At 36.6% G+C, this 67,824-nt stretch overlaps 10 protein-coding genes, 1 long non-coding RNA gene, 1 other non-coding gene and 1 pseudogene across 15 annotated transcripts; 5 read left to right on the top strand and 8 right to left on the bottom strand.

Moving 5' to 3' along the window:
• Positions 1-3,745: 3,745 nt before the first annotated feature.
• Positions 3,746-4,528, bottom strand: LOC147532287 (protein NTM1-like 9). Its single transcript, XM_086648376.1, has 2 exons — positions 4,291-4,528; positions 3,746-4,116 (listed from the first exon to the last, which is right to left on the bottom strand). The coding sequence occupies exons 1-2, from the start codon at positions 4,394-4,396 to the stop codon at positions 3,836-3,838; spliced, it is 387 nt and encodes a 128-aa protein (XP_086504502.1). The 5' UTR covers positions 4,397-4,528; the 3' UTR covers positions 3,746-3,835.
• A 4,847-nt stretch (positions 4,529-9,375) lies between these two features.
• Positions 9,376-10,881, bottom strand: LOC147532286 (uncharacterized). Its single transcript, XM_086649931.1, has 2 exons — positions 9,658-10,881; positions 9,376-9,501 (listed from the first exon to the last, which is right to left on the bottom strand). Exons 1-2 carry the CDS (start codon positions 10,879-10,881, stop codon positions 9,376-9,378), a joined length of 1,350 nt encoding a protein of 449 aa, XP_086506057.1.
• Positions 10,882-13,380: 2,499 nt separating this feature from the next.
• LOC147532285 (putative calcium-binding protein At1g02270) lies at positions 13,381-15,296 on the bottom strand. The gene is made up of 8 exons (XM_086649930.1): positions 15,279-15,296; positions 15,109-15,185; positions 14,893-15,007; positions 14,669-14,794; positions 14,455-14,565; positions 14,264-14,371; positions 13,859-13,946; positions 13,381-13,776 (listed from the first exon to the last, which is right to left on the bottom strand). The coding sequence occupies exons 1-8, from the start codon at positions 15,294-15,296 to the stop codon at positions 13,526-13,528; spliced, it is 894 nt and encodes a 297-aa protein (XP_086506056.1). The 3' UTR covers positions 13,381-13,525.
• Positions 15,297-16,299: 1,003 nt separating this feature from the next.
• On the top strand, positions 16,300-16,381 carry TRNAS-GCU (transfer RNA serine (anticodon GCU)). Its single transcript has one exon. It is a non-coding gene; the product is annotated as a tRNA-Ser (tRNA).
• Positions 16,382-16,442: 61 nt separating this feature from the next.
• Positions 16,443-16,786, top strand: LOC147532283 (uncharacterized). Its single transcript, XR_015227352.1, has 2 exons — positions 16,443-16,575; positions 16,679-16,786. It is a non-coding gene; the product is annotated as an uncharacterized LOC147532283 (long non-coding RNA).
• Positions 16,787-16,874: 88 nt separating this feature from the next.
• LOC147532282 (uncharacterized) lies at positions 16,875-21,923 on the top strand (annotated as a pseudogene). Its single transcript, XR_015227351.1, has 8 exons — positions 16,875-17,162; positions 17,697-17,910; positions 18,077-18,147; positions 18,257-18,419; positions 19,451-19,640; positions 20,684-20,842; positions 20,950-21,038; positions 21,593-21,923. The product of XR_015227351.1 is annotated as an uncharacterized LOC147532282 (transcript).
• Positions 21,924-22,529: 606 nt separating this feature from the next.
• LOC147532281 (uncharacterized) lies at positions 22,530-29,329 on the top strand. 2 transcript variants are annotated; one of them, XM_086646395.1, is made up of 10 exons: positions 22,530-22,660; positions 23,546-23,845; positions 25,071-25,283; positions 25,776-26,033; positions 26,615-26,782; positions 27,394-27,486; positions 27,830-27,899; positions 28,180-28,352; positions 28,743-28,809; positions 28,913-29,329. In XM_086646395.1, the coding sequence occupies exons 3-10, from the start codon at positions 25,080-25,082 to the stop codon at positions 29,095-29,097; spliced, it is 1,218 nt and encodes a 405-aa protein (XP_086502521.1). In that variant the 5' UTR covers positions 22,530-22,660; positions 23,546-23,845; positions 25,071-25,079; the 3' UTR covers positions 29,098-29,329. The 2 variants fall into 2 exon arrangements, with proteins under 2 accessions (XP_086502521.1, XP_086502523.1); XM_086646397.1 differs by having other exon boundaries at positions 22,552-22,660; positions 25,776-26,030.
• Positions 29,330-32,478: 3,149 nt separating this feature from the next.
• LOC147532280 (large ribosomal subunit protein eL38z/eL38y-like) lies at positions 32,479-34,276 on the bottom strand. Its single transcript, XM_086646394.1, has 3 exons — positions 34,161-34,276; positions 33,485-33,668; positions 32,479-32,707 (listed from the first exon to the last, which is right to left on the bottom strand). Exons 1-3 carry the CDS (start codon positions 34,161-34,163, stop codon positions 32,685-32,687), a joined length of 210 nt encoding a protein of 69 aa, XP_086502520.1. The 5' UTR covers positions 34,164-34,276; the 3' UTR covers positions 32,479-32,684.
• A 300-nt stretch (positions 34,277-34,576) lies between these two features.
• LOC147532279 (uncharacterized) lies at positions 34,577-37,414 on the top strand. The gene is made up of 4 exons (XM_086649929.1): positions 34,577-34,787; positions 35,717-36,382; positions 36,717-36,854; positions 37,243-37,414. The coding sequence occupies exons 1-4, from the start codon at positions 34,577-34,579 to the stop codon at positions 37,311-37,313; spliced, it is 1,086 nt and encodes a 361-aa protein (XP_086506055.1). The 3' UTR covers positions 37,314-37,414.
• Positions 37,415-39,388: 1,974 nt separating this feature from the next.
• Positions 39,389-40,882, bottom strand: LOC147532278 (uncharacterized). Its single transcript, XM_086649928.1, has 5 exons — positions 40,670-40,882; positions 40,246-40,415; positions 40,001-40,169; positions 39,552-39,779; positions 39,389-39,457 (listed from the first exon to the last, which is right to left on the bottom strand). Exons 1-5 carry the CDS (start codon positions 40,880-40,882, stop codon positions 39,389-39,391), a joined length of 849 nt encoding a protein of 282 aa, XP_086506054.1.
• An 8-nt stretch (positions 40,883-40,890) lies between these two features.
• On the bottom strand, positions 40,891-42,073 carry LOC147532277 (uncharacterized). Its single transcript, XM_086645069.1, has 3 exons — positions 42,036-42,073; positions 41,259-41,768; positions 40,891-41,105 (listed from the first exon to the last, which is right to left on the bottom strand). Exons 2-3 carry the CDS (start codon positions 41,670-41,672, stop codon positions 40,908-40,910), a joined length of 612 nt encoding a protein of 203 aa, XP_086501195.1. The 5' UTR covers positions 41,673-41,768; positions 42,036-42,073; the 3' UTR covers positions 40,891-40,907.
• A 5,532-nt stretch (positions 42,074-47,605) lies between these two features.
• On the bottom strand, positions 47,606-49,431 carry LOC147532276 (putative peroxidase 61). Its single transcript, XM_086645068.1, has 4 exons — positions 49,057-49,431; positions 48,750-48,929; positions 48,300-48,459; positions 47,606-48,155 (listed from the first exon to the last, which is right to left on the bottom strand). The coding sequence occupies exons 1-4, from the start codon at positions 49,321-49,323 to the stop codon at positions 47,731-47,733; spliced, it is 1,032 nt and encodes a 343-aa protein (XP_086501194.1). The 5' UTR covers positions 49,324-49,431; the 3' UTR covers positions 47,606-47,730.
• Positions 49,432-57,657: 8,226 nt separating this feature from the next.
• Positions 57,658-63,152, bottom strand: LOC147532275 (putative GPI-anchored protein At1g61900). 2 transcript variants are annotated; one of them, XM_086645063.1, is made up of 9 exons: positions 62,997-63,152; positions 62,573-62,666; positions 60,755-60,894; positions 59,630-60,493; positions 59,051-59,296; positions 58,907-58,921; positions 58,631-58,771; positions 58,496-58,543; positions 57,658-57,864 (listed from the first exon to the last, which is right to left on the bottom strand). In XM_086645063.1, exons 2-9 carry the CDS (start codon positions 62,638-62,640, stop codon positions 57,797-57,799), a joined length of 1,590 nt encoding a protein of 529 aa, XP_086501189.1. In that variant the 5' UTR covers positions 62,641-62,666; positions 62,997-63,152; the 3' UTR covers positions 57,658-57,796. The 2 variants fall into 2 exon arrangements, with proteins under 2 accessions (XP_086501189.1, XP_086501190.1); XM_086645064.1 differs by lacking the exon at positions 62,573-62,666.
• Positions 63,153-67,824: the final 4,672 nt, after the last annotated feature.

Here is a 67,824-nt window from a genome sequence, read left to right as displayed (position 1 = left end):
AAATATTGTTATTCTGAAATTAAACGACGGTTCATCACCACCTTTTACGGCCAAGTTTATCGGCCTCAAGAATGATGGAGATTCTAGTAAAGGTAACTGTTAGAACTTTGCCTAATCTTTTTTATTAAAAATAAATATTGATATATTGATAATGTTAAAAAAAATTTAGATCTCGAGGGTTTTGCGGCAGTCATCAGAGATTTGGTTGGCACTGAGAGACAGTCCAAAGAAGTATTAAACTTGCTTGAAAGATTTGAGTAAGTTTATTTGTTTTTTTTTTCTCTTTGTCGATCTATTATTAATAAATTATTAATATTGAATTTTTTTTTCAGACCTGTTAAAGGGAAGCACAAGAATGACATAGTCGATCTGTTTTTGAGTAGTCCTGTAGGTGTTTACAATCTTTTAAAACATCCTTTCTTTTATAGTAAGAAAACTTCCTTTAGTTTTCTTCTACGAACTGTAGATGCCATTGATGAATTGTTGAAAAGACAGTCTAATATCATTCAAGAGCTTGAAACCATAAATCAGACAGAAAAAGGGTATGATGATTGGGGTGCCAAACTAAAGACCGTGGAATTATCTAAAGCTGCCGAATCAGATAGAAATTATCCAAAGAATCCAATGTCATATCAGAATTACTATTGTTCGATGATTTGTCTCCTTAAGTTCTACCGGAACCTCAAAACTCATTACAGCAGATTTGTAACAGAAATCCCTGTAAGTATATTTTATTTTTTTATCTTCATTTCTTAATTTTTTATATACACGTTGCTTACAAAACTTTTATATTGCAGTATCTTTTTGGCATTGATGAATCTCGCAAAGAAAAAATGGGATTGGATAATGTGTTGAATACTATGAGGTTGAGGTTAGACGACATTAAAAAATTCGGGGAAGGGAATCAATCAAGAACACGCGATGGGATTCTGATTTATCCAGAACGGCTAGACAAATTTAACGTGGTTGAGGTAGTAGGAAGGGTTTCCGACAGTGATGTTGTAATCCTAAATCACCCAAACTTTTTGGTGTAGAGAGGTAAATTTCATTACAAAAAGGAGGATGTTCATGTCTATGATAGATACTATCTCACACTGCAACAGTTTATTGTGCATCACCCTGACCTTCTATGGGATTCTTCACATCCCTCGGATATTTTAGTGAAATTCTTTGAAGATCTTTTTTACGCGTATACCTATTTGAGGAGGAAAGGGATGACACACGGGGACATCACTACCGAAAATATTGTTATTCTGAAATTAAACGACGGTTCATCACCACCTTTTACGGCCAAGTTTATCGGCCTCAAGAATGATGGAGATTCTAGTAAAGGTAACTGTTAGAACTTTGCCTAATCTTTTTTATTAAAAATAAATATTGATATATTGATAATGTTAAAAAAAAATTAGATCTCGAGGGTTTTGCGGCAGTCATCAGAGATTTGGTTGGCACTGAGAGACAGTCCAAAGAAGTATTAAACTTGCTTGAAAGATTTGAGTAAGTTTATTTGTTTTTTTTTTCTCTTTGTCGATCTATTATTAATAAATTATTAATATTGAATTTTTTTTTCAGACCTGTTAAAGGGAAGCACAAGAATGACATAGTCGATCTGTTTTTGGGTAGTCCTGTAGGTGTTTACAATCTTTTAAAACATCCTTTCTTTTATAGTAAGAAAACTTCCTTTAGTTTTCTTCTACGAACTGTAGATGCCATTGATGAATTGTTGAAAAGACAGTCTAATATCATTCAAGAGCTTGAAACCATAAATCAGACAGAAAAAGGGTATGATGATTGGGGTGCCAAACTAAAGACCGTGGAATTATCTAAAGCTGCCGAATCAGATAGAAATTATCCAAAGAATCCAATGTCATATCAGAATTACTATTGTTCGATGATTTGTCTCCTCAAGTTCTACCGGAACCTCAAAACTCATTACAGCAGATTTGTAACAGAAATCCCTGTAAGTATATTTTATTTTTTTATCTTCATTTCTTAATTTTTTATATACACGTTGCTTACAAAACTTTTATATTGCAGTATCTTTTTGGGATTGATGAATCTCGCAAAGAAAAAATGGGATTGGATAATGTGTTGAATACTATGAGGTTGAGGTTAGACGACATAAAATAATTCGGGGAAGGGAATCAATCAAGAACACGCGATGGGATTCTGATTTATCCAGAAGGGCTAGACAAATTTAACGTGGTTGAGGTAGTAGGAAGGGTTTCCGACAGTGATGTTGTAATCGTAAATCACCCAAACTTTTTGGTGTAGAGAGGTAAATTTCATTACAAAAAGGAGGATGTTCATGTCTATGATAGATACTATCTCACACTGCAACAGTTTATTGTGCATCACCCTGACCTTCTATGGGATTCTTCACATCCCTCGGATATTTTAGTGAAATTCTTTGAAGATCTTTTTTACGCGTATACCTATTTGAGGAGGAAAGGGATGACACACGGGGACATCACTACCGAAAATATTGTTATTCTGAAATTAAACGACGGTTCATCACCACCTTTTACGGCCAAGTTTATCGGCCTCAAGAATGATGGAGATTCTAGTAAAGGTAACTGTTAGAACTTTGCCTAATCTTTTTTATTAAAAATAAATATTGATATATTGATAATGTTAAAAAAAATTTAGATCTCGAGGGTTTTGCGGCAGTCATCAGAGATTTGGTTGGCACTGAGAGACAGTCCAAAGAAGTATTAAACTTGCTTGAAAGATTTGAGTAAGTTTATTTGTTTTTTTTTTCTCTTTGTCGATCTATTATTAATAAATTATTAATATTGAATTTTTTTTCAGACCTGTTAAAGGGAAGCACAAGAATGACATAGTCGATCTGTTTTTGGGTAGTCCTGTAGGTGTTTACAATCTTTTAAAACATCCTTTCTTTTATAGTAAGAAAACTTCCTTTAGTTTTCTTCTACGAACTGTAGATGCCATTGATGAATTGTTGAAAAGACAGTCTAATATCATTCAAGAGCTTGAAACCATAAATCAGACAGAAAAAGGGTATGATGATTGGGGTGCCAAACTAAAGACCGTGGAATTATCTAAAGCTGCCGAATCAGATAGAAATTATCCAAAGAATCCAATGTCATATCAGAATTACTTTTGTTCGATGATTTGTCTCCTTAAGTTCTACCGGAACCTCAAAACTCATTACAGCAGATTTGTAACAGAAATCCCTGTAAGTATATTTTATTTTTTTATCTTCATTTCTTAATTTTTTATATACACGTTGCTTACAAAACTTTTATATTGCAGTATCTTTTTGGCATTGATGAATCTCGCAAAGAAAAAATGGGATTGGATAATGTGTTGAATACTATGAGGCGGTGCCACCCCAATCTTTTGATTGATCTATACATTTTGTTGAGTAAGTATCCAACTGAGTTGAAATCGTTCATAGTAGATAATAACTATGTTGGAGACTTTTTGATGCTCTTGAAGCAAGGTTCCATGACCCCAGACTACTGATACTTTTGAAGCAAGGTTCCATGATCCCTAGAGCTTATTAACAGAACTTGAGTACTCAAAGAGAGATTAGTAAATAGTAATATACATTTTTGAAACAAATATGGTTTTGTCCATATTAGACTATGCTTGATATTCTGTAATATTATGAGAATAGTCCAATTTATGCTTTGGTATTCCCTTTTCAAGTGCAAATATACAACTCAATTTGCAGTTTGTCAATATGGGTTTGGCAGAAGTTGGTGCGAAATGTATATCATGTTTAAAACTACAAACAATCAATGTCGAAATTTGTATTCCAAGACATAATTGTAACACAACAAAAATACTTAAACAGATAATCCAGTATTCAAAAGAAATGTACAATACAAATAGGATACAAAAAATTGAAGCAATATTCATGCATTTTCCAGGCAGTCCTATCACCATGAGGAGCTCTTCCTTTATAGAAAACAAGTGTTCTCTTCATCCCAATCAAAGTCGAATTTGATTTAATTGTTCGATCCTTCCCAGTAGCTTTCCAATAACCAGCTTCAGTTGCCCTATTAGAACGACGACCATTCGGATTCTTAGGATCAAGGGCACAAAAAAAGAACCACTCCATATCCTTCGATTTAACCACCGATAACCCTAAAATTAAAACACAGTTAAAACCCTAAAAATTGAACCTTTATACTTAAAACAAGCTTATTAAAGAAAAGATCATAAACCCATATCATAATTCTAGATTAGTAACAAAACCCCCATATTAAAAACCAAAAATTATAGAGAGAAAATAGAGAATTGAGAAAAGAAAGAACTTACTAGGTAAATCCCATGGCTCCCACTTGCAAACATCAATTTCACGAATCACTTCAACTTCAGATTCTTTACCATTGATCTTCAACCGAAGATAATGATTCACAGCCATCTTCTCTCTCTCACCTTGGGGAGGAAGACCCAAACAAACAAATATAATAGAAGATAAAACCCTAAAACTATAAGACTAATTAACTTACTACACAATCAATTCCAAGACCAAAACCCTAAATCAATGGAACAAAGACTTGATCTTGTCCTGATCGAGTTAAGAATCAACAAAAGTTTTTATGTTTCTCTCTCTCTCGTCCAAAATGAAAGTGAATATTTGTAGAAGAAGCTTCTTTCTGAAAAGTCGACTTCACCAAGTGGATGGACCAATTTGTAAGAGTACCCCTGTACTTTGTTTTAATATCAATAATACCACTCATTATCCAGAGGACTGAGAAATGAGCTTAGTGAAGGATAAAGGGGTAATTTGGGGATAATAAGAAAAAAGACATCATGACACATCAGATTAATGATGTCACTCTTTTCTTAAATCTGGGACCCATACACGGTCCAGTTAAACCGTGTGTGAATCGTGGAGTTTTGTTGGAACCGTGGATTAGGGCAATTTGACTCATCCTAACCCAAGGCCAGGGACAATGTCACGTGATAACCATGACCCTTTAACAGACCCGACGTTATTTTGTCTCCTTCGCGTTGTTAAGAATATTGTTATGCCCCCTTTGGGTGCAACGGTTAGACACCTTTCTTAAGTCCAAGGAGTCCTGGGTCGAATTCTCAAAAAGAAAAATGTATATATATATATATATGTCGGACTTTAAGCTTCTTTCATCAATGGTTTAACTGAGGCGGTTATCGTGCTTATCATTCTAAAAAAATACACGTGGAGCATGGAAGATGAATGGACAGTAAATTTGTCAGATATGTTCATCGCATCGCATGGACAGTTTTATCTGGTGGCGTTAGAACAAAAGAAACATAACGTTATGGTCTTAAAGCCTAGAATGTGAATGAACTAGACAAGAAGATTTTTGGCAATTAGTTTCTTGATAAAAGTAAGCAAATTATCTAAAACTATATGATATTTGGCAATACAACTATTCTACACAAGCAACAACTGCATAGAAAAATATGATTGTGATGATAGAGGGTGTAACGGAAAAGGAAGATGTTATTCGACGGGTAATGAAATAACTATTTGAATATGAAAAGATCCACGGGTACCTATAATAAGGGGATTCAATAAGAACCACAACAAGAATTGGGAAGGGTCACTTTTAACGATATTTTAGCATAGGCAGTACTAAAATTGCCTATTCTCCCACCAAAAAATGAGGATTACATAGACCTTAAGTGAGAATGAAGCATTCTCAATGAAATCTCTATATCAATCAATAATTGTAGGGAGACCTTCGACGTGATACCTTCATGGCGATGCATATGATTTTTCTTAGACGAGATTCTGGACTAGAAGAAATATGAGCAAGAGTCCAATGTTTCATGTGGAGATTTCTGCATATTGTGTTGCCGATAAGAGCAAATTCACTAAAGACTGCCTAGTATGTTGGGAATTAACATGAAAACACCATCGATCATCTATTCGTTTGTTGAAGGTTCAGAAAAAGTTTATGGTTCTTATCCCCACTAGGAATGAGATCCCCACCAAACCTAACTGTTTTTGCCATGGGCAAAGAGTTGTTTCAACATATATAATTGGGATCTAAAAGGCTCCCATCTGTGAGAACTATCACTTTGATAGTTCTATAAAGACCGAACTTGAAAAACAAAGAGAAAGACTGCTAGGAAAGTAAAGAAGATGTAGAGATTAATTCTTCTCTGTTGTATTGATTACATTGGGGTTTACATGTATTTATAGTAATAGAAAACATAATTAGGGTAAATCTATGATAACATACAATAAAGATTTATGCTAATCTAAATTACAAAGAGGAGGTGGAACCGGTGGGACCGGCTGCTAGACCCGACCGGATCGGTCGTGTGTGGCATATGGATCGGGTGGCCGATCCATATCCATTACTCTAACACTCCCCCTCAAGTTGGAGCCGGAATGTTAATGAGACCCAACTTGCCAATAGTATTGCGGAAGGCTTCTGCACCAAGTGGCTTTGTAAAGATGTCTGCGAGTTGTTCTGAAGAGGGAGTGAATTGCGGAGAGATTAACTTGCCTTTAATCTTCTCACGAACCAAGTGGTAGTCAATTTCTATATGCTTGGTCCGTTCGTGAAAAACCGGATTTTCTGCAATGTGAATTGCAGCTTTATTGTCACAATGTACTGGCATAGGAGAAGAATGATTAATGCCGAGATCAAAGAGAAGTGACTTGAGCCATTGAAGCTCACAAGTCAGAGTAGCAAGGGCCCGATATTCGGCTTCCGCAGAAGATCGGGCAATTGTGTGTTGCTTTTTAGATTTCCAAGAAAGCGGACTTGAACCAAGCATGGTGACATAACCCGTGGTAGAACGACGGGTTGTCGGGCATCCAACCCAATCAGAGTCACAAAACCCGGAGATAAGTAACTTGCCAGAGGAAGACAAAAGAATGCCTTTCCGTATGGAGCCTTTAAGATAGCGAAGAACGCGGTAAGCGGCGTCTAAGTGAGCGGAGCGTGGGTCCTGCATGAATTGACTAAGACTATTAACAGCATAAGTGATATCAGGACGAGTGACTGTTAAGTAGATAAGACGGCCAATGAGACGGCGATACACGGAAGGATCCTGGACCATCGGTGGGACCAAGTTTTAATTTTTGATCCATGGGAAATGGTGAAGTCTTGGAGGCCGTGAAACCAGAATCTTTGAGGATGTCGACAATATATTTCCGTTGACAGAGAAATATACCTTTGGAAGAGCGAGAGACCTCAATCCCTAAAAAATATTGAAGGCGGCCAAGATCTTTCATGGAAAAGGCCGATCGTAGGAAACTTTTGAGAGAGGAAATTGCAGCATCATTATTTCCTGTAATGATGATGTCATCAACGTAGACCAGCACATATAATGCGGTGGACGAATTTTGATAAGTAAAAAGTGAGTAGTCAGACAGTGATTGAACAAAGCCCCGTTTGAGAAGAACGGATGAAAACTTGGAAAACCATTGACGGGATGCCTGTTTGAGTCCGTAAAGGGATTTGTGAAGGCGACAGACCCTTGTTTCCCCTTTAGGAGAAAATCCAGGTGGCAGTTTCATGAACACTTCTTCATCCAAGTCTCCCTAGAGGAAAGCGTTGTTAACATCAAGTTGATGAAGGGACCAACCTTTGACGGCTGCGATAGAGAGAAGTACACGGACGGTGACTAATTTTGCGACTGGAGCAAAAGTGTCATTGTAATCAAGTCCTTCGACCTGGGTGTATCCCTTCGCGACTAGACGGGCTTTATACTGTTCAATGGACCCATCGGCCCGAAATTTGATTTTATAGACCCATTTACATCTAATGGGTTTCTTACCGTTGGGAAGATGAGTTAGAGTCCAAGTTTTATTTGATTCGAGAGCCTTGATCTCATTAGCCATTGCTTCTCTCTAATGAGGTGAAGTCATGGCCTGAGTGAAGGAGGTAGGTTCGGAATGAGACAGGACTGATGTTAAGAAGATTTTATGAGAAGGAGAAAAGGAGTTGACGGATAAAAAATCAGTGAGTGGGTAAAAAGTATCTGATTTTGAATGCAAAAACGGGAAGGAAACATTGTTACAATCGTAATCCGCAAGATGAGTCGGGGGTCGTCGATTGCGAACCGGTCGGTCTAATGTATCAATATCAGTCGGTATGTCGGCCGAGGCCGAACCGGAGGTGATGCGACCAGAAGTGATCTGGACGGTAGAAGGGTCCACAGGGGTGCCTGTAAGATCTAGGCCAGTGGGTGTGTCGGCAGGAGCCGAAGTGGATGGAATTAGAGGAGTGCCTCCAGAGGAGGTGCCTGTAGGATTGTCGGTATGAACGTGACTGTTAAGAGGTGGATTTGGACCCGTTAGGAGCTCCCCTGTGACCGAACCGAGGAGTTGCCGTTAGACAGTGATGGTGACACAGTGGGCCGACCCGAGCCCAGTAGACCAGGGGGATGTGGTGCCGATAGAGGAACAGCCCCGTGGCCAGTAGGGTAGTGGAATGACCCATCATCCCGAATCGAAAGGAATGGAGCCGATGGTGAGGAAGTCGGCCGATCAAACTCTTGCATCGGGAACCAATCTTCTTGGAAGGTGACATTACGTGTCGTAAAAATCTTATGACTCGACAAATCATAGACACGATATCCCTTTTGTCCGTAAGGATATCCGATAAATATTCCTCGTGTAGCACGTGGATCGAATTTGTGTTTAATATTTGTGTTATGTGCATAACATAAACAACCAAATACTCGAAGATGGTTAAGAGATGGTGGAGAACCGAGAAGGACTTCATGAGGGGATTTTCCTTTAAGAATGGGGGTCGGAATTTTGTTGATTAGGTAGACGGACGTAAGAACACATTCCCCCCAAAATTTGAGAGACAAGTGGGCTTGAAAACGTAATGCCCTAGCCACATCAAGTATATGGCGATGTTTGCGTTCTACCACACCATTTTGTTGGGGTGTGTATACGCAACTTCTTTGGTGAATGATTCCTTTGTTAAGAAATAGTAGTTGGAGTTCGCGAGAAAGAAACTCCGAACCATTGTCGGATCGTATCGTTTGTATTTGAGGAAAAAAATTTTCACCATTACCGGAATAAACGTGTGAGATTTTAGAGTGAAATTGATTTATTGTGTAGTTAATGAAATTGGAAAGAATAGTAAAAGTTTCCGATTTAGAATGTAGTAAATATACCCAAGTACATCGGGAGAAATCATCAACTATGGTAATAAAGTATCGACAGCCGGAATTAGAAATAACATTAAATGGTCCCCATAAATCTATGTGAACTAATTCAAAAGGTTGAGTAGAATTTGAAGTACTGGAAGAAAAAGAGAGACGTGGTTCTTTAGAGATTGGACAAACATCACACGGAATTTTATTCATTAATCCACTCTTAATACATGGATTTTTAGAAACAATAAAATTAAAACGATCCAAAGAAGGGTGGCCTAGACGCTAGTGCCATAAATTGAAACTACTAAAAGAACTAGAAAAAGTAGAAAATATCCTAGGTTCTGTGCGATAGAAGTATAGTCCATCATGAGGATCACCAAGTCCAATCGTCCTTGTTGTCAATGGGTCCTGAAAGATACAAGATTTAGAGTCAAAAATAACACTACAATCAAGAGATTTGGTAACTTCAGAAATGGAGATTAGATTGAATTTAAACGATGGTATATGTAAAACATGATGTAGAACAAAAGTATTACTAAACGGGACGGATCCAATGTGAAGGACATGAGAACGAGATCCGTCCGGTAATCGAACATAGTAATATGGAGGTGCTTTTCTATATGAAGAAAAAGATGATAGGGTTGCACAAATATTCTTAGCGGCACCCGAATCGATGACCCATGGTAGTGAATAAGAGTGATTACCTGCTAGGTTTACTAATGGGTCAGTGGTGCCCGCAGCCGAGGTGCCTCCAGCAGCATTGCCTTGTTCATATAAACGAACAAGGTGATGGTATTGCTCTTGGGTCATGGACGTCGCTGAAGGCGCCCCCTGCTGAGATGGGTCAGAGACCGAACCGTTAACGACAGAACTGTTAACCACCGAACCGGCGAGTTGAGTGGTTCGCTGACGTGGCGGGTAGCCGTGTAGCTTGTAGCACGTGGCCTGGAGGTGGCCGAGCTGATGACAATTGTCGCAGTAGGGTCGGGTTCGTTTGGATCGGATTCGGTCTTGTCGACCGAACCGATCAAACCGTCCAACCGCGGACTGCTGTCCGACAACAAGGGTTGCGGTTTCCGAGCTTGCGAGATCCGAGTTAGTTAGGTTTTGTTGAATCTCCTCCTGCTTGACCATGCTATGAATCTTGAGGACCGATGGGAAAGGGTCCATGAGTAGTATTTGGCTCCGAATAGCAGCAAATCGATCATGGAGTCCTTGAAGGAACTCCATGGCTCGATCTTGATTAGACCTATCAATGAGAGCTTTTCCATGACCACATAAACATGGTTCAATGGCAAGGAGAGATTGAAGCTCATCTTGATGTGATTTGAGAAGAGTAAAATAGGTTGAGACATTCGAACCTTCCTGTTTCAAGGTAGAAATAGCGCGCTTAAGTTGAAAGATCTTTGGCGCGTTTGTTTGATGGAATCTTTCATAAAGATTTTGCCAGATTTCTGCAGCAGATTCATTATAAAGAATGGACTGACGGATGTCAGGATTGACTGAGTTGACTAGCCAGCTTGACACAAGGTCATTACATCTCTCCCATGCATGTAAGTCAATGGGAGTTGTTGGTTTTTGAATAGAACCGTCAACAAATCCGAGCTTATCTTTTGCTCGTAAAGCCATCTTCATCCCTCGAGACCAGGAGACATAGTTATCTCCACTTAACAGAGGGGTAATCAGAATGGCGGTGGGTGAATCAGAATGATGAATTCCAAACAAAGTAGAGGAGTTTGGTGGAGTACCAGGGGTATATTCAGAACCAGCATCAGTAGGTGTAGTCATGGTGAAATAAGAGAAGCAAAAAATAAATTAATTTCAAAGAGAAAAAAAAAAGATTTATGGCTCTTATACCATGTGAGAACTATCACTTTGATAGTTCTATAAAGACCGAACTTGAAAAACAAAGAGAAAGACTGCTAGGAAAGTAAAGAAGATGTAGAGATTAATTTTTCTCTGTTGTATTGATTACATTGGGGTTTACATGTATTTATAGTAATAGAAAACATAATTAGGGTAAATCTATGATAACATACAATAAAGATTTATGCTAATCTAAATTACAAAGAGGAGGTGGAACCGGTGGGACCGGCTGCTAGACCCGACCGGGTCGGTCGTGTGTGGCATATGGATCGGGTGGCCGATCCATATCCATTACTCTAACACCATCTCAATCTGTATATGGTGTCGACTATGAAAATCACATAATAAGCTGATTTTTGAAGGATTACCCACTTCGCAACAAGAAGATATATAACACGAAGCTTGAATGTTACACAAGGATTTTGAAGATCAGACAACCCAAGAGAAGGAAACAAACTCCACGAGCAGAATTGATTAAAGAAACAATATCATGCAATGGAAACCTCCGGCTGGTAATACTCTAAAAGAAATGTGGACCGAGCTTTCAAACAAAATAGAGGAGCGGCAGAAACTAGGAGCAGCAGAAGCTATTACTCGATCGGACGATGCTACCTTCTTATTGTTCAAATGTTTTCAAGCAAATACGATATAATTATAAAAATTTAGTCAACATCGTCTAAAACATTCTACGTTAACAAAATAGCTTAAATTAAAATATATAAAAAAAAAAAAAGAGAGAGAGTGGGGGAAGAACTACCTGGATGAGGAAGATACGATCAGCACCTAGGAGAGATATATACAAGAGAACCAAAAATTCAGAGAGAGGGATGAAACAGGGTAAGGAACCAGGAACTCCTCGTTTTCTAGGGCTGAACAGAGAGGAGAGATGATGAAAGGACTGCCTGTGGTCCTATGTGCATCATGTGACGTTCAGCCGTTCATTGAGATCCCCAATTCAAACGACATATCCAATACAACACTTTAAAAACTTTAAAATTATTTAAGTGTCTTCTCCTGAATGGATAGTTTTTCTTTAAATTCTTCTAAAGAATCTTAGAATTAATTGTTGCCAAATCATCTTAAGTCACAAAATGAGTTATTTGAGAATTTATTTGTTAAAATAAATGAGAAATTTTAGGTGATACTTAAGAGTTGAAGTTCTTCAATTTGACTCTTACATTAGAGATACCCTTAAGTGGAAAGAAGAATGGTCAGAGAGAAAACATGTATTAATCTGGGTGCTTCTTTAGTTTCAGTAAAGCGAATTTTTATGATGGAAAATATGTTACATATAAAAAAAAATTATAGTAAAGCGAACTATTTTTGCTAAGACATACAAAGACGCCGCCTTTTTCGCGTTATCAAACATGTTTTTAGACCTGCTCCCAACATAAAGATAGTAGTAAAAGAGAAGAATAATTTTTAGTTAAATAAATATTTTTAAAGTAAGCGCTATCGTTGGATATTCTTCAATAGAAGAATAAAGAAATATAAAGACGACTCCATTAAAATGTCAAAAAACGAATTAAACTACTTTCGTCATTGACAAATATAACTCTAGTTTTCAATAGATGTAGAACATCCACATTAATCGTTAGAAGAAAACTCATAAGCTCGACAAGGAGCAATCTCACAACGTGTCAACGTGCAATAAGCATCGTATCAATATCCAAAAATAAATCTAAGTCGATAAGAAGTATCTTAAGTTTTATTACAAATATATATATATATATATATATATATATATATATAATTACACATTGTGAGCAAAAGTTTAAACTTCATAAAAACTATAAACATGAAGTTACCATCTAAAGATGAAGTTACCATAAAGATGAAGTTACCATAAAAATCAGAATCAAGTAACTATAAACATGAACAGAAGTGATGAAACAAACACTATAAACTTAAATTGGAACCGCCGCTTCCCTTTGAAGATTTTTGTGAAATCAGTTGATGAAAGAAATGGCGTGGGAAGTTTGGCGAAGGAAAGATCGTGGGAGAGAAAATAGGAATAGTTGGTTTTTGAGAGGTTAAAGTAGGGATAAATTTGTCTCAACAAAAAAAAAGTAGGAATAAATTTTAGAATTTTTTTCATCCGTCGGATGTAAAAAAATGGACGGCCAGACTTATACTTTGAGTAACCGACCGAGCTGTTTTAATATAATAGATATATATATATATATATATATATATATATATATATATATATATAATTACATCAAATGATACAGCAATATGTTACATATTGAACAATGAGGCAAAATTTGTAGTTTAAAGGTTTAACAAAGCACTACAATATGATATATTTTTCATTTATACATAGGTTGACATTTAATTCACTATATATAATTTCAGAACTCGAATATCTTTGACCTCTTTTTTCTTATTCATTTTTTAAACACAAAAAAAAGAATAACAGACAACCCTATTTCAAAATGGATAAATTGTCAAGAATTATAAAGCTCAAAACCATTTCTAGGTCTTACTCTCTTCCTTGGTTTGATCATTCATATTCTTAACAAGAAACTTGAGATGAAGAGTAACCCACCCGAGTTGGTTATAGCTAGCAGATGGGTTCGGAAGATAACATTTTTATCGGTGAGAAAACTACGGTAAGTCGTGCGTGGTCCGAGAGAGAGTAGTTTTCAGGCCACATACCTTTCTCTACTTCACGTGGGAAGAGAACGGCATTCTTCACATTAAAACCAATTGACTCTTCTTCTTCCTCATCTTCAGTTGTTCCTTCTTCCTGATTTTCTTCGGTTTGTTCGAAACATGGAGGATCCCATATCCTTTGCTGCAAAATCAATAAGCCTCTCGTCAATAACATATAAAATCATTTTTTTTTTCGGAAACACAATTTTGAGCTCCAAGAGTTGTCCGGCAGGTTAAACACTCCAGGCAAGCCTGGGTTTATCTTTCAATTTGGAGAGAGTATCGAGGAATTTGGATCGAACCCCAGACTTGTTAAGAATGACATTACACTGGTAACGGAATCAACATTCAACAACACGAGGTATCAGACACTGAGTGAAAAGTGCCAAAAGAAGAGATGGTCATCATAGAGGATTCTGGGCTCACTAAAGCAATTCTTAGTGACGAACAAAAGTATCTGAGATGGTAATATTGGATTGTTCGAGAGTCGAAAAAATTATTAAAAAATGGTCTCGGTTACATAGCTAAAAAAACCCTTCTCTAATGGGATCAAGATGGTAGAGTATAGTAGTTAAATAGTGCAAAGTATGATGAGGTACTATTTCAAAGCAGAAACAAGTTTAAAACTGACAAAAATCCGAATTACATGAAATTCGCTATAATCAACAACACCATTTCCGTCGATATCTGCTTGGATCCACAAGTCCTCAATCTCTTCAGAACTCAATTGATGAGGATGCCCACTTAAACCGAGCTGTATTTGTTACCAAACAACTTTAGCTCTATTTTTTTCACTAACTATATATGTATTAATACACACACACACACACGTAATACCTGTCGTAGCGCTTCACAGAAACCTGAGTAGGTAACACAATCGCCAGGAGTATCGGCCTTGAGGAACCCAAATGCATCATTTTCAGTCAGAGAAGCATCACGGAGTTCGTACTGGAATCAGGAAACTTCTAATATTAGACATTTATATAAAAAGCCCCATAGATGCTGCAAGATTCCGTAGATGCCTACAGAAAAACAGTAGAATTTTGCTCACCTTGATTATACTAAACACAGCTTCAACCCAACTTGTTTTTAGTGGTTTTCGATGCTTGGTAGGATTTAGAAGCCATATAAAATCTACACCACAAATGTTCCCTCGGTGATTTCTATGGCTAACCCACTACACAATAGAACAAAAAATACATGAAAAAGTAAGCTTTGAGATCATTTGTTGAAAACCTGCTTAAATAGCACCTTACTGTGAAAATAAATTATCACCTTATGTGCATCTGCATCACTGTCAGTGTAGTGATGAGCCGTATCGTATGACGATACGAATCCCTGGGACCTAAGGAACTTATAGACATGCCCTTGCTTGCTCTCGTTCCAGTCACTGTAAAAGAAAAAAAGAGTTAGAAAAAAAGACAGGTGAAACTATTTGCTTTGTTATGATACAAGCAAAGACCTCGACTAGCATTAATGAATAATACTCACCCACAAAGTAATATAGGCATAGAGTTAAGTTTGTTTTCTTTCTGATACGATTCTACATACTGTAGGATTTTGTAGACCTACAAAATATAATCATAAGTCATGGATTAGGTCCTGTTTATTAAGAGATGGTAAGGAAGTGGTACTGATTTAAATTTTAAACTTTGGTGGACTTGTGAACCATTCACCATGAACAAACACACGTACCTATTAGACTTGGGCTTACAAACAAAGTATTCTCTCATTTGGATACTATAACAATTGAAATTTAGTTTCCTCAACCGATAGATGTACATGTCACCACTCGACAAACGTTTTGTCGAGCTTTTTTTGACACAAAAAGAGCAATTACATTCAATGCGACATGAATATATCATGAATTGTAGAGGCCCTATAAACACGATTTTTTTTTGAGAAATCGACTACGATCTACCTTAGTCGTTACAAGGCATTGACATGATTAAGATGTGATAAGCACGACAATCGCCTAAATTAAACCAATAATTAAAGAAGCCCAAACCAGACAATAAAGAGCCTAAAGCCCGACAACATAGAGCCTAAAGCCGGACAACATCTACTTTGTTTAATGCCTATATTACATGGGGTAAATTTTGGTGATGAACTGTTTCCACCGAGTCTCGATCCCAAATCATGAGCTTAAGAGAGATGTCCTACCACTACACCAAAAGAGGGTGGACTATAAACACTATAGACATCTCAGGCCCTACAATGTCATATCGAAAATAAAAAGAATATTTTACACCATTAAGATGTGATAGGCACAATGTTTTTTTTTTGAGAAATGGACTACGATTTTTTTAGAAATGAGCTAGGTCCAAAAATGGAAGTTCCCTGTAAACACATTAGTATTTTTTTTAGAAATCGACTACGATCTACCTTAGTCATTACAAGGTATTGATACATGATTAAGATGTGATAAGCACGAAAATCGTCTAAATTAAACCAATAATTAAAGAGGTCCAAACACGATAATAAAGAGCCTATAGCCCGACAACATCTATTTTATTTAATGTCTAAATTACATGGGGTAAATTTTGATAATGAACTGCTTCCACCGAGTAGCGATCCCTGGGCACCAAAGAAGGGTGGACTGTAAACACGATAGAAATCTTGGTCTCGGGCCCTACAATGTCATGTAGAAATCAAGAAGTAGGGAAAATCACTCAACCATCCGACGCTTTGGCCGAGTGGTTAAGGCGTGTGCCTGCTAAGTACATGGGGTTTCCCCGCGAGAGTTCGAATCTCTCAGGCGTCGATTTTCTTTTTCTTTCTGTTTAGAATTTCTCGATATCTTCATCAACAACGATACTATTTCAGTTCTTTTTGTTTGTTAAGATATCATAGGTTTGACCATAGCTAGACAGTTTCTAATGGAGACAAGATGATCTCTCTGTTGCTATTGTTGATGCTTCCCGCTCCTTGTTCTCGTGGTGCTACTGGCTGGTGCTGGTACGAACTTCTTTCTTTCTCACTTTAGGGTTTTGATTAGAATTTCAGTTATGAAGCTGAAACTTCTTCTGTTCAATAATTTATGATCTTTTAATTTTGGTAGAATTGAAAGCTAAAAATTGATCCTTCATGAGGTCATTTGTTCTGTCTCTTAAGAAGAGAGGGAACAGTGCCAATCTTTAATTTGGGTAGACTCTGAGATTGTAAAGTTTTTTTTTTTTTTTTTTTTTTTTTTTATGAAATTAGATTGTTAAGTTGAATAGGGAATTCACTATCAAAAGGGAGACTTTGAGTACAGCATTGTAATTACTCTTTAGACAATGATACATGTAACGAAAACTGAGGAAATGTAGTTGTTGCACTTTTCTCGCCTTTTGGCGATTTTTGTTTGTAAATAAGATTTTTCTACCATCTATTTGTCTTCGCGATGATTTTGGGACAAGGGTGTTTGTGGATGGTGCACAAGACACTTGGAAGTGAGATATGGGAGTTTGCTATGAGAAGCAAGCAATTGCGGGAAATGTTGGCATTGAGCATACAAGATCAAGGCATGGATCCCATGAATATATTGGGCTGGAAAAGAACAGGTAATGTGATTCTTAAGTTTACATCCTTATGCTATAGCCCAGCATGGTATAGAAAAAAACAAGTGGAGTTTATGGAGTCAATGAACTTGAACCTTAAAAGTTATGATGAGGACAACTTAAGTAGTTTTGGGGTCCACAATAATATAGGATTGCTTATTTTTAGGTGAATATATTGTTTGAAATTTGATGCGGATGTTATATTATCCAATACCCATTTGACCAAATACTTGTAACTTACTCTTGCAAAAATTGGGGGCAGTCTTCAGTAGTATATCTAATACTACTATAGTGTATTCTCCCGAGCAATTTTGCACCTGAAGTTGTGTTTGGGGAGTTGGGTCCCTTCTAATGGGACTAGCTCAAATCTCAAAATGCAATAAGTTCACATATCATTGCGTTAGATGTTATGTTTAGCTTTCCGAAGAATATCTATGAGAGATTCTTAACCACAAGTTGCCTTGATTGATTTTAAGCTATTTGGTCTGGACATATGTAAGCTATTTATGGTAATTTTATTATTTTAATATATACCAGGGAGCTTGTTAGTTGGTAAGACTGAAGACGAGGTGCGCGTTCTAAAAGAGAGGGTGAAGCTGCTATCAGACGCTGGGTTGAGAGCTGAGTACTTGTCTGTCAGTGCTTTGCATATGAAAGAACCTTCACTTTAGATTGGGAAAGATGCGGGGCAGTGTTTTTACCAGATGACTGCCAATTCGATGCTCTACGTGCTGTGGCTTTCATTGAGAAGGTGATTGGCTTAAATGCCCCAAAATAAAAATAAAAGGTTATAAAAAGGAGAACAAAAAAGAAAAATAAATTAATAAATAAGATTATTCTCAATTGGATGTTCAGCTGCTTGGGTGTGCATGCTGCCGAATTTCTAATCTTGTAGTTTAACCTATATTTTTTAATAGGGAAACAGATATTTTGCTGCAAAAGACAGATACGCAGAGTTTTATCATGACCCAGTTCTTCGTCTAATAAGGTGTATGTGATTTTCTGTTTATGTGTGAGCACTTGCTGAAACTTAATGAGTTATTGCTACTGGAACATGTTTTCCGGGAGCTAGTTCTCATAATCTCAACCAATTCCAGATCAGAGAAAAATGGACAAGTTGATGCTGTTCAAACTTCGAAAAATATCTTGTACTGTAAGAAGGCTGTTGGCATTGCAGCCGGTTCATGGAGTGGGTCTTTGATGCAAAATCTGGTTAGGGAATTTGACCTTCACTTGGACTTACCTGTAAAGCCTCGAAAGGTTTGGCTCTTTTTAACTGATATAATTCTGTATGAAGATCTCATATACACATGAGTTAGTTTAACTTTTCTCTGCTGAAGGTTTTCCGGAGTATCCAGATTGAAATCTCTTTTGTCATTAGATTTTTGTGTGGCACAAATTTACATATCCTCGAAACTTCAGTGGGCCCCTTCTTTGATGTACTTCTACTGATCAACAAATTGTTCATTTATGGTGTGTTTGGATGGCGGAATCATGAATCCGCGGATTCATGAGTCCTTGGGATTCATGATTCCACGGATTCATGAATCCAAGTAATATTTTTTGGCTTGTTTGGCAACTAAAAATCCTATGATTTATTATTATTTGAGTATTTTTAAACGTCTTTAGAAAAAATATGATTTTTGAAAAAAATAATGATTTTGAAAAAAAAATAATGATTTTGTAGAAGGAAATATTTTTTTGTTGATTTTAAGTTTGAAATTTAGGTTCATTAATCCAAAATCCTAGCAAATCCTAGGGGGTAGGGTGGGATTTTGGTCCAATACAAATTTTGGAATTAGGAATCCTTAGGATTCAAGAGTCCTAGGATTCTTGGTAGCCAAACAGACCAAGGATTCATGATTCCTACCAAATCCCACTTTTGATAGGAATCCTACTTAGGAATCCTGCAACCAAACACACCATTAACTGTTTTCCTCTGCAAACCTGTTTTGCACAATGCTACAACATAAGCAGTGGATGTCCTTTTGTTGTAACTTGTAACTGGTGACTTTAGAAACTTATGTTCGTTTATTTATGGTTATTAACATGTCTAACACCATATGGAATGGATTATTCGGCATTACTGAATTACTGACTTCAAACTGCAAATTACAGTACTGGAACATGGGTATTCAAATATAGTGGTCCAATTACATTCTTTGTGTTAGTTTCTCATGAGATCACTCAATTGAACATGTTACTTGTTATCTATAAGTCTAAATTATTGCGTTGACTTGTGGATTGATGCACTGTCTTGCTAAATCAGTAGCTTGTCTTCTGCGTCTTAGGGTCACTTGCTTGTGATAGAGAACTACAACTTGATGCAACTGAACCATGGTTTGATGGAGGTGGGGTATGAAGATCATCAAGTGGTTGAGCCTCATTTTTCCTCTTTGGCTTCACCAGTGACAACTGAGGAGCAGACCTTGTCTATTTCTATGACAGCGACGATGGACGTGACGGGGAACCTTGTTCTGGGTACTGTTTCCTCCTCTGCTATCATGGTTTGATGCTATAATTTGTTCCTTTTTCTTTGTTTTCTTTTAATAATTTATCTCAAACTCAACCTATGTTGTTGATCTAATAGAAATTTCATTCTTAATGGACCAACCATCTCGGCCAGTCATAACTATGTATTTCAAGGTTTTCAAATCAAGTGTCATTATCAGATTCTGATATATGTACTTGTATTTTGTCCACCACTAGCTTCATATAGTCGCCTGCCTTTTGGCTATTCACCCTCTATTCTCTTGGTGCCCGCATATTTTTGCAAAAAATGTCTCCTGGCACCCTGTTGTACAAATTGAGCACCCCTTGCCTTCTTCTTCCTCCATTTTTATTTTAATTGTTTTATCTAAAATCTTCACCAAAACCCTTAAAGCTCCTCGTGTCTTTTGAGGGGTACCATTTGTAGTTAGTTCCTTTCAAGAATGAACAAAGGCTTCAAAAAACCTCAGTTTCTTATTAAAGATAGGTTCTAAAAGCCCTAATTTTGTTTTAATGATCTTTAATCTAGTAAATGAAAGGTTTTCGAAGGGGTTAAACCCTTGAAAAATGTTTATCATCAGTTTTGGGTTTGATTTCGAGGGGTTTTTGAGTGGTTTATAAGTAGTAAAGGACTGGAACGAGTCTGATTAGTTCTGAATGGTTTCAGTTCCAGTCCGAGAGAATGAGCAATGTCTTGGACTGTCCAGTCCGAGAGTGTTAGCATGGACTGTCCAGTTTGAGACCACTTGGACTCTCCAGTCCGAGAGTATGCTTACTCTTTTGGAGTGGACAGTCGAAGGGCAGGGCGCCTACGGAGTGGGCCCCAGTTAACACAAATTGTCTCGAGTCAATGACTCCAGCAAGCCGCCAACAGGCAAAATGCAGGACGCCTTTAGAACTTAGAAGCACCCTTATTTTTACCCTTCACCGTTCGACAGATTTATCGGGTGGAGCTAACATCTCTTTACATGTATATACTTTTTTAACATCTTTATGGAACCTCACATTTTATTCATTGATGATCGAGTGTTCAGGGAGTAATCGTGAATTTGCTGGGTTCAATATGGAAGTAGAAGTCTCCATCATTGAACGCATATGGGTGCGTGCTGCAGAGTTAATTTCATCTTTAAGAGAACTATCCTTGGCAGATGTTACAACGAGCAGAAAAGTGAAAATAGGACTACGCCCTAATAGTGAGTTCTTAACTCCTGTATGTCTTCATATTTTACAAAGTGAATGAATGAATGCAAATAAAAGAACTAATTAAAATGCTTTTGCTTCCTTCTGTGGTCATTAACAGTGGCTGATGGAAAACCAATTATTGGTCCTATTCCTAGTCTTCCTAAGGTCGCAATTGCAACTGGACACGAAGGAGGAGGACTTCTACTGGTAATCTGCTCTATCTTATGTTTCAACTTCAATAAAAATCTATTGTAATATGTGGAGTGGTAGAGAACTGATAGATCCATCTCTCGTGGTACCGCTAGCAGCAATTGTAAATAGTAAAATAATAACAAAAAATCCCAAGTTTTCAGCTGAATTTATGGTAAATTTTCTTATGGGGTTAAAAGTTATCCAAGAGTCTTCTTTTTGAAGATGAGGTACTGCATTATTGAGGAGTCTATCATCATGAAAAATTGGTCATCTCCATGTGGATTGCAGACACAATAAAAAATCCAATTAATAGAAATCCAAATTTTCAGCTGAGTTTAGACTAAATTTTCTTATGGGATTAACTATCCAATGAACTATTCTTCTTGGGGATAATGTAACGCATTTTTGAGAAGATCATTCTCATGAAAAACAAGTTCTGGGTAATCAGATTTCGGATCTGAATTTAAAAGAAACAAACACAATCTAAGTGACAAAACAGATTCTAACTTGTAAACAAAAAAGCAAATAAAATAATGTGAAGAATAATTTCTTTCTTCTGATTATTTCAGGCTTTGGGAACTGCTGAAATGGTGGCTAATATGGTATTGGGGAACACTGGGAATTTGATTATGCTCGCTTCTCTCCCCAAAGATGATGGTGTTGCTGAATTAGTGACGTTTGTTTGTCTGTAAGCTTTCTTGAACATTAATAGATGGTTCAAGATAAGTAATTTTTTGATGCAATCTCAAGTCACTCGTTTGCTTCTCTGGCTATATCAGCAATATGTACACTATTTATTGTGTCTTAGCTTACTTTTAAGTTTGATTTGTGTGCATTTAAGAACATGATCCAGGCAGGATCTTCCAAGGCAAAAGCTATCAAAGTTTACTTGTAGGCTCTAATTTTTTAGAGTTTCCTTTTGTTTTAGGAATTATGTCCCTTGTACCAAGTACTAACTACAGAATCAAGGCGAAGGGAAAACTTACTTTATATAAAAGTGTTGTTTCGAAGGATAATTATTCATTATGCTCTGCAATATATCCCTTTATATGCTCATTTATTTGACCTTTTTGGAGATGATCTTAATATTAAAGTTTCCGTAAGAATGATCATTCATGTAGAGAAGATAGTTGTCATACTCTAGTCATTCATTAGATAATCTACAAGAAGATTGAGTTTTTCTTTTAGAAATTATTGCTTCTTTTTCTAAACACTCACGAACTACTCCAAAGTCTCAACTTTTATGAAGTAAAAAAATGAAATCAATATCTTTTATGTTCTAGATATGTTTTTTTGAGTTTATTTTATACATTCATATTAATCTTAATGAACATGAGTAGTAGGATTGCTTTGCTTGCTGTAGCTGCAACACTACTTTAGGGGTTGGATGGGTAGGGAACCTCCCATGTGTGAAGGTGGATAGTGTCAAAGTTGTATATCTCTTTAAGAACATGAAGAAGTATTTGTTTCTGTTGAGCATGAAATTAGGGGTTTGGTCACTTGCAGAGAGGACATTTGTGAACTGGATGAACAAGTCAGACAAAAGGAAACGAGAAAGGTGCTTTGTTTTGCAGATAAATAGAATGTCATTGAAGTTAGCTTGTGTAAGTTTACGACAGCTATTAAGGAAATCTCAGGTAAATTAATCATTGCTCAAATGATATTTCCAAATAATATCTACTGAAATAGTTCAAAGACAACACAGACAAATTGACTTTTATACACCAAATCCTGACTTTTTCTTTCTTTAGTAATAGCACTTGTTGTCAAGGACGTTTTGATAATTCTATTGCTTCCACGGGAATTTCTAATCTATCTCTAGAGCATGCATTTTTCTAGAAGCTTTTATGGTTTTGGAAAGGCAGATTGTCCTCGTGTTGAGTTGAAACAGATGCTAGCTTTTATTTAATACGGTTAGCAAACCGATTGATCAGATTCTTATTCAGTGTCATATAGAAGATTCTGTTAACTGGTACCATGCAAGAAGTACCACAAGCGGCTTATAGTTCTTCCTTTTTTCTGGGAAACAAACATAAAGTAGTCCAATATCTCCTTACCATGTTTTCGTTGTTGATTATAATAATGATGCGCCAAATGTTTGCCTTATCATGTTGTCAGAGATATGTACTTTTACTGTCATCCAACTTGGACTATTTTGTGTGGATGCACTTGGACATTGTGCAACAATACCGTGCTTAGTGTATTTATCATTTTTGAAGCTTGCATGACCCAGCTATTAACTAAGAGTTTGGCATATAAACACATCCAAAGTTGTAAGAATTATCATTTGGTTTGCTATCCTAAACCAAAATATCTGAAAAGCTTGTTTTGCGTCATTCCTTTCACTTATATCTGGATACAAACCAAATGAATCTTAGTGTTTCGCTAATAGTTGTCTTAGTGTCTCTTATGTATTTTCTGGTGGTCATTATCAGTAGTTTGTTGGTCTTTAGTATTATAAAATGATCAACTGAAGTTTAACATTTTTTTGTTGTTCATTGAGATTCTCTTTTTTTGCATAGGAGTGCTCTGTTTTAGAAGGCTTGGATTATGGGGATGAAAATCCAACATTATGTTTTTGTTTCTCGAAGAATACAATGAAAACAAGAAACACGTCTTCAGTTTTGTTCGTGGTCATTGGTCCCCAAAAAATAGGAGTTCCGGAAGTCCAATTATCGACGTGTCTTTCCTAAAACCCAACTTACTCTGTTTGGATTTTCTTCTATGACAAGGGAATATAAATTTGCTACTAGATTCATTTGACTAGGGTTCTTTCTAAGCCACTACTCGTATCTACCGCCGTCACCATCTCATAGAACTAGGTGACGATCTCTCTACCTCTCTCTCTATTCCTCTCTCACTATTAGGAAAATTTAGTGTGCATAATAGTATCACTACTCCCTGCAACAAAGGGATAATTTGGCTTACTTGTATTGTGAAACTAAGATATTTGTTTCCTTGATTATATATTATCTGATTGGTCTTTTACCCTTTTTGGGGATGATGGCGTATGGAATCGTTGAAGTTAAATGATGCCTTGATTGAGTATTTTCCACGGATTCTTCGAAATTTCTTCCTTATTCTATTTATATGGATTTCTTACTTTTTATTTTCTTCTTCTTCTGCAGATCTGATTTCTACAAGTTTTTTGGTTTATTAGTTTCTTGTACTTGGTCGAGAGTGTTTATTACTTTTATTTCTTCAGTCGTGAATATTAAACTACTAATGCAACAAAAAAAATCTTATCTAAACTAAGAAGTATTGTGTCCCTGGACAGATGAAGTTCTGATTTCTTTATTTTAAAAAAATACTTGTGCAGCCAAACAGCGCCTAGTGCTTAACCGCAACAAATAAGGCTCAATATATTGTAACCGTTTAATTTTATATTGGCATGGACAACCCTTGACAGACAATGTGATCTACTTGGCTCATGAAGCATTCTCATTGACTGGGAACCTTGTAAACTCTAGGGTTGGCCGTCAGTCAAAATAGTTCACACTATGTGTGTGGCGATCCTATATATTCTAGTTGATTTTATCCGCCAGTGTATACTTCTAAAAGTCACTCTTTATTTGTCCCGACATACTGCTTGGTCTGCAGAAACATGTATCAGCTGGTTCTCTTAGTTGGACTGACTGAGGTGCTTTTTGTTTTTTTGTTAAATCAGAAATAAGCAATGTGTAATTTACTTGTATAATTTGAGTACTTCCATGTGTTAAATTCTCTAATCAATTCGGCCCTTAAAACAGTACCTTTCTCAAAGTTAGACTTGTTTTGAAAGCTGAAAACATATGCTTTGCATATAAATGACTTTTTTCAAGATCTTAAGATAAAAGCATGCAAAACAACTGAAGTTACATACACAATCATTTTAGATTTCAGATCTCCAAAAAATAAAGAAATAAATTATATGGGTAATTATACGTTTGAAATTGGCTTTATATTTTTTCACTTGGGGAAAAGTACGCACACTTTTGATTTTCACAGGAGTTTGCTTATTAATATTCTTCCACTTTTATGTAATGGCTTAATTTTCCCACTGAGCAGGATTACATTATGGAACGCTCTCCAGTGTCTGATAATCGCAGTCCAGTCAGGGTTCATGAATCTCACACAACTCCCGAGAATGATGATGTTCTGGGCAATGAAACAAACAACAATATAATATATGAAGCCCAAGAGGAAGCGTCTGTTGAGCATGCTGACAAAAAGATGAAGTTATGTTCAGAGAGTGATGTCAAAAGTTCCGGCGAATTCGAGGTATCTTTTCATTTTAGATCGAAGTGGTATTCCATTGACAACTCACAAAGTAGAGCTTTTTCAAAATCTCTTAAGAAGACATGGTAGATCAAACCGAAACTGCCAATGAGTATCAGGTGTCTTCCTGTGTTGCCCTTTCAGTGTCATTGCTGAAAACACCTCATGTATCCCACTTCTCCAGCCATGTAAATGTGTCTGTTGAACGTGATGGTTCAAGTTTTTTGGGCCATGTAGTATTTTCATCTGTTTTAGGTGGCATTTTGGAAGGGAATAAAATCAGACCTGAAATCTGATCCTTTCGATTTGAATCAGAGGATCTCGTCTACTACTATTTATCCTTCAAAATGGTTAAATGACGACTTTGTGCCAACAAATTAGGATCTTCTTCCTGCCACAAAACTTAGGTTGTTATGCGTATTGTATATCTGAAACCTGAGAATCGAAGTACCACAAAATAGCTTAGCAAATTGAACACCTAGGTGGTCTTCGCAGGTTTCAAAACATAGACATGTTGTGATGGGAGGATCTTCTGCTCCTACTGAAAGGCAGTCATCGTTTGCTGGAGTTGGTCGTGTTAGTTACGGCGAGGAAGAAGTAAAAAGATTGTTGGCAGAGGCACATAATAATATGATCGGGCAGTCATCCTCTGATGGACTTGTCCGTGTTATTCACAATGCAGAAGAAGTAGAAAGACTTGTGTCGGAAGCATATAATAATATGATTGGAGAGCCTTTGGAGCATAAAAACGTGGTTTGCTTGATAACCATTTCAATTATCTTTCACAATTCAATTGTCAATTTGTGTTACTTTTTTGCTAGTTATGTTATTTTGGATTTATGATTTGATTTGGTTGCATCGTGTTAGGTAATTTAGGTTCTATAAGAGAAGTTTAATATCTGTTCTTTTCTCAAACCACTAAGATTTTTTTGAATACACAACTTCTTCACCCATATCAAAGTTATATTTTTGGTTAGCATGGAAATAGTTACCTGATATAGGCCACCTTGTATAACGCAACTTCTTCATCCATATGAAAGTTATGTTTCTATCCGTAGGATGCAATGTTTTAAGTTTCTAGTCATGTAGTACTTTTCATCTGTTTTCGGTGTATTTGGAAGGAAGAGGAAAAAAAATCAGAACTCAAGTTTGATCCTTTGGAGTTAAATTAGGGGATGAGTACCTACCACCACTTAGCCCTTTAAAATTTTCACTTTGTGCCTACACATCTGAATCTTTTTCTGGCCAAAAATTTGGTTGTTCTGCATCTCCTCCAAATTGAAACCTGAGACTATAAGTATAGAATTGCTTCAGAAACTGGGTGGTCTTTGCAGGTTATCTCCGAACCAAGAAATGTTGAGAAGGGAAATTCTTCTGCTCCTATTGAAGATGAGTCTTCGGTAAATGGCGTTGGTGATGGCAGTTACTGCGCAAAAGCAAAAAGCTGCTTTAAGGTGCAAAGTGTTGATAGGACTGAAGAAGGTGTAGACCTAGGAAATGAGGTTTGATTCCTAACCATTTAATTATAGTTCACTATTCAATTTTCCATATTTGTTACTGTTTGCTCCAGTGTTATGTTACATTTTAGTTTATATACTGAAGGTTTAATGTTAGATGTCACCAAGTTAAGTAATTTAGATTCTTAACGGAGGAGTTCAATATCTGTTCTTTTTCCAAATTTGTTACCGTTTGCTCCAGTATTATGTTATATTTGAGTTTATATATTGAAGGTTTAACGTTAGTTGTCACCGAGTTAAGTAATTTGGACTCGCAGTGATTTCGAAGAGCTACGTGTTCGGGCGAGAACGACACACGTTATGGTCAACTTTTGTAATCGTACTTCAAATCAAGCGGCTCATACACTTGCGGCTAACGCTTAAACACCCTGATTTGTCAGTTTTCTTAGTTTCACCCGTAGGCAGTTAACTTGTTCTACAGTTTAGTCCTTGCTGTAACACGTTTTTATTTTCTTGGATACTGTATGACTCTTGTTAGTAATATATTGGTTTGCACTAAAAAAAACATATAGTTGTTTGACGCAAGGTAATATATATCTTTCAGTATAAGTTTTTGCTCCGCCTGGCAACTAAAATAGTTTTGTATATACTTTCAGAATCATGACGAGGTACAACCTACAATTCTTTCCAAGAGGCATTGTTTCGTAGAGGCTGCATTGAAAGTGATTAATGCGAAACTCAATGAAATGGTATATACTTTTTCTACTAAAATCTAACTTATGCAATGTTTGAATATAATGAAAGAAGTGTTGTTCTGTTGTGCCTGGAACTAATAGCAGTTTTAAGAAAGTATTACACCAAAACAACGATTTTGTAGTATTTGAATTACTTTTCAGAAATCTCCTGCACGTGGATTTTCTGAGATTGAACTTTTTATTCCCCCCCTCGTAAGATGTCAATGGTTAAAAGACCAAGTCAATTTTGATCTAATCATTCTATGTCTTTGCCTGAGGCGCCATTACAGGACTAATTAAATGACGCTTTCAACTTGCATATTGTATTTAAGTAATTTTCCTTGGATTTATTTTGCAGTGGGAATGTAATAGCCATATATTCGACGCAATTTCTCTCTGCCAGAAGTGTCTCCGGCCAGACTCAACGGGTATTTTTTACGTGCACGTTTATATCTGACTTTGTTTTCACATTACGATAATGTGGATAACTTTTGTTCTCGTAGTAAACCATTATTCACCCTTTTTGGCATTAAAATAGTACTTCAAATGATCTTAGGCTTGCCCAAAGTTCTACTGTTATAAATTTTCGAACTATCACATGTCATCTCGAGCACCCAATATAGTAAAAGTTCTAGTAACAAAGAGTTAGTCCCTTCAATGTTTATAATTTATATTAGTAGTTCATTCGTTATATTAAATATTTTATAGGTGATTTTGCTTCGATATTAAAGATAGAATCGGCCATCGAGGCTTGTGATGCTGCAACCAACAATGGTACTCCTGAAACTGGCTCGTCGATTTATCAACAACTCTCGGCAATAATTTTTCCTCAGACGAGCAAAAAACTGATGGAGGCCACTGTACGCGTGCAACCACGCGAAGTAAGTCACTTAAATTTTATTTCATCTTTGGAAACCTTTTCATTGAAGTAGCAGTAGACATGTTATACTTTCTTCCTTTTCAAAAGCAGTTGGCTTGAAGCAACTCCTAGTATACAAGTATACGACAACTTCCGTAGCAGATAGTTGTTATCATGTATATGTATATATATATATATAATATATGTGCTATACTTGAGTTGGTTCTCGTATCGTTTTGGTTTTCTTGACTTCATGTTGTTAAATGTACATGTCCCCTCCCCTCCCTTCCGTTCCTGCATGGATGGGGCGTTCAAAAGAGTTTGTAGATTCAAATGGTTACTGGATCTAAATCTATGTTTACTTAAATACTGTTTTATTCTTATGGGTGCATATTCTTGTTTGTAACTGCAGGAACTGAATATCATATGTCGGCAGAATAACTGGGCCGCACCGATGTACTATCTTGTACCACCAACTGGTAATCTCGAGGTTTTCATTTTCGATTGACAGTAATAAATATCTCGTGAAAAATAACGATATAAAATTACTAATCCAGATTGTTTATAAACTTTGTTCTATAGAAGAGGGAATCCAATATCTTGTATCTATCGAAGGGTCGGACTTCGTCTATTCAGAGTTTGGAGACATTGAAAGTGATATCGACAGAGCAAAGGAGTCAGGTGCCGAAAGGATATTGACTAAACTCCGAGAGGTGCGTGGGTCGCTAAGAAACCAGAAAATGCAAAAACCCCTATTTCTCGGCTAACTAGAAACTTCACTGGTATTTTATTTCTGACTCAGAAAACTTAATTGCCTTATGGTTCATACTTGAAACTTATTTGCTTTATTGGTTTATACAACTTATTTACTTTATTGGTTTATAAAAACTTACAAGAGAGAATAAGAGAGAGATAGACAATTACAGGGAGACCAGAGATATCTCTGAGAGTGGAGTAATTTTTTTATATTCAATTTTAATTTGAAACTTCTTAAACTTATTGGTGGATTGGTTTTGAATGTGTTGAGAAAGTGATGTTATAGAGCAGTCATATTATCCTTGACTAGGGCAATGCTTCAGCCAGCTTATCAATGTGGATTAGCTATGTTTCACATAGTACATGGTTTTTATTGGCATGGTTCTGTCCTGGACAGCTACCTCTGTAGACACTAGACTCACCCTAAAGCCTGGCTAATATCGATCGGGTGCTACTTTATAATCTGTGTAGATCTTATGTAGTTTTGCTAAATTATATTCCGTGTCTTGAACCTGAGACTTAGAGGGTTAATAATCCGTGTCTTGAACCTGAAACTTGGAGGGTGGAAACTAATTTGGTAACCACTCGAGCCAAAGGGTGGTAAAGTTACTTGCAAGATTGTCTAGGAATGGAATCTAGGGTTTCTTGTGGAAGCTAAGGTAGGGTCTGTGCCATCTTTCTCTCAAACATAATATTTCCATACTTCCACATAATTGATAGGGTACTATAGTATGGTGTGATGCTTTCTATTGGATAGGATTAGGTCTGGTCTTTAGTGGGAAGTTATTGGTATCGGTTCTAACATTTATTTAGGGGGAACCTTTGGGGATTATCGAACGATTTTAAATATCATTGTAGTAACCCTAGCTCTGACCATGTTAGATTTTGGAATATGTAAAAGGGGGGGACTCCTCTCTGTTTTTCTTTTATCGTTCTGCTAATGCTCACCTTACAAGCCGGGCAGGACTAGTTCTTTTTTCTACTCGTACTCACCTTACAAGCTCTACCTGGGCTAGCCTTGGTTTGGGTCCTGGCTTCGCCCCGGATAGATAGAGATTCCTCAAAAGCTAACATTTTAGAGAAACTCTTTCTCTAGATGGCTTAATTACGGGAACTGGTGAGGGGTGGCAACGGGTACTCGTTTACCCATAATCGAACCGAAACCATACAGTTACGTCCGCTCTTCAGTTTCATAGAATATAATATTCGACATTACCCGAATAGAGCCCATAAGATCTTAGCAGAATAGAGCCCATAAATTTTTTTGTTACCTATTTGTAGCCTCATGGATACCTAATATCCTGACTTTAACAGGTGATTAGTAGATTTTTTTTGCTCAGTCCCAATTATATCTTTTGTGTTGATTGTATTGGATCTCAATGGGTATAGGAGAGACAAGTCTGACAATCTATTATAATTTAGGGGTTTTGTTTGAATCATAGAGTAATTATCATTATTACCTACCTTTAGGATGGAGAGGAAAAAAAGGAGGTGGTGAAACTTAGTGATCCTCACAGTTTCAGTGTTTCACCACCACCAAAACCCCTAATTAGGTATTGGACTCCTAAACTATATCATCATCTCCTGCCGAAAACTATTCTTTAAAAGAGTATTTTCATCCAAACTAAGAAAGATCTTTCAAGTAGTTCGGTACTCTGTCCTCAATAATGATTTTAAATTAGGGATGGGGATCAAGGTGGTATGAGTTTTGAATGGAGTATAATCTTCTTGGTTAGTGATAAACTAATTAAATAACAAATCTTGAAGAGAAGTGATAGGTAGCTGATATCCATATTATAGGTTTGGTTTCGAGTCTTTATATAAGTAGATCGGAATCAAAATCCCCAAGAAATAAAACTCGTAATGGTTATAGGTTTCAGTTGGGGCAGTGAAATACTCGAACGCTGCCGGAAGTCATATACGGTTCTTGTTCCCCTTTCACTCTTATTTAGTGCTTCACAATGTGTTGTGCCATCACGACAAGTCGAAGGTTAGTGGTGTGTAGTCACTTGGCATGATGACCATGAAACGGGTTGTACCGCGAAGCAGCTAGAAGTCTCTCTTTGCCCTACAAATTGACTTGGGGAGTTTGGAGCTTATACAAACCTCGCATCCTATTGGCATGAGAGCTCACGATGGGAGACTTCACATGGTCAAAATCTTGTCCTTTCGGTTCCATCGTGGCTTGTTATTCCAACAATTTAATAAATAAATCTTGTCATTTTAACATTGTTATGAAACAAGTTGGTTATGCCGATCCACACTGTGAACCACTAGTAGTCCACTACTCATTTTCTTTTAGGGTTTTATCGATGAGGGAGGGTGTGTGTCTGAATCGAAATTGTCTGCGGAAGCTGAAATAAAAGGACACCATTTCAATATTTTCCTGTTGATATTGCAGTTATTGAAATGGTTATTAAATGTGGCTGCAGCTTTGGATCAATAAAGAAAAATCTCTAGAGAATAAAGACTTAGTCAATCAAGACTGACTTGTTGGACTTGTTTATTTTTTATCAAAAAGTTTATCAGATTGAGTTCGGCCCCCTGATCTTCATCTTCCCTTCACCTCCAACGCCACACCGCCAATTCCTAACACCACTCACTCACGCCGCCTCCTTTTTCCCCCTCTCTCTATTTCTCTTCTTCACTATTTCCCTTGAAGCCAAAAATTCCTGAAAAGAAGAAAATAATGATACTAATCCCAGGTTGGAGAAGAGGTAGTTCAAGATCAATGGATCTCATTGACATCTTAGCAATCTCAGAATGGTAGCTTCTGGTACACCTGGTACATCACACATATGCTTCACCACATTCTATCTATCTTCATTTTCTTGTAAATACAGTCAGATCAAACCCAATAAACATAAGGAAGAATGGCTCTAGGTTGAGGCTTCCCCTTGCTTCATCTTCAACAGATCGAAGGGGATTCCCATGCCCCTTCGTCTTCTTCTACCGATTGAAGACTAGTAGATCTCAGATCTGCTGGATTTGTCGAGAGAGAGGGAAAGGAATAAGATAGAGAGAAAAAAAAATCAAATGGCAGTGAATGAGTGGTGACCAGGAGAGGCGGTGCGGCTGGAGGTTGTGATGAAGATTAGGGGCAATACTCAATCTACTAAATTTTTGGACTAAAACTCATTATGCCCCATAAGTCAATATTGATTGACTAAGTCTTTCCACTTAGATGATTTTTCTATATGCCCCACCGAACTAGCGTGAGAAACTAAAATAAAAAACTTGACGATCAAACATGGAAGTGACGGAGGAGAGGGAGAGAAAGAGACAGTGAGAAGAGTATAAATGTCCGAAAAATTGGTTTTTCGAGTTATCCTTCACAAATTATAACTAGGTGAGACTAAAATTAGTCCGCAGGTTTGTAAACTACAAATTGGTTTTGGACTTGATCCTCCTCAAACATTATCGGTGAAAAGTGAGAGTAAGAAACAGTTTGATTCATTATATCGAAGTCTACAAACAAACTTAAAGAAAACGAGAAACACGATGTAAGAGATCATAAACCTAGTGAAATTACTTCGAAGAAATTTAATCTCCTCTATAGTTGTTTTCTACCGGTTCATATCAGACACCACGAAGTCTTTCACAGATCTTGCACATTCAAACCTGCAAGGAAATGGAGAAACAATCTCTCCGTAAACATCGATCCTTCCATACAACTAAAGAAAGCAACACAACTAAGTCCTCTATGATAACAAGCAAATATTAAGTAATCTCCATCTCATGCTTCTAATTGAAAATCTTAAATAGTAGAGAAACAATATCTTAAGATACAATAATACCAACAACAGACCACTATGATGAAATCCGAAACCGTGATCTATGGTTGTACGAGGAGATGGTCTATTTTGTGAGACAGGAGTTACGAAATCATATCATATGGTAGGCTTGAAGAATTTAAGCGGATATGATGGCATTCTAAATCCATTCTTATCTACCCGAAAATGTCTAACTCCACAAATTGCATTGTATGACATTCAACTAACTCAAAATAAGCGAATAAAAAACAAGGGATATATTAGAGTTTCTAACACTATATCAGACACCCATATCTATTCTAGTTATGGGCATTCAATACAATAGTAAGACAAATGAACGGTGAGTGTGTATAATCATGATCGATCGATTAAGCTCACTACCAACGCAATGTCAATTTACCCATAATCAACAATATAACACACCAAGTCCTACAATTCTTAGCATCTAAATAACAAATTTGTGCCCATATTTCTTCTTAAGAACACTCTGACAAGTCTAACCTCGTGAACATATAAGTTGGAATATAATTTATAAAACCAAAATCATTTGAATAACTAAATAAGTAACTATTGGAATGATAATATTAAGAATTTGGACATGCCACATTGTTAAGAGTCGACAAACCTGGTGGAAGTGATTGCTTCAATTTCTCGGCTTTCTCCGAATCGAAAACACAAAGAGTATACAAATACTTGGAGCACCGAACCTTAAACTTCACAACATCCTTGCTCTTCTTAATTTTGACGGAACGAGCATCTTTCCTTCTAGCAGTGAGAAGGAAATCCTTAATCTCATGAATTTGCTTTGGCTATCAACAAAAAAAAATCAGAAAAAAGAAATTTAAATCTTATGGTTAAGAGTACTTAGACTAAATTGAAAGTTTCATCTTAGACCTAAATGACCCACAAAAATCAATGTCAAACATGTCAAATGTGAAAGAATGAGAATCCCATAAACATTTTTTAACAACTTAGGGTTTCTAGTTGTCTACTTTCTAAATTATGTAGTATTATTTCTCAGGATATTGTGTCTCATTATTTTTTAACAACTTAGGGTTTCTAGTTGTGTACTTTCTTTTGTTCTACTCATAACAAATGAAAAATGAGAAATCAAAACTTTTAATCATCTAAAACCCATGAAGTAAAAAACCACTAAAAGCATTGGTAACCTTGAAATTAACCCTAATCATGAAAATCCAAGCCAAAACATGATTGAAAATTACAGAAACATTGTACAATCGTCACCCAGATGAACTTTAAAACTGTCTAGAGAGAGAGAGAGAGAGAGAGAGAGAGATTACCATTTTGTAGAACCTAATGAAGCTCCACAAATCAATCACTTTTGTGATTGGTAGCTTTCCTTTTGTAAACCCTAATTTTTCTTCTTCTTTTCATTGCTGACACTGTTACTGAACTTACTAGGCTTACTTTTGGGCTTAGAATTTCCACGTAGGCCCATAGTAATGCAGTTGATTGGCTATTTTTTTTTTTTTTGAAAGCCATATAACTAAACAGTACATTACAAAGTTCGGTCCCCTAATTTAACAGTAAGATAAAGCAGGGACTAAATTTGAAATGGAATTAACATCATAAGGGCTAAATGATAATAAATTAAACGACGTTGGATAGAACTGAAGCAGCCAAAACATGAGCGTCCTCATTCTGTATTCTTGGGCAATACTTCAAATCCAACGGTCTATTCGCTATTCTTGCTCGGATGCCGTTGATCTTGGCTGATATCCTCCATGGGATCTCTGGATTGACGGCCCCGATTAATTCGAGCAAAACCCTAGCATCCCCCTCGATTATAAAAGAGGAAAGTTGCAACTCATCTGCTAGGGTTAACCCAAGCTCCAAGCCGGCGATTTCACTTGCTATCGGCGAAATTGGTTCCGTTAGGGTTGCTCGAGCTGCTATAGTGACTCCATGTGAGTTACGAATTAAAGCTGCACATGATGCTTTTGTATCCCGAAAGGATCCGTCGAAGTTGATCTTCAGGACTCCTTCCGGTGGTGGACACCATCGATTATCCTGCATTTGATGGTTAGTTGTTAATGGAGGGTTTGAAACTACCACATACCTGAGGGCTTCTGTTATATTCCAGTTGCATCGATTCAGATCTGGTTCTCTCTCTTGAAAATGAAGCTCGTTCCTAGTTTTCCACCAAAACCACATGAGATAAGTATATCTATACCACCATGCTTCCCTGTTTTGTTTATCCTTTAACATTGTGTCTAAAGCCTTGGTTGGGTCTGTTTGAATATGTTGTAGGTGGTCTAATCCGGCCTTTTTAAGAATTCGAATAAGATCTACGTTAGTCGTTACCTCGTGACAATGACGAGTTAATGTCATCACATACTATCACATATTAACATAGTCAACCTCAGGCACACGATGTTTATGCATCGTATCGTAACCAACCAAAGTTTTTATTTGCTGAATTCAAAAAATCATAGTAAAGGAACTTTGGGTATCCATGTAATATTACAGGAAATTGGGCCGGAGGCCCAATTTCCTGTTTTATTATGTTAAAAAGACAAATCAAAGTTTTCTTCTTTTAGGCACCATGAAATCTTTCAAAATAGGGTTGGAGGACAATATTAGAAGCACCACATTTTTAATACCTTAATTAACCTTCTTATTTGGGGAAATTTACAACATCCAATTTGGCCAAAGATTTCAGTGGGAGAGAAAAACCGAGACCTAACCGAGAGCTGTATTTGGGCGATTTTTGGCTATAGCTTTGCAAGTTGTTCTTCATCTATCGTTACTACCGCGTCATCATCAAATCATAACACAAGTCCAAGTGTTGTTCCTTTACTTTCTAGTACTTGGGCATTCATTTTTAAACATGTAGGTCAGAAATTTCCAGGTGGTGTACATGAAATACGTATGGAGTTGATAAAATACTCTCTTGAGTCGGGTTATGGATTTCGTTTTGTGAAAAACGATCCTTATAGGGTTACAGTGGAATGTGCTAGAAAAGAAACTGGATGTAATTGGAGAATTCATTCCACGAAATTCTCCAAAGAGAGTGATATCTTTGTTATCAAAACGATGAACAATTGTCATACTTGTGGTGTTGGACTAAAAGACATTAAGAAACGTCGTTTCACAAGTGCTTTGATAAAAACATTGGTGATGCATAGTGTTCAAAGTGATCCATCTATCAAGCCTAGGCAAATTATTGATTATATATTGCATACATATGGGTTTGATGTTAGTTACTATTATTCTTATACTGGCAAGGCACTAGCTTTGAAGGATATTCATAGGGATGCATCATCGTCTTATCATCATTTAGCTTCTTATGTTGATGCTCTACAAAGAAGTAACCCAAATAGTTGTGTGAAACTTGAGATTGACTCTAATTCGAAAGAATTTCAGCGTTTATTTGTTGCATTTGGGGCTTGTATTCATGGATTTAGATTTTGCCGTCCGATTCTTTATTTAGATGCAACATTTTTCAAAGGAAAGTTTAGTGGATGTTTATTAGCTGCAACGGGCAAGAATACCGAAGGAGGTAAAGCATGTTCTTTTCAGCTTTGTTCTTGTATTTATTTTGTTCAAATCATTGCAAGCCTTTGTAAACTGATTTGCAGTGCTTTGCAAACTGATTTGCAGTGCTTTGCAAATCAATTTGCACATTGATTTGCATTTGTTTGCAAATTGATTTGCATTGTGGGTTGCATTGATTTGCATTGTGGTTTGCATTGGTTTGCAAATTGATTTGCATTGTGGTTTGCAAACTGATTTGCAAACTGATTTGCAAGACGTTGCAAACTGATTTGCAACTTTTCTACAAATGCATTGCAAACATGTTGATTATAGTGTTGTTCCTTTTATTGTTTTTGCAGGTTTTTATCCACTTGCATTTGCGCTCGTAGACAAGGAAAATCAAGCTAACTGGTTATGGTTTTTGGAGATTCTTCATCAAATTATTCCCGGAAGAACTTACACATTTCTTACTGATAGACATCCTGGACTTATAAATGGTATATCTACTGTATTCTCTTCGATTCACCATGGTTATTGTGTTTGGCATTTAAAACATAATATATCTACTAGAACAAGAAATAATAAATATGCATCATCTCACATCCTTGATCTTTTCACTCGATGTGTTTATGCACCAAACCATTTAGAGTTCAAACCTCTTTTTGAAGAGTTAAAAACTGTTGGTGGCCAATCATTTGAAGCATTTCTTAGCACAGCACCTGTTGAGAAATGGGCAAATGCTTACTTTCCAAGAACCAGATATGGTGATACATGTTCTGGTATAGCTGAGAGTTTTAACTCATGGATTTTAGAAGGTCGCAGCTATCCAATAACACCTTTGGTTGACTATATTCGCAAAAAGTTGATGGTTTTGTTTTCTACCAGACGTGATCTTGGGTATAGTTGGACCACTATTCTTGGACCAGAGATGGAAAAAAAGCTTGCTGAAGGATTGAATAAAGGTAGAGTTTTTAGAGCAATACGGGCTTCATCCTCAACTTTTGAGGTTGTTGATGGTAGATCTTTTCGGGTGGACCTTGAGAATCGTTCATGTAGTTGTGGGTATTGGAGAGTACACGATTTTCCTTGCTATCATGCTCTATGTTGTATTTCAGGTGCAGGTTATAGTCCATACGACTTCATTAGTGATTTCTATCGTGCTTCTCATTATTTTGCGTCGTACGAGAAAGTTATTGAACCTGTGGTTGATTATGATCTTCCGAATCATCATCCCGACGAACTTATTTCTTTACCACCGACTGAGAAGAAGAAACTTGGAAGACCAAGGCAAAAGAGGATACCAAATAGTAGAGGAAAGTGGAAGAGGTCGATAAAGTGTAGCGTGTGTCATACATCTGGTCACAACAAGAAGACTTGTAAACATGATGTTTGAACCAGTTCTCATTACATTATTACTTTTTAACAATAAGACATGTCAATTGAATTCATAAATTAGTTTTCATTAGCTTTCACTTGCCTTTTTGCATATGTTGTCTTCATTTTTATTGGATGAACAATGTTGGTGTAATTGGTTATAAATAGTATGTGAACCTTAAATCTTGGTCTTGGCAGCTGATACAGTTTACAAATCAGTTTGCAAATCAGTTTGCAAATCAGTTTGCAAACCTTATTGCAAATCAGTTTGCAAACCTTATTGCAAACCATTGCAAATCAGTTTGCAATATGGACCATATTGCAAATCATATTGCAAATCATATTGCAAACCATATAGCGAACCACTGCAAACCATATTGCAAACTGATTTGCAAACCATATTGCAAATCAGTTTGCAAACCATATTGCAAACCATTGCAAATCAGTTTGCAAATCATATTGCAAATCATATTGCAAACCATACTGCGAACCACTGCATACCAGATTGCGAAGTCATAAAAAAATTCAGAACAAACACTATATTTAAACGCCTTTTGCAACTTCGATGGAAATTACTTTTGGAAATACTTGCATATCCTTCAATTTTGATGAGTTCACGTATTATTTTACAAGGGTTCGGGGGCGTAGCTCCCATTCTTTTTTGTAGAAATTTTAAAAATAATTAATAGAATAAAAAAATGAAGAATAAATCTTTCGAAAAGGATTTAATCTTTCGTTCATCCTGCATCTATTGAAAAATATTTAAAGAAACATATGAGTATGTTGTGACTATTTTGAAAAAAATCTTGTTTCCAAACCACTGCAAACCATAATGCAAACTACTGCAAATCAGTTTGCAAATCACCGCAAATCAGTTTGCAAACCACTGAATAACAGATTGCAAAGTCACCAAATAAATTTAGAATCCTTTTGCAACTTAGATGTTAATTAAGGAACTCAATTTATGTACACAATGTATGCAACATTTTGATAAATTACAAACTAATTGGATTACGTGTCTTTTTACAGGGGTTCGGGGGTGTAGCCCTCGTTTTTTTTGTCGAGATTTAAAAAACGATTAATTGAATTACAAAATTAGAAGAATCAAGTTTATAAACCACTGATTTGCAAAGACATGCAAACCACTGCAAATCAATTTGCAAACCAATGCAAACCACAATGCAAATCAATTTGCAAACCAATTTGCAAATCAGTTTGCAAACCACTTCAACTTAAATTCATCAGACCAAATAAGTAATCAAATAAATGCTCAACATAATAAAATTAAAAAGCTATTAAAGATTCATCAAAATATTCACAAACACATTCATCAAAATATTCAGACCAAACACTATATTCAAACGCCTTTTTTTGAGTGAATCCAACAATTTTTCATCTGAAACAATTTCATAAACTATCTTTCCTCTAAGTTTTGTTATCTCATGAGGTGGCATCTCCATTTCTTCAAAATCCTGGCCTTTTGTAGCATTCGAAATGAATTGACATACGTATAAACCACAATCAACTCTGTAAAGAAAAAACAAGTCATTTAGCTTATAAATTAAAAAAAATTACTTGTCGATTAATAAGCATGATTAATTTATACTTACGACGTTTCTAGTTGTTATGGGCAGTCTACTTGCACTCTCTTAATTCTTTATGGAGGTTTTGGATGCAAATTATCAGTATCGTAAGAATAATGAAGAAGGCCTTCCACAATATTTATCTAAAATATAAGAACATACTTGATTTAAACATTGTAGTATAAGTTAAATTACACTATTCATTTTATTTATGCGAATTGTGGTATATATGTTTACCGTATTTTTCGCACATGTGGAGAATTTGTCATTCCTTTTTTTTCTTGCCATCATGGAGTTGAAGTGAAACCATTTCCATGGTTTCATCATGCACAATATCAGAACTGACCAATGATAACCAGTTGGATCCTTATTTTCCTTTGAATGATTAAGCGGGAATATCAGCATTTGAGAAGAAACATCAAAGTTGCATATCTTTGTTGTCAAACTATCGGTCATCTTCGACTTCTATTGAAAAATAATTAAAGAAACATGTGAGTATGTTGTGGTTATTTTTCAAAGACATCATTGCAACCGAGTTGCAAAGCTCTGCAAATCAGTTTGCAAATCAGTTTGCAAATTAGTTTGCAAATCGTTGCAAATCAGTTTGCAAATCAGTTGCATAGCAGCAACATATAAGAACAAATACAATCAACGTACTAAGAAAAACAAAAATTAAAGATACTTACACAATCAAAGTGGCTGATGTAAGTGAATTTCTTTTCGGTCCCTTCCTTCTTCAATTTATATGCAAACCAATCGATGATTGACCCATTAACAAATCGATTTGATAGAAGATCTTCTAATTGATCAACTGTTATGTTGATCCTATCTTCTTTTGAACACCATACAAGATCACTAAAAAATATTGACAAACACTTATGTTATTTTAGTAAAGTAAATTTTGTCTAAAAACACAGTAAATGTGCATTACCTTCTACGGTAATCACACCAATCTTTCTGAATTGCATTTTTCTCTTTTGATGTCAACATTTTGAAGATTTTGCACCTTGTTAGGTCAAGAACATTTCCATATTCAACTGGTGGATCCTCAAAATCATCGTCATCAATTAACACCGTTTTTCCCTTTTCAACTTTTTGTTCCTACATTTAATAGAATCAACAATGTCATAAAAAGATTTTTTAGACTAAAGATATTAATGAAAAGGATTAAAAAAAAAAATGAAACTAGAAAGCAAGACTCTGCAAACCAGTTTGCACAGCTCTGTAGCGATTTTAAAGAGCTTTGCAAGTCAATTCAAATTCATACAAGAACAGTGAAGTAATCGAATGTACTCAACATAATAAACTATTAAAGATATTGTTTAGAAAACATGTTTTTAATTGTTCTCATTCACCTTTGAAGTGTGTCCTACCTTTTTTTGTTTCTTTTCCTTTTTAGTGTAAACAAACATAGGGTCTTCCAGTTGTTTTCTCTTAGGACGCTCCTTCACACCCTTTTCAATGGATCCTTTAACTATTTCCCTCAATTCAGCAACATTTTCATCTCTTTGTTGTTCCTCATTAAGGCCTTCCATTTCCACTTTCCCTTTTCCCTTCTCTTTCTTCATTTCGGCATCACTTTTTGTTTTTTCCTCATCTTTGTTTTCCTCGTTTGCTTTTTTCCTTTTCTAGTCCCTCATTTATCTCCTTCACAACATCAAATATATCTTTGCTCACATCATTTTCATCCAATTCCTTTCCTCCTCTACTATCTTCATCTACACCATCTATTTCATCTCTCTCGCCTCTCTCTTCATCTTCATGATTAGTTTGTTGGAACTCATCATTAACCTGCATTAAGTACATAATAAACATTTATTAATTTTTACCTAAAATGCAAGGCAATCAGTTTGCAAATCAATTTGCAAATCAATTTGCAAATCAATTTGCAAATCAATTTGCAAATCAGTTGGCAAACCAAGACTTTGAGTACAAAGATCTTACATTATCACTCCCAACATCATCTTTACTGTTATCTTCTGCATCTTTACCCTGCCCATTTTCACCATCTTTTTCATAATTTTCTCTCCCATTTTTACTGCTCTCTCCTTCTTCATTATCATCATTGTCGTCTTCTTCTTCTTTCTCATTTCCAGAGCTTTCTTCAGCATCTTGTGTTTTTTCTTCATCATGTTCATCACCTTGTTCACCACTATTTTCTTCATCATCTTCATTTACTCCTGCCTCAACTTTGCCGTTTTTTTCTAAATACTTCACTCTTCTTTTTAATTTACTTACTTCATACTTGAGCATTTTGATTTCATTCGCTTGATCATCAATCCTTTTCTCAAGAATGGCAAGTGTTGTTTTTCCAGCTGAAGCATCATTTACTGGCATTGGAGGTCTTTCCTTTGGCATTGGATGATTTCCATTGCTCTCCTTTCTTTGCAAATTGTTCGAAGAAGATAGTAATAGAGTTTCTTCATGACTAATTTCTAGGAATTCATCATATACCTGCATTAAGTGCATAATGAAGAACTTATTAACAATTTTAAAGCTTGCATTTCAAAATTAATATTTAAAACTATATTCAAAAACCTATATGCAAACTATAAAGCAAAGCTCTGCAAACCAGTTAGCAAATTGATTTACAAACTGATTTGCAAACTGATTTGCAAACTGATTTGCAAATTGATTTGCAAACTGATTTGCGAAACTTAGCAGACCTCTTGCAAAACAATTCTCAAGGAAAATAGTAACATTTAACAACAGAGATCTTACATTTTCACTCCCAACAGTGGCAAGATCAACTTCTTTCAATGTTGTTGTAATATTTGAAGATCCCATCTTGTTACTCGTGGAGTTAGAGCTTCATTTCCTTCAATCGGTTCAATAATTTTCACTTTTTCACATATAAAGTACTACAAAAAATAACAGATCGTCAAAAATCAATTTGGGAATGCGCAATAATGACAATAACATGAAGTTAAAAAGAACATATTATAAACTTACCAAAATAGCTACTGCACAACCAGCAAAATGTGAAGTTGTCTCACATTTTGATAACTTATCCGCTAATTCTCTGTGTATATCAGCAGCCCAATTGAAGTCATTGATTTTTTTAGGGTTATTTCCCTAATGGCCCCCTACTTTGTGACCAGCTTCCTGCCTGGCCCCCTACTTTACAAGAAATACCCATATGGCTCCCTTCCGTTATAACACCGTTACTCTCTCTCTTCCATTTATTTTCTCTCTCCTCCAACATGTTTTATTTCTCTGCCACCTCGTTAAACCAGCCACATCATCGTCTTCACCGGCAGGGTCGCCGGCCGGCCAAATTTCCGGCCGGCGACCTTCAAACTTTTTTTTTTTCCTTTCTCTAAAAAAAAAGAAATTTTTTTTTTTAAATTCTCTCACCTCTCTCTAAACTCCGGCGAAGGGAAACCTTCGCCGGAGCTAGGTCTGTTCATCACGAACAGACCACGATTTGGTCTGTTCATCACGGACAGACCCAGATCTGGGTCTGTTCATCACGAACAGACCCTGATCTGGTCTGTTCGTGATGAACAGACCTAGCTCCGGCGAAGGTTTCCCTTCGCCGGAGTTGAGAGAGAGAGAGGTGAGAGAATTTTTAAAAATTTTTTTTTTAGAGAGAGAGAGAGAAAAGAGAGAGAAAAAAAAAAGTTTAAAGGTCGACGGCCAGAAATTTGGCCGGCCGGCGATCCTGCCGGTGAAGACGATGATGTTACTGGTTTAACGAGGTGGCAGAGAGAGAAAACATGTTGGAGGAGAGAGAAAATAAATGGAAGAGAGAGAGTAACGGTGTTATAACGGAAGGGGGCCATATGGGTATTTCTTGTAAAGTAGGGGGCCAGGCAGGAAGCTGGTCACAAAGTAGGGGGCCATTAGGGAAATAACCCTTTTTTTTAAATCAATAACAGCATTAATTGCATGTTGTGGTATAGTTCCCAGACCATTAACATAAAAAAGTGTCGCTAGCATGTAGAGAAGCAACAACTTAACAAAATCCTCATCAAGTCCTTCATCGTATTATTCCTCTATCTTCGTTGATAGTTCTTTCAAACAAGTACTGACATCCGTCTTTTTTATCTTCCCCGATCCATTGAAATATTTTTGGATGAATTCACTATTTCGTAGGTTTCCTTTTGGAAATTTAATACTCCCAACGTTTGGCACCCCAAACAATAATGCCAAATCATTAGTTGTAAACGTTATACTTTTGCTTCCAATACGGAATTCACAACTACTAAGATTGAAGGTTTTGAGTACTTTGTTCACTGAATCGGTTGTGTTATCCTTCTTACTAGTTGTAATCCTCTTATGCAATATTGCATCAAACAAGTTTCCGAATGGTGTCTCTTTCAACATTCGGATGATGTTCTCGTTAATATTTTCTTGAAATCATTTAAACAACTGCACAACCCGTTCAAACTAGATCTAATTGATACCTTACGTTCGATACCAGTAGATGTATCAACCGATTTGCTTTTCTTATTTTCTTTTGTTCGAGCCATACTGTGCTTCAAAAGAAACAAACAAAGTATTATGTAACCACCAAAATAATCTCATATGAAACCCTAAATTACAACAATTTAGTGATCATATATGATCAATAAACACTAACCCATTATTACTCCACAGACAATGAGACCACCTTAATTTCCATTCTGGTCTACTTACAGGAAACCTAAGTTCATTTCAAATTCTAATCTAAACAAGAATTGCAGAAGAAATCCATGGAAACCCAACCAATGAAAACAACAAAGAGCTAAAGAAGTGGGAAAATGATCACTTACAAGTTTTGTTTTGTTTGTTTTTTTAGTTGTGAATCTTTACAAGCAATTCCTCAATCCAAATAACTCAATTATCAGAACAAATCAAATCCACAAAACCCAGAAATTGACAACCTTTTTTGCTTTGCTTAAAAACAACCAGTTAGACTTTTGTCTTTTATTTTTCTGATAGATCAGAAATATGAATTTTAGGGCTTTTTATAGGGCAGTTGGAATTGGTTGAAAATATCATCTACGGTTTTCCAGATGTTTCTCTTAGTTGGAATTGGTTGAAAATGAAACCCTAAAAAACATAATATCAAGTTCAGGAAACCAAATACCCTTTTCAAGAAATGTACCATATCAATATTAATATTCTAGTTATAAAGCTAAACCCAGAAAATCAATGAAAACCCTAGTAAATCAATGAAAACCCTAGCAAAATCAAGGATGAAAAAAGTTAGATGAGAACCTTTGATTGTTGCCTTCGATTATTGCCTTCGATTGTTGAACGAGAGACGGGATAGAGAAAGAGAAGAATCGATTTTGCACGGGATAGAGAGAGAAGTGCACGGGATAGAGAGAGAAATACGGGATAGAGAAAGAGGGAAATATCAACCTGATTTGGGTTTGTAATTTCTCTAACAAATAAGGTTAATTTAGTCTTTTCCTTATATGAAATAATTTACAAAAATGCCCCGGGGAGCTGAAGCCTAAAAAAAGTTGATAGATCCTTTTTAACCAAAGCCCCAATTTTTTAGGGTGTTTTGGCCAAATTTCCCGTAATATTATGCGATGATCGTTATTTTCTTCCCTACCGATTGATATAGGGTTATAATATGTGATATCCGTGGATGTAAGTCAAGATTTACGGGGAAAGATATACAAATGAAGTCGTACCGTGTTAAATTATCGTGTCGACTATTTCAATTTATCTTTACGTTTATCACGTGGCCGTAAATTTAACACTAACAAAAAGTGAAAAAGTCCATGAAAAATGAGATTGCGCTATCTAGTTGGAATTCGTGCATGAAAAGTTCATGAACAAAGAACTCATAAATGGAACATGAGCATCTCATAAAAAAAATGGAACATGAGCCTTTTCTATTTCATGCTTTAAGTTCATATATATTTGTTCTAGTAAATCTAGACAACCCGTCGAAGAAGAACCGTCAGCTGAATCGTGCTGCCTACATGGAGAAAAGGACAAATTTTTGATGTTAAGTTTCTTAGGCTTGCTGTGTAGTTAGGAGAGAGAGAAAGGTGCACTCAAGTTATTTAGATTTTCAATTACACATCCACACCCATAAGAAAACCAAGGGCTAAGTTTTTTTTAAAGGCTAAGATTGAATGAACTAAATAATTAAAAATGAGACCGATTTCTTTAAAATATCAATGACTGAGATCTACAAAGTTGCAGAATTTTTATTAGTTCACCACAACAGTAATTGGACACTTCCTGTTAAGTGCACGAGATATTGAGATCGAGGCTCATCAGTAAAACAGTTTATGAAAGGAATGTTTTGTCTATTTGAGGGAGTCGTCCTTTTGAAGAAGTGTCCTTTGACTAAAATGACAATGCGCTCAATTAATCACATAAAATAATGATGACTTTATTTAGAAGATCATCTAGTTCGATCGATTTAGGTATTGTAATGCTTAGCTATAAGCCGACTACGATCGTCAGATCACTTTAGTAGTGGCTAACTCCGACCGGATCGTACAACTTGTTATACCAAAGAGGGTTTATTTAATCGTAGAGATTCGACTAAAGGGAAGGGGGTAAAAGGTTCGGATAGGATCCGCACAAAGATAGAAAGAACCGGGCCCAAAAAAATATGGATCATGCTAAAGGAGTCGCCCATTAAATGACCGACTAGAGTAATGGTCGGCCAGGCCAAGCGCACTAAGAAACTGCCTTAGGCGGCACAACAAGTGGATTTCCGTATTGACTCCTATCTAGTGGTAGTAATATATTAAGAATGATAGTGTTGGTAATGAGGAGGTGGTGATGGTGCTTATTGGTGGTGGTGCATGTGTTGTGGCGGTTGTAGTGGTGCTTAACAGTGGTGAAGTTGTGGTAGTGATGGTGGTGGTAGAATGATGAAGTAATTATAAATACATTGAAGTAAGTATAAATACGTTGTGGTAGTGATGGTGGTGAAGTTATTTATTGACGATGACAGAAAAGGTAGATAAATTTTTTCTCACAACTAAATTTGTAGAAGTAATCATGAAAACGCTACGAAATTGTGGTTTCTACTTTTTGAAAAAAAGTTGATTTTTCCTGCTTAAATAAGCTACAATTTTCCGAACTAAACACGTAAAATTTTCAATAAATGCATAAAAATTTCGAAATACCAAACAAAAAACGGTCAAAATATGACAAACAAATAAATTTGTTTGCAACATAAAATAAGTCTATTTTTCACTTAGGTCATGCTCTATAATTTTTTTTTTTTTTGAATCCAAGGAAACATATCCATTAATAGTGATAAAATCACAATGATACAAGGATGATAATTGTTATTTCTCTCTGTCGGATACGTCATGCTATTTACATACCTGTAAATGCAAATGCCTCCTAAAAGGAGAGAAATTGAACTAGACACACTAATGGGATCCTATCAACTTTTAATCATTAGAGAAGCGAGAACCTATCAACTTTTAATCATTTTTGTTCCTTCAATCTTTTTTTTTTTTTTTTTTTGTTGAGGATTGTTCCTTCAATCTTAGTCATTGGTTTTTATTAAAGGGGTGTGATTGAAAATCTAAATAACTTGAGTGCACCTTTTTGGACTAACGGCATCACCCACGTTGGATCTCTCCTAACTACACAGAAAGTGTAAGAAATTTAGGAGTCGTTTGGCAACACAAAAATAAGTTACTTTTCTGCTTATTTAAGTAAAACAGAAAAAAATAATAATTTGATAACGAAAAAACAACCGACTTCATTTAATACAATATTTGACTTTCTTTTAAAGTTATAATTTTTAACTTTTGACTTTAAAGTAAAGTAACTTATGTTCGACACATGCATGAATTGTACTTGACGAAATTTTTTCCTTCGTTTATCTCCATTCTCCCCTATACCACCACAACTAAACTTTTACCATGACATTGTACCCCCACCACCACAACAACCAATGCACCTGGGTTGCTGGCTCTCACATTTGTTCCCACATCTGACCAGCTTGCTGATGTTTTTACGAAAGGTCTCTCGAATCCTCTATTTTCTCGCTTGCTCTCCAATCTGATGCATCGCATTTCTAGCTCAGATTGAGGGGGAGTATTAGAGAAGATGGTGTTATCTTTGTGTAAGTATAATAAGAATATAATAAGTAGAGTAGAGGTGCATATATACTAAGGGCAGAATTGTCATTATGTAAGTCGAGTTTGTTACTTCTAACGAACTCTTTTCTCGTTCTCTCTTTCTCTCTCTGTAAAATAGTATTTAAATAGTACAAATACTGATGTAATACTTTGATATGAGTTTAATGAATAAACACCAAGATTACTTCCTCCACACAAAATCTCACAGATACTATAATTAGAAGATTTTTTTCTTTATAGAATTCAATAGAGGATTACATTAATTACTTTGTTTTCCTCACTTTTTCATTTAGTTACATGGACAAAATTAGCTTTAATAAGTCGACATAATCTATAGTTATATACGATTGTTAATTAGTGAACCTGCATCGCTTACGAATTTGACCCATATTTCCAGTCAAAACCCCAATATTTCCCATTCGATTCATAGACAAAGCCCATGATTTTCTCCAATCCTCGAACCCAACTGCGAATTCCTCAGCAATGGTTTCACCATTTTCAGTATCCAAGAGCACTTGTTGATCGATCTCTAAAATAGCTTGTTTTGTTAACAATCTTGAATAATAGGTATTGTTGAACTGATACTTTAAACCATTTTCTGGGTTAAGGAATACAGTTTTTTCAATTTCGCCTGTTTTCGTCTTCGGAGGACATTGTTTTCTCAACTCGGATACGAGTGATGGGTCCATGTTTGGGTCTGCTTTTTGTGTACCTTTGTAATTGTACAACCGTTCAAGAATGTTACGACATCTGGTTGAACCCATCGTGTGTCCTCCTACATTTATCAAAATAATTTAGTTTAATTATGATTAATAATGATTGCTAAACAAGAAAATAATTTTCCTCGTTATTATGAATATTACTCTTTTACCCTTGTTATTCCACAAAAAAGGGAGAAAATGGAAAATGGTTAGTTTACCTAAGAGGGTAGTCATGTCAAGTACATCTAAACCTTTGGAATTGAAGTAAGCAAGAGATTTTTCCCAAGTGATGGATGGTAAAGGAAGATCCACTGATGATGCCCTTGATACCAAACTGTCCTTTCTTCCTAGCCTCACAGGATAAGATGGTGCCCCTGCCTGCAGTTTCATTCACCCCAAACTCATTTAAACAAATTGTATCAACTACATTTTCATTCATCTGCAATCTCCCCATGTGAAGGGGCTTTTATATCAGCATTCAAACAGTGTATAAGGAAAATTAGTGTGAATTGAACGACGACCAGTTTGATAAAATTAGGCCTAACCTATATTGTTTAACTATAGTGTCAGAAAATATTTTAGTTGTTCCCTGTCAAGAAACACGCGTAAAATAATTAAAAGTTAATTATGCAAAAAAGAATTGAAAGATAAAAATAAAAGTTGTGTACCAAATGAACTGCATCTCTAGTGGCAAGCACAAGGATATCAGCACATGAAACCACTCCAGGGCACCTTTCCTCTACAACTTCCTTCACAAGATCAATAAATGCAAATCCCCCTAATCTTGCATTCTGTGGGGCAGTTCTCTCTGAGTTGGGTCCTTCCAATAGGATAGATGCATCACAACCCTAGATCCATACACATTTAATATCATATTGTTTCATAAATAATTTTAATCTTAATTACTATGGAATATTGATTAATGTTTTTTTTTTGCTCTTAGTAATTTAAACTATTGTATTAATTCAGACTTACAGATACGAAGCAATCAGAGTAGAGCAGTCGAAGGAGCTTAGGAGTGATGATTTTATCCTTATCCCAAAATAACTTCACTTGATGCTTGACATACTCCTCGACGTCAGGACACGTATCATTGAGCCTATAATATTTTCTCACAAGCCCCGTTGGTGGTGCTACCATCGCGCCCTCAACACTAGTTATTAATGTGCACACTACTAGTACTACTGCCCCAACCAATAACAATAAAATTGCAATATTGGTGTACCCTTTTCTTCTCATCATCTTTATTATCAACTTCTTCTATCTCTCAAAATGTTAATAGAAAACTTGAAGAGGGAAAGAAGATAAAATAAAGAGATGGAGAAAATGAAGATTGTAGTAGTTGTGTGTGAGAGGGATATAGACATATATAGAGACCTTTATATATAGATTATAGTAAGGGTGGTGGTAGTCCTTAAATTAAGGCACGTGCGAGAGGGAACTTTGATGCAGTTGCATGCATGGCTTCTCACATGCATGTGCCAAGGAATTAGGGCTTTTATCAACATTCTTCAAGACTACAATATATGTTGTCTAAACCAAGTTTCTCTATCTCGGGGTTGTAGTTGTACTATAACTTGGTTTGGCGAAGGAAGGCAAAGTAATTTTGTATTTGATATCTGCGGTAGTTTTGGCATTTTTTTTACGCTCAATTTAGTTGGATAGTAGTCAACAGTTGGTAGCCCAAGTAGTTCAAAGGTGTTGACATAAACTCCAGAAAGTCTTGGAGGTCCCAAGTTCGAATCTCAAAGAAGGTGGAATCTTTAGTTATTTGAATGGAGTTTATTAGGGTATAAATAATATTATTGGGCGTCAGGCCATTGTCTTGTTGAGCAATAGGGCCGATCTTGTTAGTGTTTGAGTAGGCGGTTATCGAGTTTATCACATCTATGATGTATCAAATGCCAAATATCACGACTTACGTAGATCGTAGTCATCTTCCAAAAAAAATAATTGGATAGTAATACGTATTTTTGCACCGTAGAGACCAAAGTCTGAATTTCACTATACTACAAATTTTTATTTTATCATTTTTGTAGAACATTATATATTGAAGTCTTTTGGGGACTCCCTGAGGCATACTCCCAAATATACTGGCTCACATGACAAGGGTATTTTGGTCTTTTTTCAGTTTTGTCAGATTGTGAAAAGACAAAAATACACTTGTCATGTGAGGGGGGGGGGGGGGGGGGGGGGGGGGGGATGTACACCTGGGAGTATGTCTAGGGAGTCTTCCTATCACCTTTGTTATAAGTAACCTGGACCTAGGTCACTTCCCAAGTTACGGTTTGTTGTGTTTGCAATCGCTATGTATATGAAGTTCGGCTTACTCAGGACCAAAATTTGGTTGGGGTGGAAATTCATCATTATTGATGTAATAAAAACTATATAAGGATGAAAGCAAGGGCGAAGCTAGGATTCAAAGTTACCCCGGACTAGTCTAAAATTGTGTAGAAACAAAACTTTCATTTCTAACGTATGTGCACTAACTAGTGTTTGAAAAACAATTTTTTTTTAATACGTAAAATTTCGTTAATAGTCAAACATACAAAATTGAAGAAAACGTAACCTTAACAGTTTATAATGTATGAGATCATTAATGATTTGGTGATAACGGAATAACTAAGTTATAGCTTGGATAAAATCCAACAAAAGGGGTAAAACTTGACTAATAACAAAAAGAAGGGTAAAAAAGAAATTAGATCCAAAAATATGAGACATAACTGGAGACTAAAAGTGAAAATAAATAGAACACAAGGGGCAATACAAACTTACTTTAACAGACAAAAAGTGAAAAAAATTGATTGAGGGCGATGGGTTGGGCGTTGGAAAATGCACTTGACCAACCCAGCTACCTAGCTACAATGCTTCGTTTACCGATTCTGACTTACTTATATCAAGTTGTGTCCCGGACTGCAGTCAGGGGTAGCCACCCCCTGGCTTCGCGCTTGGATGAAAGGTATAAACAAATGGCCTTTCAAGCCTTTGGAATGGCCTTAAGGGGCTTTACACGATGTCTTGGATATGACAAATATAGTGTTTATACAGTTCGTAATGCATCGTCATATTATTCATGATGCATCTATTTCATGATATAAAGTTCTCTATTTCTCAAGCCTCAATGAGTCTATCGAAAATGTCATTTCAGTTTAACCTAGTACTATAGCTCGAACTTTTAACACTTCCACAGAGAATGTAGAACTATCACAACCTATCATTGGAGACAAATAATTTTCAAACTTCATACCACTAATGACGATCGAACTAAGCTCTATCAGTTCTTTTTGCATGTCAGACCCTGGCTCCCGACGTGTTAAATATTCTATCATCATCGGAGACCCCTCGAGCTTTTTCAAAACACTTCCACACTTACTAAGTTTGTATCCATATGTGATTGTATGTACATATGGCAGAAAAGTAATAAGGTGAGAGGGTAGAAGTGGAATTAGTATCATTTTGGTCATAATTAATGTTGGTAAGACAAATTCACTCATTCTAGGAAGGGTAACACTTTCAAACTTGAGAAGCTAATTTTATGAATGAGATTCTTGACAAAATTCTAAAAGAACGGTCCAGATCAAAATCAAACTTTGAAAAACTTTGATCAACTTTTGTCTTTTAATAAAAATAAGTCATTAAGTCAAGAATTTTGTCAAAGATTTTGTATATGTAGCACTCCCGAAAAATCCGTTGTTAAGCATAGGAAAAAAAACTTATTAGAGTATTCAACTAAAACCAAGATTAACCATCCCAATTCTAGGTCAACATCTCAAGACCTAAGTATTTGTTGGGTTTTCCTCCTAGTGGGAAAACCTAGTTGGGTTTGGATTAGGAAACCAAACCCGGGCCAGTGTCGAGTTTCTTTCGGTCGGTTACTTATGACGGTGGAATTAGGATTAAGGGAGAGTCTATAAATACTACCTTAACCTAATTTAGATGTGTGTGAGGAGCACCAAAGGGGGCAACACAATTAGAAAAGCACAAGAGAAGAAGGGAGAGAAGGAGGTTGTCGAGAAGAGCGGGGCAGAACTTTTTCAGCACGCGCAATCTTCGTTGTTCGGAAAATCCGACGGTGAGTTCTTCTCCGATTGAGCTGAAATTTGGCAGAATTGTTCTTCACATATTCATCTAGTATTTGTAGGGAGGGATCATTGATTTATCGCCGGAATCCTAGTGAATTTAGGGTCGTTTTGGACTGCAAATTCCTATGCTGTTTTTGTTCTTTCTTGTGAAGGTTTCTCCGTGTTTCTTCGTGTTTGAGATTGATTCTTTTGGGAAGAGTCTGAGTCTTGGATGGACGTGGTCTGTAACTACTTTGCTTATTATAGTTGATTTGGTTGGACTACGAGTCCCGTGGTTTTTACTTCTCACATTAAGGAGGTTTTCCACGTTAAAAATCGTTGTCTTATTTACTTTCGTTCTTTGTTTATTGCTCCCACATATTCTTCTGTATTATCCTCGTAACTAACACAAAGGGAAAAACTCTTGTTTCCGCTGCGCCTAAGTGCCCATTTTTCCCAACAGTATTTATCCTAGTTAAGGACCAATCCCAAATTTTTGATGACATACATACCTACTGCAATACTTGGGGATCAATGCTGGGCATTTGCTTGATTTAGAAGTACATAAGGTGTTTTTTTATATATCTAAGCCACATATATTAAGTATAGTTCTAAATGAAAAAAACGAGTATCTTAGTAATCAAGAATATAACATTTAGATCATCTCTACTCGTTATCATTTGGTTTTGATTTAGATGACTACAAAGTTAACGTGGTTTTAGAATTAAACCACACATTATAGGTCCAATAGTCTATATTATACAAAAACACATGTTAAGTTCCTAGAACGTCGTACGTAAATGGGCGTGCGAAAATTGTTTTACATAAAAAATGAGTAACGAAATAACCAAGAACATAATGTCTAAGTCATATCCACATTTGTTAGAGCAAGTCCAATCCAAGCCTGTCTTAGGCCGAAAAAACCACTTTTTCACCTAAAATTATTGGCCTCAGCTTAGCCTCTAAAATTCAGCTCCAGCCTCTCTTGGGCCGAAAATTTGAATTTCCCTCTTTTCTACCATATTAAATATTATTAACTATCCAACCACCATATTAAATATCTCATATTTCTCTATAAATACATCCCCCTTTCTCTACAAACTCATCAAACTTCATCTTCTTCTTTCTCATCAAACTTCATCTTCTTCTTTCTCTACCATGGATCCTATAAATATTATGAATCCCATAAATTCTTTGAATCCCATGAATTCCAATTTTACTTTATTTATGTTGATGTTTGAAGAAGATGAATGGGCTCGACAAAGAGATGACGATGATCGTAGAATGTTAGAAGAAATGGAAAATAACGCTACACGAAAACGTTCTCGTCATGTTGGTTCTGTGGTCGCCAAACTATAGATCGTAATAGACAACTCGGTCATGAAAACATCATGAGAGACTATTTCAATGAAACTCGAACTTATGATGACACATTGTTTCGCAAACGCTACAGGATGAATCGTGCTTTATTTTTGCGTATTCTCAATGTTGTTGGGGGGTACAACCCCAGATTTACTGAAAGAGTTGATGCATTTGGGCAAAAGGGATGCTCACCTCATCAAAAAATAACAGCTGTAATGAGGATGCTTGCATATGGATGTGCGGCCGACTCACAAGACGAATATTGTCGGATTGGTAAGTCTACTGTCATTGAATCTTTAAGAGAATTTCTAATCGGAGTCATCCATGTGTTCGGCCCTAGATACTTGAGAGATCCGAATGAGTTAGATATATTTAGACTCCTAGCACTTGGTGAATCGCAAGGATTTCCTGGAATGCTAGGGAGTATTGATTGTATGCATTGGGAATTGAGTAAATGTCCCGCCTCATGGCACGGATCCTACACTGGTCATGTCAAAGCCCCAACTATCATCCTAGAAGCAGTTGCATCGTCAGACCTCCATATATGGCATGCATTTTTTGGGATGCCTGGATCATGCAATGACATTCATGTTCTTGAACGTTCACCGGTTTTTGATCAACTGTTAAGCAATGAGAGTCCCCCAGTTAATTATGTAGTTAATGGCACACAATATAATATGGGTTATTATCTTGCTGATGGGATATACCCTCCATGGGGTACTTTAGTTAAAACTATTGCTAATCCACATGGTCCAAAAGAAGCATTTTATGCCAAAAGACAAGAGTTGGTTCGAAAAGACGTTGAACGAGCTTTTGGTGTACTGCAAGCTCGTTGGGGAATTATTCGGGGACCGTCACGTTGGTGGGACGTAAAGACCATGAGTGACATTATGAAGGCATGTATCATAATGCATAACATGATTGTTGAAGACGAAGGTCCAAATGCTACAACCAATATTGAGGGATGTCAAATGGGTCCGATAGAGCGTGGAGAAGACTTATCGGACGAAGTGCTTCAACGTGTAGGTCGAATTAGAAGCCAAGATACTCATTCTCGGTTGCAGGCAGATCTTATCGAACACTTATGGAATACGAGATCAAACGATGACAATGAATAACTTTTGGTCGTTGGATTATTAGTAATGTGTTTTCTATCGTCGGATTATTAGTTTTGTGTTTTGGATCGTCGGATTATTAATGCAAAAGTCGGTTTGTATTAACATAATTTCATTATTAAAAGTTGTTTTGATTTTTGTTATTTTTTAGTTTTTTTTAAAATTTTATATTTAATTATTTAATGTTTTTATTTTATTTATTTTTTTTAAAAAAAAGGTAGATCTGGCCGTTGGATAAATCAACGGCCAGATCTGTCCCCAATGTGACCGCTGGGGTCCCCAACGGTCACATGGAGACCCCCTTGCGACTGAAGGAAGAGCCCCAGCCTCCGCTCCAAGCGGCTGGGCTTGGAGCGGGTGGCTGAGGCCATAATTTCAAAATTATGGCCTCAGCCAGCTGGGGCTGGACTTGCTCTTCGTTTGGTTTGAGTTGGATGAACCATAAACTTGACAAAATTTGCATCTTCATCTATATATTACCGAGATGTATCATTGGAACAATTTGATTACATGGGTTAGGTCATAGTACATTCAATAAACAATATTGAGTTGATATGTAACAACAACCCTAATTTTGTACTATTGCAACTATTACTTAACAATTGAATATGAAGATTGATTTGAAATCATAGTATTCTTTTTCTACCCTATAAGCATTGCTTTAACTAGTGGATTGTACTTGGGGGGTAAGAAGCCGCGTAGAGTAAGTATGTAGTATTATTAACAAGGTGCAAGTGGCACCGGCTGAAATTGTCATAGAGACAAAGTTAAGTGCCTAGTTGGGGTTTTAGTATTCTTCTCTCATTTATAAAGCCTAATAAAATTGAAATTGCCGTTCTACCAAGATACAAAAAGGTTTTTTTTTTAACCTATGAAGAATAACATAGGTCTAATAAACTAATAATTGGCGAACGAAGATGTTATTTTCAAGTAAAAAAGTCTATAATTTCAACAACAAAAAAAAGTAAAAAGTATATTTTCTTCAACAAAAAAAAAGTAAAGAAGTATTTTGAGGCATCTACTTTTAGTTATAGGGCATGTAAACCTTGGTCAGTTAGATTTCATTTTAACTCATGTAGACAACTTAAGTTCGAGTCTAAAAATCAACATGTTCATTTGTTTTTCTCTGATATCATTTTCACAACCTCGGATCATTGCCACTAGCCTGCAACACCACTTTCGGTCCCTAAATCCTAAACCTCAATGAGGGTTACGAAGGATGTGTGGCGGGTCAACCACGAAACCCTCGAAAAGGTTTTTTTTGCGAAATCCCTACCTGAGGTTTGGTTCTAGCAAAGGGATCACTTCCCTTCGCCAAAACTGTGTAGTTAAAGAGAGAGCGAGAAAGAGGAGAGAGAGCGAGACACAAAAAGAATGAGACCTATAGACCAAAACTGTGTAAGTCAGATAGAGTTCATTTCACCTCATTTAGACAACTTGAGTTTGATTCTAAAAATCAACTAGTTTATTTTTTTTGTTCTCTAATATCATTTGCACTACCTCCCACCATTGCCACTAGCCAGCAACACCACTTAGGGTCCCTAAACCCTCCTAAACCTAAAGGAGGCTTTTGAAAGGTTTGTAGCTGGTCAACCACGAAACTTTCGAGGAGGTTTTTTGACGAACCCCCTACTCGAGGTTTGGTTCCGGCAAAGGGATCACAATTAAAAAGAGAGCTGTAGAAACATAAAGTGATGGTGAGAAACGGGGAGGGAAAGAGCAGAGAGTAAAAAATGAGGGAGGTGGCTGGAATTGGTGGTGAGAGATGAAGAAGAACAAAGAAACTGGGTGACCCCAAAAAGTTTGACTAAATATACTTTCCCTTCAAAATTTTGTACTACAAAATTTTTTCTTGTTTTCTCAAAGTGACATCTTTAAATGGAGAGGTAACACAGATGAAGCAATGAACTATAAAAAGTCGTAGACTGGAGTCACTGGACAGGAATAGAGGTGTATGGAGGTCTCATTGTGTGGAAGACCACCAGGGCTGGTTATGGCCTTTAGCCCTCTACAAATATTTACTGCAAGTAAATGGGAGTCATTGCTCCCCCAAAACAAAAACTTCTCTAGGCACAAAATTTCAAAGGTAAATTGTAATTTTCGTCAAATTTTTCAGAGTACAAAAATTTAAAAAAAAAATTGTAATTTTTTCAAATTTCCACAACAATACAACTTCTGCCTCACCTCCTCCTATCTCTGACTACCAACTCCAGTCACCACCTAACAACCACCACCAGTTCTCTTTCTCTTTCAAACTTTGAATAACAGTAGCTTGTATTTGCTACAAAACCGACATTTGCAAGTTGCAAATCTTTGTTTTCCTCCAACTCCAACTGATCACAATTCTACTCAACACCAAGTTGGTGTAAAATTAAACTATGGGGTCAGTAAAGTTCACTCTTTTAACTCTCAACAAAATCAATAAACTAGGTACCACCAAAGTGGTGAAGTACTTGTGTAAATTGTACCCAACATCCCCACCTAGCCTAACAACAAAGATTGAACTGCCAGCACCTCCATTTACTAGTTTCATAACTAATCAGCTCCGGATCACCGGTTATGTGTTGTCCAGCCACTGCCGGCAACCTCTCTCCAGTGAAAGAAATTATTAATATGGTAGAATTTTGGAAGGGTAAATAGGAAAAGATTCCGTAAACTGTTAAAGTTGGCTGATTACCTGACAGAAAACACTCAAAAGGAGGCCATACTGGAAGCTGGTCTTCTTTAGGGGGGCATTTTAGTTAGTTGGTCATCTTTAGGGTGCAAAATGGAACCCAAACAATTGCTACAATGGCTTGGCTTACCATCTTTGACTTCACCCAAGTTTAACTATGATGAACCAAATTTCTAGACTGAGCTGTGAATGATGATAGTACAGTTCCTCCGAAAACCCTAGAAGTTGAGATGGCCCCAACAGCTATGGATGATAGTACAGTTCCTTCGAAAACCCTGGAAGTTGCGATGACCCCAACACTAAACCTGAGAAGTCTTTCGTATTAATCTAGATACCTTGTAGAAAAACGCAGATTGATCCAGAATGAAAGCCACCAAAGAAACAGCTACTATACAAGAGAACGGATGGATATCAGATATACATGAAAATCCGGTACCGCGAGTTATGACTCGGGCCATCACTAAATTTCTGCTAGCCGAACAACTCATCCTGTTCTCGTCTCACTACAGTATACTCAAAACAAGAAATGAAGAAATCACTACAAGAGACCAGGTTTCGCCGCCGAAATATCCTGCAATATACCACAAAAAATTAATGACATACTGCTACTAAGTAAGCAACACAAAAAGTTTCAGGGACTGAACATTTTATTATGTTTGTCGGCAGGTAACTAAAAAAATTTGACAATGAGAGGAGAGGCTCTAGATATTATATTGTTGATCGGAAGACTTCTATTGGTCGACGACGGACTATTCTCACATGCATCCTCACACGTGGCTTTCTTCGAGTCTATCATGTGTCTTTGTGTTAGGTGAGGCGGACCACATGTGATCTTGGGTCTATCATGTGTCAACCCAGCTCTGCTACCATGTTAAGTTTGTGGATATCCAATTCAAAGCCAACGAGTAGAGAGGCCATATATCTTATTGTTGGTTATGAACTTTTATTTGCCTATGTGGGACCATTCTAACACATTTGACTTGTCGATAAGAAATGTTTATTATGAAGAGAGCCTGTGAAGCACCGTTACTTTCCGACCTTCATAGACATTAAAAATCCTAGTGTAAGGAAGTGATATAATTCTCAATGTGGGTTTCGCACATCCAATAGTAGAAGTTAGACAAGCTAAGGCACTGCTATATTTCCTTCTCGTACTCGAATATACAAAATATAAATCAAGATAGACAAGCTAGGGGACTTGCCATGATTTCCAGAGTTCTGCAACTTTGGAAGAGCCGGTAATGACATTTCTGTGAATGTTGAGATGTAATCAGTTAGATTTGAGATGTGTTTCTGAACTTACGATAACTGTTAATAAAAACTTTAGTTTTAGTTACCAGGAGCACAAAGAGATAAAGATGAAATTGAGGATGATGAGGGCCATGGTGCAGCTATATTATCCCTCAAATCACATGTGAAGCTGAAGCCAGTAGAATTGTCAAATACTACATCTGCTGGCAGACTTCGAAGTAGACAACCTACATTTCCCCATTTTATTATAAGGTTAGATTTTGTTGGTTAATCACTAAAGCCACAATTATTCTATTAGTATTAAGAGACAAATAATAGAAAAAGGACGAGGTATAGAAGAGAAATACGGAACAATAGCTCACCTTGTTCTCCATATGCTGTCCCATTAGAATTTTGTAAGGAACGGATCCAAGAAAGCGAAAACAGATAATGGTAGATCAGATGAAATGTTGGAACCAGCAAAATAATTCAAAGAAACACTGGAAAACCACATCGCGAAGTAGTACCTTGAAGACTGAAGTCTTTCAAATCCACATCACAAAGCTTGTAGATATCTGCCATGACACCACCTTTCTGCAACATGGATCCAAACACTGTCGCACAATTTATGGCTTGCCTATTTGTAATTAACATCTGCTTCTGTATCTCGGCTATGTAAGTATTTAATGAGTTACAGCAGGAAGGATTTGGACCAGCCAAATCACGGCATGCTTTAGTTACTGTTGTAGGTTGCTCGAACTCTAAAGGACAAACTGCATTGGATCACGAAGGAAAGCTTAAACTAAATTGAAATCCAGCAAATCTGTCACAAGCTGCAATTACAGAAACTACAATATATATTTGTAAGACTTCATACTGGAGTTCTTTTTTTTCATTTTTCCTGTTCTATTTGATTGGTACTAATAGAATGATCTTTGAGTGACTTAAAAAACTTTATTTGGATTAGGCAGTTTGAGGAAAAGGTACTCACATGGGCAGAAGGAATCGCCAAGTAATAAAAGATAGGCATAACCAAGGAATAGAATAAATAGAAGCAAAAATACAATAATGACATCACAACCGATGCATCAGATCACAATTAGTACCTTTGTTAACCTTGCAGGCAGATAATATTCGATATGCAGTATTGGCAACATCTACTGAAAGCTTCTTTGAGAGATATGAATAGACTACTCCCTTACAATCATTTAGTACATCAAATCCACCAGACTCCCCAAGCAAATTGGGATGAACAGTGATAGCAGGCTCAGATGAGGAAATGCGGAGTGCAGCTTCAGCAACTGCAGGCTGGCAAACTGGTCTACAGCACTCCTTGAGAGGATCAACTGAACTGCAAGCATCCAATAATTTGCTTGTGTTCACCAGTTTTTCTAAGGTGATTGTGTCCTTTACGGGGCAAGAACCTCCTGTGAGGTTTGAAGGTTTTACGGAGCAAATTGAAGGAATCGTACTGTTAGCCCCTCTGCTAGCTAGTATACTAATAATATCAGAGAAACAATCATCTGCTACTGATTTTTCAAGAACTAGCTCATTAGAATTTCCACTATAGTGTCCTTGGAAGATATGAAGTAAGCTACTAACCTGGGGGCAACACACCACATTTCCTACTAGAGCTGCTAAAGGTGCAGAACAATCAGATGCCGTTTTATCCATGATATCTGATATAGCAGAAAATTTTATAGGGCATTTCCCAGTCAAGACTGGTTCATATGTCGTAGGAAACGAAGGGTACATAGGTGATAATGTGTCTCCTGGTCCAGGGTATGGATGAGGTGGGATGAAAGCTGGTGATATTTCTATGGGATCAAATAGTCCATCACCAGGAGGTTCAGCAACGTTAATTGTAGAAGAAAATTCGGAAGTGGTTCCAGGTGATGTCTGCAGTGTTACTACTTGCTTGAAGGTAGATAACCAAACTGTGAATACTAGGAACCAATAGCATGAAGATCCTGCAAAATTAACATAAGAGTAAGAACTCAAGATTTTCAGTACCTCTCGAATAACTCAAGAAACACAAGACGAAGAAAACATGAATGAGCACGGCAAAATCTGCAAAATTGACTCTAGCAGTAAGCGAAGGACAATGGGAGAAAAATAAAGTTGTGTTATCAGGTTTAGTTCATTTCACATGATAGAGAAAGAGGGCCAAAAGGCTGATCAACCAAAAATAAAGGTAGAATACAAAAAAGCATTAGTTCTTTATGACCTACCTTTAAGATGAATATGAACCCTGAAAAACGCCATTACTACGCTTAGCCCTTCGGCAACATTGAGATCGACCAGAGATCTATGGTATCTCCATATAGCATTCAGTTTATTATTGGACAGCAATAGTTCCAAACGATAAGACCTGCAGGTTATACAAAACCCAGATAACGACTTAGTTAGGGAATGGTAAGAGTTGCGTTATAGAAGATGTACAGAAAATAACTACCGAAGTACTAATGATAAACAAAAACAGTAGATAATTATGAGTGTGCTTCAAGAGAAAGAAGATAGTAGACTGCGACAGAATAATGATAACACCAAGTTACAAAATTTATTAATGTTCAATTTTTGACAGTTAAATGTTCTCTTTCCATACCCCAGCATCATCCGAAACCTTTGAAAAGTAGGAGGTGACTACAGACTTAAACCGCTGTAAGGAGGTCTCGAGGACGCAAGGAAGAACCCTTAATTTTGAAAATGAAGGAAAAAACATTTTGAATCTATAGACAACTTTAACTTTTAACGAAACTGATCACAGATCCGAAAGAACATCACCAGAGAAAGTATACAGGAGTATAACGATTTGCAGTATTTACTTTTCAAGAGAATTTACAATTGCTTGGATGTTCAGATATAAATAAATATATATATATATATATATATATATATATATTTTGACCCGAAGGAGCATGAACTCAAACTCAAGAGATATGAGAGAAGTGCTAGTATTAAAGAAAGCTGGAGACAGCAATTAGAAACATTACATTATTTCAGGAACAAATTTTGAATTACATATATTTATAATATATATACAGTTTTAACTTATTTATGGCATTACAAACAAGAGAGGGCCAATGAAAAGGAAAGGGGAAGATAAAAAATGAATTTCTTAACAATATACAAAAAACCAGCACATATTCTCTGCAACTAATCACTCCGTCTCCAAAAACATCACTGAAGCAATGTTGATGAACTATAGAAGTTAATGTCTACACAATTATATCCTAAACACCGTCCACTACACTAAATAGGTTAACTGTCAATGACATCATTTAGTTCTTTATTCTAGGTATTAAAGATGTTCTAATATTGAACATTAATCCAAGTACTGAACTTCTGAGAATCTGGAACACCCATTACCACCATGAAGCCAGACGATCAGTCTCGCCTAGAATTCATCAGTGGTTTCTACCTTATCTAATTCAAGCAACAAGGTAGGTTTACCAACAACTTTTTTATCAAACTGAATAAGAGACTTCACTCTAGTCATATGATACTTTGGATACTTGTACTCATCGCTATCAAACTAGTAAAACAAGATGCTCGGAAAGACCAAAAAACTATCACCACTGACAACCGATATTACAGAACCTACGCATTTAAATTGTAACCCAAGCACAAGGCAACTCTTTGTTCAGTTGCACATCAAGAGAAACCCATGAGATGGGGCTCCTATTTCAGTTACAAAAGTATACTCAACCCGCCTGTGAGAGAAACAAGGGGGTCTCTCTCCTCTCTCACGTTCAATCACGTGGAGACAGAAATCTTTGTTTCTTTCACAGGCGGTTCAAGTGGGAGTCCAAAGAGGCGGGTCATGTAGACTTGTTGTTTCAGTTACACCATTATCAACTATTGAACATAATCAAGACATAGATGAAAAAATCTCAACTAGAGACTTAATCATTTAAGGGTTTATAGAAGGTGAACTTTTGTTATTTACACCTCACTCTTCTCTAATTCTTTTCCTATCATTCAAGATATTACAAAATAATTAATTGAACAAACTCCTACTAACACTAGAAAATGTTAAGAGGATCTACCTCCTAATCCAAAACCTAGTGTATAACCTAAGTCTCTTTTTTAACATCATTGTTCCAAATGTCCACATTGCACCCAAATCTGAAAGCCAACACACTGAAATATGACAGAAATAAGTAGTGACTAAAACCTCAATGATTTACCACCTACCATATCTGAGCTAAAACCCCTCTTTCCCTACTTCTAATAGTGTAGATCAAACTAAAGTATGAGAGTTAAGCTGACAAAAATCAAAGAAACAAGAAGATAAGTAATGTTTTTAGGGTTTCTTTTTTTTTTGTGAGTTAGAGACCATTAAAGCATAAAATGAAGGTTCTGAAACAAACAAGACCTAATCAAAATCAAGCATTGATTCACTAATACTACTAGTACAAGTTCAGATTGATGAAGATGAGTAAAGGAAATGAAGAGGAAGGAAAAAGATACCTGTTCTAAGTGGATCCAACGGTCAATAATCAGTTCATCCACATTTTCATAGAAACCCTTTTTTCTTTTTTTTGTTCCTCTTTCTCTGCAACTTTTTCCCCCTTTCAGTCTCTCTCTCTCTCTCTAATCTAAAACACTTCGCTTTTCTAGATGCCCTTTTTATAACAGCGGATTTGAAGTATAAATTTTATTTCGATTTTGGGAATGATTGTCTGAACTGACTTTCCAAAGTCCCCCTCTCACTTGAGTTAAATTACAAAGTAGGATCTTACCCGAAAATACCTAATTTGCTAAAGAGGTTTTGGGCAAAATGCTCAAAATTGGGCCAACAATAAGCCCCATGCCCAAGTTAGATGGGTTATAAGAAGGATGTCCAAACGCGTCAGACTTCAAAAACTAAAAACGAAACAGCCTTGTTTTTTCGCGGAATATAGAAATGCCATGCACATATGCCCGCGAAATTTTGGAAATTTTTGCACAAAATCTGACGTCCGCTCAGATTTGAAATGACCAGCACATGCAACCGTCACTTCTCCATTAATTCATTCCCACGCCGGTCAGTTTTGGGAAACCAGAGAAACCATTTTTTTTCTCTCCATTTCGACTGATTCTTCGTTCCAACTTCTCCATTTCGTCTGATTCTTCGTTATGACTTCTCTTTCTCTTTCTAGAAATCAGTTCAAAATCACCTGATTCTTCTTCATTTCACCTGAACATAAAGCCCTAAACCTCTCTTTATTTACAAATCTGTTAAAAAACAGTAAGTTTTCATACTCTCTCACCTCTATTACACAAAAAGGCCTAAATCTGAAAATAAATCTCCTACAAATTTAATTTCATCTATGCAGATGGTGAAGAAAAACACTCAAAAAATCACTTCCTCAAAAAAAAAAAACAACTGAAGAACCAGCAAAAACAAGATCCAAAACAGTTAAAGAAACAAAGATGAAGGAACAGGTCCAAACAAGAAGTAACCATAGGAAAAAAGAAGGTATAATGCAGTTATTTCAAACAAATGATTTATTTTGAAGTTCAAAATTTGTAGGCTTCAATTTCAGTTCATTTTACTGTAGGGGTTCGCTAAGTATTTGGACCCTTTGTTGAAAAGCATTTCATTTTAGGGTTTGAACAAGCTTTTTCAACCTTTGTTACAAACGTACCTCTTATTCTTTCATCATCTTCCACTGTTGTGGCTATTGTTCCCAGTGCATTATTCAGAGTGTCGTGAATTTTTGTATGTACATAGTGATCCCAATACAAAATATAACTCCTTGTACATGATCCAGTCGACTAGAAATTGTTTAGTTCCACACAATTAGATGATGGTATTCTAATGCAAAACATGAACAGATTTTATAAATGGTTAAAAATATGAATATTCGTCCTTCTTCATCCAAAAGTGGATTTATTAAGTTGAGTGAACAAAAAATTCCCGACAGTGCATTATATAATTAAGGGTTAATTCCGTTTTAGCCCCCAATTTGTGACCAACTGGCCGTTTTGGCCCCCAATTGTGTCCGGCAGTTCGTTTTAGCCCCAAGGGCTAAATTTTTGACGAAATTATCCTCGGGGGCCAAAACAGAATTATTTGTGAAAAAGGTTAAAAACAAAAAAAAACACATCACACCATTCTTTATCATCCACCTCATCTTATCACTCCTCCACCACACCACCTCCTCTCCACCTCACCCTTCTTCTCCGGCGGAATCATGTCGGCCGGAATAAAAAATTCCGGCCGACCACCTTATTTAAAAAAAAAATTTATTTCTCTCTCTTCTTCCTCCTTTCTCTCTCTTCTTCTCTCTCATCTTCTTCCTCCTTTCTCTCTCCTCTTCTCTCTCATCTTCTCTCTCTCTCCCTCCTTTCTTTATTCCTGCGAAGGTATCTTCGCCGGAAAGTGTCTGGATCTGGGGAAAACCCCAGATCCAGACTCCTCTTCGTCTGGGATTTCCAGACGAAGAGGAGCCCTCTTCGGCTGGGAAATCCCAGACGAAGAGGAGCCCTCTTCGGCTGGGAAATCCCAGACGAAGAGGAGCCCTCTTCGGCTGGGAAATCCCAGACGAAGAGGAGCACTCTTCGGCTGGGAAATCCCAGACGAAGAGGAGCACTCTTCGTCTGGGATTTCCAAACGAAGAGGGCTGCTCTTCGTCTGGGATTTCCAGACGAAGAGGAGTCTGGATCTGGGGTTTTCCCCAGATCCAGACACTTTCCGGCGAAGATATCTTCGCCGGAATAGAGAAAGGAGGGAGAGAGAGAGAAGATAAGAGAGAAGAAGAGAGAGAAAGGAGGAAGAAGATGAGAGAGAAGAAGAGAGAGAAAGGAGGAAGAAGAGAGAGAAATTTTTTTTTTTCTAATAAGGTGGTCGGCCGGAATTTTTTATTCCGGCCGGCAAGATTCCGCCGGAGAAGAAGGGTGAGGTGGAGAGGAGGTGGTGTGGTGGAGGAGTGATAAGATGAGGTGGACAAACAAAAAAAAATATATATATAATTACAGAAATGCCATCGGGGTAGAATTGGGAGTCTGGATAAAATTTGGGGCCAAATAGGAAATTTTTGGGGCCAAAACGAACTGCCGGACACTTATGGGGGCCAAAACGGCGAGTTGGTCACAAATTAGGGGCCAAAACGGAATTAACCCTATAATTAACTGTGCATGATTCAGTTTCCTGTAAATTGTTTAATTCACTGTACATGACTCAGTTTCTTGTAAATTGTAAGATCTCCCTGTTCATGATCTAGTGCAAAACACGAAGAGATCTTATGTAAATGGTAAACAAATATGAATGTTCATTCTTCTCCACCCAAAAGTGGATTTCTTTTGGTGACTGAACAAAAAATGCTAGGCAATGCATCATATACTTAACTATACATGATTCAGTTTACTGTAAATTGTGTAAAGGTTATTTCCCAAATGGCCCCCAACTTTGTGACCAGCTTCCTGCCTGGCCCCTACTTTAGCAATAATTCTTGTATGGCCCCCTTTTTCCGTTGTCTTTAACATTCCGTTACTCTCTCTCCTCCATCCCATTTTCTCTTTCTGCCACATAATTTCAGCACGCCACAGCAGGGGTCGTCGGTCGGCGACCTTCAAAATTTTTTTTTCTCTCTCTCTAAAAAAAATTATTTTTATTTATAAAATTCTCCCCTCTATCTCTCTCTCTAAACTCCGGCGAAGGGAGAGAATTTAAAAATAAAAATTTGAGAGAGAGAGGAAAAAAAAACTTAAAGGCCGTCGGCCGAAAATTTGGCCGCGTGACGACCCCTGCCTGTGAAGACGATGATGTGGCAGAGAGAGAAAATGAGATGGAGGAGAGAAAATGATACAGTTTACTAATAAGTAAAATATCCACAGGTCGTAGAGCCCAAGAAAATTGTTGAAGGGAGGGCTTCAATAGTAAACAGAAGGTAACAACTCAGTTTACAGAACATATTTTATATGATGTATACAATGTAATTCAGTCAACTTATACACAAGCGAGTGCCATTGAAAAAATTACAAATCATATTTATTCTCCACAGCAGGCATCGGCGAAGATAGTCAAGAAGACAAAAGGAAAAAGAAAAGCAACTGAAGAACCTGAGAGGCCAAGCCGAAAAAAAAACAGCAAAATCCAAAGGCCCAACAGAAACAAGTCAATCTGAAGCTGTTGAGTAGAAAAACAGACCCGTGGATCTGAATGGCAAATTGTCGAAGGCATATAAGTACTCCCTATGTAAGTTATGGGAGAAGATGAAGACAACGTACGTAAAAATGACCGAAAGACAAAAGGAACTGTTGGATGAGACTCCTTTCAAATACTTGTTGAGAGCTTTCATTGAGAACAAACTTGACATGGCCAGCCCTATTCATCCAAACAAAGCTATATTCGAATTACTTTGCCTCTACGATACCTCAACTGAAGTATTCACAATAGCGGGGAACACAGGTTCAACTGACACCAGAGGATGTGGCCCTCATCCTGGGCTTGCCAATGGAAGGGGAAGTGGAAGATGTTTTCCCCAAGTGTAAGGTACTAAAGCAACCACAAATCGACTTCTGTGTGAAGTATTTCGGAGGAGTACCGCGTTATGTGAAATGTCACAAGATATCTGAAGCTCTAATCAAAGTTGTAGACGAAGAAAATGTTGATGATATGGATGTTGTAAGGCTGCTAATCTTATCCCTGACTGCTAATGTACTATTTGCTTCGAGTACTGGGTATTCTGTTCCGCCAATCATCTTGAACTGCTTGCAAATATTGGAAACCATAAAAAAATGTTTCGTGGGCAAGAGTAGTGCACTCGTTCATGATTGATAGGATAAATTGGCACCCACACGATCCAATCAGAGCTTCAGGCTACTTAATTATCCTTCCAGTAAGTATGATGATTGATAGGCCTAAAATTAGGTCTATTCCCGCAAGTATACGGGGTCAAGTTATAGTATAATTTGTAAATCGGGAAATCGTCCCAAGGAATAGGTAGGTAACTTCGGATATTGACGGCGAGTTTAGCCCAATAATCAAAATGTCAATACCTAACTTAGACTAACACACACACACACCACTTCATAAATTTGATAATTGATTTGCAAGAAATAAGAAAACAAATAAAACTATCTAAACTATCTAAGTGAGAGGTAAAAGGATATCTAAGGTTATAAAATCCACCGCATAATTTCACTTTATAAAACAAGCACTTAATTACTTAAATCTCTTTTGTATTTACTCGGGATCCAATATAATGAACTATTTGAATTCCGGATGATGTTCTAGATAAAACAATTTTATAATTACTAATTCTAATTGTCTACCTTATAGAGATTCGGATTGCTAAACTATTATTCATCA

Source organism: Eschscholzia californica, unplaced genomic scaffold (assembly GCF_041429995.1).
Source record: "Eschscholzia californica isolate CP2 unplaced genomic scaffold, dmEscCali1.0.p SCAF_6, whole genome shotgun sequence".
Classification (NCBI taxonomy): domain Eukaryota; kingdom Viridiplantae; phylum Streptophyta; class Magnoliopsida; order Ranunculales; family Papaveraceae; genus Eschscholzia; species Eschscholzia californica.
The sequence above is the reverse complement of the archived record's forward strand: the minus strand, read 5'-3'. Positions and strand labels throughout refer to the sequence as shown.

What these genes read in the sequence shown, in the direction of transcription:
- LOC147532287 (XM_086648376.1), bottom strand. Translation starts at nt 4,396, where the DNA reads ATGGCTGTGAATCATTATCTTCGGTTGAAGATCAATGGTAAAGAATCT. An exon ending in GGAGCCATGGGATTTACCTA is followed by an intron (nt 4,117 to 4,290) that starts GTAAGTTCTTTC and finishes TTTTAATTTTAG; the next exon opens with GGTTATCGGTGGTTAAATCG.
- LOC147532286 (XM_086649931.1), bottom strand. Translation starts at nt 10,881, where the DNA reads ATGACTACACCTACTGATGCTGGTTCTGAATATACCCCTGGTACTCCA. An exon ending in CGGACGGATCTCGTTCTCAT is followed by an intron (nt 9,502 to 9,657) that starts GTCCTTCACATT and finishes TGTATCTTTCAG; the next exon opens with GACCCATTGACAACAAGGAC.
- LOC147532285 (XM_086649930.1), bottom strand. An exon ending in CTGTGTTTAGTATAATCAAG is followed by an intron (nt 14,566 to 14,668) that starts GTGAGCAAAATT and finishes TCCTGATTCCAG; the next exon opens with TACGAACTCCGTGATGCTTC. An exon ending in TCTGTGAAGCGCTACGACAG is followed by an intron (nt 14,372 to 14,454) that starts GTATTACGTGTG and finishes TAACAAATACAG; the next exon opens with CTCGGTTTAAGTGGGCATCC.
- LOC147532281 (XM_086646395.1), top strand. Translation starts at nt 25,080, where the DNA reads ATGGAACGCTCTCCAGTGTCTGATAATCGCAGTCCAGTCAGGGTTCAT. An exon ending in TCTCCGGCCAGACTCAACGG is followed by an intron (nt 27,900 to 28,179) that starts GTATTTTTTACG and finishes AATATTTTATAG; the next exon opens with GTGATTTTGCTTCGATATTA. An exon ending in CTATCTTGTACCACCAACTG is followed by an intron (nt 28,810 to 28,912) that starts GTAATCTCGAGG and finishes TTTGTTCTATAG; the next exon opens with AAGAGGGAATCCAATATCTT.
- LOC147532280 (XM_086646394.1), bottom strand. An exon ending in GAAGCAATCACTTCCACCAG is followed by an intron (nt 32,708 to 33,484) that starts GTTTGTCGACTC and finishes ATTTCCTTGCAG; the next exon opens with GTTTGAATGTGCAAGATCTG.
- LOC147532279 (XM_086649929.1), top strand. Translation starts at nt 34,577, where the DNA reads ATGCCGTTGATCTTGGCTGATATCCTCCATGGGATCTCTGGATTGACG. An exon ending in AGCTGCTATAGTGACTCCAT is followed by an intron (nt 34,788 to 35,716) that starts GTGAGTTACGAA and finishes TTAAACATGTAG; the next exon opens with GTCAGAAATTTCCAGGTGGT. An exon ending in ACATCCTGGACTTATAAATG is followed by an intron (nt 36,855 to 37,242) that starts GTATATCTACTG and finishes GTTTTCTACCAG; the next exon opens with ACGTGATCTTGGGTATAGTT.
- LOC147532278 (XM_086649928.1), bottom strand. Translation starts at nt 40,882, where the DNA reads ATGAAGAAAGAGAAGGGAAAAGGGAAAGTGGAAATGGAAGGCCTTAAT. An exon ending in ACATCAGCCACTTTGATTGT is followed by an intron (nt 39,780 to 40,000) that starts GTAAGTATCTTT and finishes ATTTTTCAATAG; the next exon opens with AAGTCGAAGATGACCGATAG. An exon ending in CCACATGTGCGAAAAATACG is followed by an intron (nt 39,458 to 39,551) that starts GTAAACATATAT and finishes CTTATATTTTAG; the next exon opens with ATAAATATTGTGGAAGGCCT.
- LOC147532277 (XM_086645069.1), bottom strand. Translation starts at nt 41,672, where the DNA reads ATGCCAAAGGAAAGACCTCCAATGCCAGTAAATGATGCTTCAGCTGGA. An exon ending in ATGATGTTGGGAGTGATAAT is followed by an intron (nt 41,106 to 41,258) that starts GTAAGATCTTTG and finishes TACTTAATGCAG; the next exon opens with GTTAATGATGAGTTCCAACA.
- LOC147532276 (XM_086645068.1), bottom strand. Translation starts at nt 49,323, where the DNA reads ATGATGAGAAGAAAAGGGTACACCAATATTGCAATTTTATTGTTATTG. An exon ending in CTAGAGATGCAGTTCATTTG is followed by an intron (nt 48,460 to 48,749) that starts GTACACAACTTT and finishes ATGAAACTGCAG; the next exon opens with GCAGGGGCACCATCTTATCC. An exon ending in TGACATGACTACCCTCTTAG is followed by an intron (nt 48,156 to 48,299) that starts GTAAACTAACCA and finishes TGATAAATGTAG; the next exon opens with GAGGACACACGATGGGTTCA.
- LOC147532275 (XM_086645063.1), bottom strand. Translation starts at nt 62,640, where the DNA reads ATGTGGACATTTGGAACAATGATGTTAAAAAAGAGACTTAGGTTATAC. An exon ending in GGTTCATATTCATCTTAAAG is followed by an intron (nt 60,494 to 60,754) that starts GTAGGTCATAAA and finishes TTAATTTTGCAG; the next exon opens with GATCTTCATGCTATTGGTTC. An exon ending in GCAGAACTCTGGAAATCATG is followed by an intron (nt 57,865 to 58,495) that starts GCAAGTCCCCTA and finishes GGTATATTGCAG; the next exon opens with GATATTTCGGCGGCGAAACC.